Below are 62,500 nucleotides of genomic sequence, written 5' to 3'. Positions count from 1 at the left end.
TTATAAGAGGTACGTCGCGCTCGGCGCGTCGAACCAAACCGAATCGGACGAACGGGCGGTTGCGCGTTCTTCGCGCGGCTCGCACGATTCTTGCGTTCTTGTCTTTTCGAGAACGTTTAAAACGAACAATACAGAGAGCTTTATTATTGTTTAAGAGAAGAGAAGAAAACACAAACGGCGATTTGTGTTGTGCTTTATCGGACAGAGTCCGAGTAAAACGTCTCTATGAGGGAAGAGACTATTGTATTTACGCTCTCGTCGACAAAGTTTCGACGAGCTCGTGCTCGCGCTCGCTAGCAAAGCCGTGTCGTCGCCGACCGCCTGGCCGTCCGGTTGGGTATTATAAGAGGTACGACGTGTCGCGCTTCGGCGCTTATTTTATGCACACACTTTTATTACGAGCACAGCATTGCCACGAGTCGGTGTCGCAAGACCGAATGGCTCTTATGTGGCGCGCACGCATCTAGTGTGTTGGCCGCGCGATTCCCTCTCGTCTTGGACGCAGCAGCGGAATCGTAGCGCTTACCGAACGTTTACTCCACGGATACGAGTGGCGTGGAAGGACGATTACAACGTTCTTCCCGCACGCTTTGTACGCCGTAGCGAAATATAAGTGCGTGCTAAAAGCACGATAGCACATTTATCCTCGACGTCTAAGCATCGGCATCGTCGATCCAGCGTCAGGGTAAATCGCGCGGTCCTCGCCATCGCGCGTTTACATTGGGAGAATGAGAATGAGTATGATCTTTTTATAATACATAATATAAAATGGAGAATGATCTTGAAGTAAGAGAGGAGGAGGTTCATTATTAACACGGACCGCCTCGCTCCTCTCACGAAGACGAGACGCGCACGCATAAAGTGCGTTGCGTAATAAGTAGTAAGTAGATAAAGAGTGTCGCCGACCGGCTAATAAAAACCGGCGGCGCGAGAAGTAAGAGCTTAATAGCGACGGGCCTTTGGGCTCGCTCGCGAGTTACCGCTCCACGCGAGTAACCGAACACGAAGCTCCCTGGTTGATCTTGCCAGTAGTCATATGCTTGTCTCAAAGGTTAAGCTATGCATGTCTCAGTGCATGCCGAATTAAGGTGAAACCGCGAATGGCTCATTAAATTAGTTATGGTTCATTAGATTGTACTCACATTTACTTGGATAACTGTGGTAATTCTAGAGCTAATACATGCAAAACAGAGTCCCGACCAGTGATGGAAGGGACGCTTTTATTAGATCAAAACCAATCGGTGGCGGGCGGTTCGCCGTTCGTCCACCGTTTATTTTAATGACTCTGAATAACTTTGTGCTTATTGTACGTTCCTAGCACCGGCAACGCATCTTTCAAATGTCTGCCTTATCAACTGTCGATGGTAGGTTCTGCGCCTACCATGGTTGTAACGCGTAATAGGGATTCAGGGTTCGATTCCGGAGAGGGAGCCTGAGAAACGGCTACCACATCCAAGGAAGGCAGCAGGCGCGCAAATTACCCACTCCCGGCACGGGGAGGTAGTGACGAAAAATAACGATACGGGACTCATCCGAGGCTCCGTAATCGGAATGAGTACACTTTAAATCCTTTAACGAGGATCCATTGGAGGGCAAGTCTGGTGACAGCAGCCGCGGTAATTCCAGCTCCAATAGCGTGTTATAGGCCGAACAGGCTATGCACGAATTATTAAATATATTATTCTAAATACATATTATTTTATATGATTACTCAACGTCTAACGCGAATACAGGTCACGTCACGAGCGTGTTGACCGAATAAAGCGCTGACAACGCGAGCCACGCGCTAAGCCCGAGCGACCGTGCAATCATCTCATTGCGAAAACGCGGAAATCAGGGCAAGCGGAAGAAGGACATTGCGAAAATGCAGCGTAGAAGTCTTACTTAAAGGCGAAATAAAAAGGAATAAAGAAATTGCGGAAGTGCAAGCAAAGAAGTCCTACTTAGAACTTCTTAGCTTGCATCCGGATATTGCCAAAATCCAGCGACACGACACAGCCTTGTCGCTAAACGACCCCCTCCCAGGTAGCCAAAGGGAGTTAATAAAAAGGCCCACCGCTAACGAACGGCGGGCAGTCTTGATCATTAATTAATATTACGCGGGTAGTCACAATAACTACCAAGCGGGCAGTCTTCACCATTAATATTACGCGGGCAATCTTTATTCCTTTACGCGAGCTATATCTCTAACAACCGTGTGTGTCAAAACGAGTATCAATAATTATTATAATATTAAATAGCCACGCAGTCGGCAGAAATATATACGAAGAAGCGAGAGGCGAATCTCGAGACCGAAACTCGACTCTAGACACGCGCGCGTTAAGATATCCGTTATCGTGATACGCGACGCGAGCGAAAGTGCGGGAACATTGTAATCAAGTCACAAATAAAATAGATATTAATATATTTATTTAACTGAAAAGGTGTCATTTTAAACAAATAACCACAGTGAAGTTCTCAGGCGGAGCCCGAATTTCCAAATTCCCTCCGGCAAATGATCCCAACTACCGTGCTTCTCCGGAGGCACAACAAGCGTATATTAAAGTTGTTGCGATTAAAAGCTAATTGAATCTGTGTCGCACACCGTCGGTTCACCGCTCGCGGTGTTTAACTGGCGTGATGTGGGACGTCCTACCGGTGGGCTTAGCCTCGCGAGGGGCGGCCCAACTAATATCCCGTCGCGATGCTCTTTACTGAGTGTCGAGTCGGGCCGGTACGTTTACTTTGAACAAATTAGAGTGCTTAAAGCAGGCTACCTTCGCCTAAATACTGCGTGCATGAAATAATGGAATAGGACCTCGGTTCTATTTTGTTGGTTTTCGGAACTCCGAGGTAATGATTAATAGGGACAGATGGGGGCATTCGTATTGCGACGTTAGAGGTGGAATTCTAGGATCGTCGCAAGACGGACAGAAGCGAAAGCATTTGACAAAAATGTTTTCATTAATCAAGAACGAAAGTTAGAGGTTCGAAGGCGATCAGATACCGCCCTAGTTCTAACCATAAACGATGCCAGCTAGCGATCCGCCGAAGTTCCTCCGATGACACGGCGGGCAGTTTCCGGGAAACCAAAGCTTTTGGATTCCGGGGGAAGTATGGTTGCAAAGCTGAAACTTAAAAGAATTGACGGAAGGGCACCACCAGGAGTGGAGCCTGCGGCTTAATTTGACTCAACACGGGAAACCTTACCAGGCCCAGACACCGGAAGGATTGACAGATTGATAGCTCTTTCTTGATTCGGTGGGTGGTGGTGCATGGCCGTTCTTAGTTGGTGGAGCGATTTGTCTGGTTAATTCCGATAACGAACGAGACTCTAGCCTGCTAAATAGGCGTACCATATGGTATCGCGAAGGCCCCCGGCTTCGGCTGGCGGGTTTTTTCTACCAACGTACAAACAAATCTTCTTAAAGGGACAGGCGGCTTCTAGCCGCACGAGATTGAGCAATAACAGGTCTGTGATGCCCTTAGATGTTCTGGGCCGCACGCGCGCTACACTGAAGGAATCAGCGTGTGTTCCCTGGCCGAAAGGCCCGGGTAACCCGCTGAACCTCCTTCGTGCTAGGGATTGGGGCTTGCAATTGTTCCCCATGAACGAGGAATTCCCAGTAAGCGCGAGTCATAAGCTCGCGTTGATTACGTCCCTGCCCTTTGTACACACCGCCCGTCGCTACTACCAATTGAATGATTTAGTGAGGTCTTCGGACTGGTGCGTGGCAATGTCTCGGCATTGCCGATGTTGCCGGGAAGATGACCAAACTTGATCATTTAGAGGAAGTAAAAGTCGTAACAAGGTTTCCGTAGGTGAACCTGCGGAAGGATCATTAACGTTCCGGAGGTCCTGCTCTGCGTCTCGAGTCTTTTGGACGCGCGCTCGCAGCAGTCGGCGACTGAATGGACAAAGAAAACAGATACGAAAGTAAAATGGAATTGACGGATTATATCCCGCATTTACTAATACGACGACGCGCGCCTCTGCGACGACCCGAGAGAGAAAGGGGAAGCCAGCAGCAGAGCGCCGTCGGCCTTTTTCGGTGCGGTCGGCGTCGTGCGAGCGGGATGGAGGAGGAGAGGTCTGGGTATAGGGGCGAAAGACTAATCGAACCATCTAGTAGCTGGTTCCCTCCGAAGTTTCCCTCAGGATAGCTGGCACTCGACCGTTCCCCACGGAAAGCGAACGAGTCTCATCTGGTAAAGCGAATGATTAGAGGCCTTGTCAAATCGGCAGAAGGGCTTCTCAAACGAGGATGGATGTTGATTTAATACTCTTCTTTTAAGAGAAGCAATTAATGAGATGAAGAGCACAAGTGGAGGAACGGTAGTAGTATTAGATATTAGCAAAGCTTTCGATATGATTCCGCACTTCATGATTGATTTAGGCTTAAAAACAAAAGGAGTGCATAAATATGTTATAAACTTAATAAGAAAAATGTATCAGAATTGCAGAACTTCGATTAAAGCGGCAAATAATGAAAACATAGAAATAGAGTTGCGAAGGGGAGTGAAACAAGGTGATCCGCTGTCCCCCTTATTATTTAATTTAGCAATAGAGCCGATCATTAAACATATAGATAAAGAAACAACAGGCGTACGAGTCGAAAGCGAATCTGTGTCTATTTTAGCGTTTGCTGACGATATAGTGCTAATAGCTAAGGATAATGTAGAAGCGAGAAATCAGGTTAAAATGATTCATGAATATCTAGTAAACATTGGTATGTCCTTATCCGTCTCCAAATGCGCTGCATTCCAAATTGTACAAAAAAACAAAACATGGTACATAAAAGATCCAGTAATTAAAATTATGAATGAAACGATTACAAATATTGAACCTGACAAAGCCTTCGTGTACTTAGGTGCTAAAATCCATCCCTGGAGTAATTTGATAAAAGAGAATGAAGTTCCCTCAATGGTTAGAATAATTAAAAACGTTAAAAAGTTATGTTTAAAACCTTATCAAAAAATATAACTAATACAATCATATATAGGGTGGTCCTCGCGGTAACGGTCGCCAAGATTTTTAAGACACTTACAATAATCTGACATAAAAAAGTTTCAAAGAAAAGTTGTGTGGTTTCAAGGGGGCCATAAGATGATGACAATGATTTGACCTTGGAAAATCATTTGAAGGTCATGTGAAGGTCAACTTTAAAATCTTAAATGGAAACCCCCATTTTTTATTTAGTATTCTTGTAGCTGACATTGAGAGCTTTCCAAAACACTATAACAAAGTATTTTTTTATTCCAAAACTTGCTCCCCTTGGCCGCAATAAAAAATAACATAAGAATGGAACAATCAATGGACCCGGCTATGCATGGTTTGGTCCAGAGTGAAAAATTAAAGCATGCACTAAATAAATATTTTGAGGAACTAAGGATAGTAAAACCTGAAACGATAAAAAATGTAGATAAGGCGAAAATGCTACTTAAAAACCGAGAAGCAACTAGTTGGGAAGATCTTTATCTGCAAGGTCAAGTTGTAAAAGATTATCGAGGGGACAAAGTTGGAAGTAGGTGGCTAAGAGATCCTACGTTACTAAAAGGCTCGCGTTTTATTGACGCGAGAAGACTTAGGACGAATACGTTCGGGACTAGGATCGTCCTCAGCAAAACTAAGCCCAATGCGGAGGTGATATGCAGGAGATGCTCGATGCAGGCGGAGACTTTGGGACACGTTTTGGGCATATGTATACATACTAAACCTGCTCGTATAAAAAGGCATAACGAGATTAGAGATTTTCTGGTGAACAAACTATTTAAATCTAAAACGGTATTTGTCAAATATATAACTCGCGGTATAACTCGCCGCTGTGGATCGTACCTAAAACAGCGGATTCAAAAGACAATAAAAGATGGCGCATGGTCATAGATTACCGTGCATTAAACGAAAAAACAATAGGAGACGCGTACCCGCTCCCTAATATTACAGAGATATTGGACCAACTAGGTAGCGCGAAGTATTTCAGCGTTTTCGATCTCGCGTCAGGATTTCACCAGATACCTATGCATGAGTCTCACGCTGGCAAAACGGCCTTTTCCACCCCCTCATGGGCACTACGAGTTCACCCGGATGCCGTTCGGTCTCAAGAACGCACCCGCCACGTTCCAGAGGCTCATGGATCAGGTGCTATCAGATCTTCAGGGGAGTGAATTATTCGTATACCTCGACGATATTGTATTATACGCGAGTTCGCTAAAGGAGCACAAAGTCAAGTTCAATAAGTTAGTCGAAAGACTCAGGAAGGCAAACCTAAAGCTTCAACCGGACAAATGCGAGTTCTTACGAAAAGAGGTCGGTTACCTGGGGCACATTATTAGCAATCAGGGAGTAAAACCCGACCCCGCAAAGGTACAAGCAGTTAAGGAATTCCCTACCCCGCGAAACGCGAAGAATATAAAATAGTTCCTCGGCCTGGCAAGATATTACCGGCGATTTATCCCTAACTTTTCCGAGATCGCACGTCTCTTAACTAAAATTCTAAAGAAAGAGGAACCATTCGCTTGGAAAGATGAGCAAGAATTAGCATTCGGGCAGCTCGGCGAAACCCTGTGCACGGAGCCGATCTTACAATATCCAGATTTTACAAAACCCTTCGTAGTCACGACGGACGCTTCGGGGCACGCGATCGGCGGCATTCTGAGCCAAGGTCCTATAGGTAAGGACCTGCCCATCGCGTATATCTCTCGCCTCCTAAATGCGACCGAAAGAAACTATTCAACCATAGAGAAAGAACTGCTCGCGATAGTCTATTGCGTAAACTACTTCCGACCCTACCTATACGGACAGAAGTTCGATCTGGTCACCGATCATAAACCCCTAATATGGTTGCATTCGGTTAAAGACCCTACGTCCAGGTTAGTCCGTTGGCGACTAAAGTTAGCCGAATACGATAGATTAAGAATACTAGAAGATAACCATTGTCCGGCAATAGGCAGACACAAGGGTATAACCATGACCTCCAATCGCATTAAGAAATCACTGGGCCGGAATGAAGGCCGATATACAGTCTTTCGTACAAAATTGTCGTTCTTGCCAGTTAAAAAAACTGATACGCGTAAAAACTTAACAACCAATGGTGCTTACCGATACCCCTGACTCCGCCTTTGATAAAGTTTCTATGGACATAATGGGCCCCCTGGCCACTATACGCTCTGGTAATACTTATATATTAACAATTCAAGACTTACTGACTAAGTATTCTCTCGCCCTACTTCTCAAACACGCGGGCACAATAAACGTAGCGGATGCATTCACAAACGAGTTTATTTGTATATTCGGAGCCCCGAGGGCTATACTAACCGACCAAGGTTCCCATTTCCTCAATAGATTAATGCGCAACGTAGCCCATAAATTTAGAATTAAACATTTTAGAACTACAGCGTATAGACCACAGTCTAACGGGTCAGTAGAGAGATCGCACCAAGTACTTTGGAAGTACCTGAAGCACTACGTCGACAAATCCAACGAATGGGACACATATCTCAAGCTCGCATCGTTCTCTTACAATACAAGCGTCCACGAAGGAACGCAATTTACTCCTCACGAGCTAGTTTTCGGGAAGACTGCCAAGGTATCTTCCAGCGAGACCGACACAACCCAGGAGCCGAATGAGAGTTACGCGAGATATCTGACAGAATTGTTTAACAAACTTAAAGACGTGCAAACAATCGCACGCGAAAATTTAATCAACACAAAAAAACGATCTAAATTATACTACGACCGTAAGCTCAATACGCGTAGATTTAAGGTAGGAACTAATGTATATCTGTTACGAGAGCCCACAAAAGGTAAACTGGGGGACCAGTATACTGGACTTTATAGAATCACCGAAATACTCGGTAATAATAATATCAAAATAGCCATAAGTAGACATAAGAAGCGAATCGTGCACGCGGATAAACTAAAGTTCTCGCCACACCAAGCCCCCACTTCGATCAGTACCCCCCCCCCGAGTTCCTGACCGCAGCAGCTATAATAACACCGCACCGGAAAAGGACCGACCAGTTAGCAATGAGCCTTAACATGGAGCCTACCTCACCGATCATCATCATCATCGCACTTCTATCCTCCACTGCATATAGTCTAACGGGATACGACTGCGGTAGTGATAAATTGAACATTGTTACAACTAAGCGAGTTCGACCACACCACGGGCCTACAATGCCGGATTGAGATCGACCGGACCATATACTACTGTGGAATGCATTCCCACATCTCTGCCGTACAAAATGGGAAGCGAGAATACATCCGGGAAATATCTGCCAAAACGTGGAAGAAGCTGCACGACAGTGGAACTATATTCCTGGGAGGCAACGCTTTAATCGCGGAAATCAAAATAAACACCACATCCACGCATAGCCTGACATTTGCCGGAACCCTCACCGTAGACGTACGCTGCACAGGGACGCAATTCAGCAATCCATTCGGAACATGGGACAACGTGGTCGTACAGGCTTCTATCAAGATAACTACCAGGAGCCTGGAGTTGCCGATCAAGCACACCTCAAATGAAGTCGTCTTACCCTCAGGAAGCCGTTGCCGCGCAACGGAGGGTGAATGTAGCGACGCAGACGGTACGTCAACGTACTGGAGAATTATACCGACGGATAGCTGCAACTTCCGACGCTGATGTATTATACCAAGGCATCGCCTACTGGCTCACCCCCAAGGAGGCACAGAAGGAGTCCTCCGTCATCTACACAGTCACAACAAAGGAAACTACGTTCGCTCTAGCCAAGACTTCAGATACGAACCTCTGCGGCTATAAGTTAACCCAGACGGAACACCCGAAGTTATTTATCCTTGAGACGCAACCGAGAAGAACGTTCAAATCTCAATCAAGAATCGCCATCGACAACCTTGATATCTTCTCATACGTGAACTCCAAATTCATATACGTGGAAAAGCACCTGAAGACCCAATTGACACAGCTGTACCGGGACATCATGGGCCAAAAATGCGCCCTGGAGAAACAAATTCTGGAAAACGCACTCTCACTTTCCAGCATCGCCCCGGACGAGATGGCATTTCGTTTGATGAAATCGCCCGGCTACATGGCAATCACCGTCGGCGAGGTAATTCATATCATCAAGTGTGTTCCCGTCCTGTGCAAAATTCGACAGACCGAGGAATGCTATAACGAATTACCCGTCTCGCATGGTAATACGTCATACTTCTTATCACCAAGATCGAGGATATTAATGAAGACAGGAATCACTAGGGAATGCAGCGAGCTGTTGCCGACCATGTACAGAGTCGAAGACACATGGTTTCGGATTACGCCGAGACCTATCGAGGCCTTACCACCATCAACCATCCAACCACTAACTAAGCCCTGGTGGAAGTACGTGAGCCCATCAAATCTCGCGATCAGCGGAATTTACTCCACAGAAGACTTGGACCGCTTGAGAAATCACATAATGTTCCCAGTAGAAAAACCCGCGATGTTGGACACCATCGCGCAGGGAGCTATGGGACACACGATCCCCTATGGGAGCGTGTCATTGTATAATCTCATGGACGAGAAGTCATTAGAAAAGATAGCGGAAAACGCCGGAACACGACTGTGGCAACGATTCATCACGTTCGGATCAGCAAGCGCTGGAGTGCTCGCCATAATCCTACTAGTGAGACTCGCTAAGTTCGTAATCGATTCTATTATAAGACGCTACGCTCTTCACTCTGTCTATAGGTGGAGTCTTCACCTGCTGGGAGCAGTCTGGAGCTCAATCACCTTCTCCTGCAGATGAGAGCCCGCGGACAGCCAGCACCTAGGGAACAAGGGACCCGGAGATCCCTATTGCAGAATCAACGCCCCTTGCCCTCCCTAAGAATAGCGAAGAAGTACCTAGAGAAAGTGTGCGCGAAGACCCCCAAAACTCACCAAACGCCCCACCGAAAGACTATGGTAAATTGAATAAATATCTATATACCCACCGAGGATCCTAGATTAATAAAAATCGCATAATCAATTGTTAGCATAACTTTAAGAAAGTGATGTAAGCGTACTACAAGCATAAGTTTAAGCGCTTTGGAGAATGTTGGAACAATAACGTCCAACATTCTTTTCCGAGGGGGGAGGTATCATCCTGTCAAAATTTCAACCTTTGAATTTCTATTTGTTCTCTCTTAAATAATCTAAGTCTAATAAGCGCAACTTGAATAGCGCGCCAAAAACACGCCATGACACTTGATTCCTCCGAGTGCCGAGGCATGGCGCTTCGTTAGCTCTAAGGAAATTCCCACTACTGAGCATTCCACCACTACGCATCCCTACTCTCGGCAGCGGCCGAGCCGCCGAAGCGAAGGAGCCCAGTGCGCGCTCCAACTTTGGGAGTCTACTCCGCCACTTCGAACCGTCAACAGCTCTCTTAGGAGAGCCTCTCCCGCGACTGCGACGCAATTCAATTCTAAGTTTGAATTCTAACTCTAACTTTAAATTCAATTTCAAAATCCTAACTCTAGTGTTTAATCTAAATTTACTTATAACTCTAAAATTAAGTCGAATTAATGCAACAGTGTACAAGTTGAATGAACATATTGTGCTGTATGAGAATTAAGTCGACTCTTCATTAACGCACCTTATCCAACTCTTGCTTTGAGCCTTCCGCATCCGTAAGTAAATAATACGCATTTTAAGATTATTTCTCCGCTCTCATCCGTTTGGTTAACCTTTCTGTTAACAATATCCTGTTAAAATCTACAGTTATCAAAATACATTTTCGCCCGGCTCTATTCAATTATACACACACGCACACGCTTACACCTGATATACAGTACCAGCAGTACGGACCGCCGCACACTGTTATTGCAATCAGTCCAAACACAAGATACAGCCGTGCGGTCCATCGCACGCCGTGTCCTCTGGAAAGCACACGCCGTCTTGATTAGAGCCAGTGATCAGTGGTTAATTAAATAAATTAACAAATGCCAAAGACCAGACGTGGAGGAGTGAAGAAGCGCGCGCGTAAACTACTTCGCGAGTTGATCCTAGAACCCGTAGATTCCGGGCTATCGCGATACGTTGGTGTAACACCGCACTACGATCCTGAATACGAACAATTATTCGCGAATCATCACACCGCTACCTTAGAGATCTCGCGACGCGCCAAGTGCATAACTCCCATCAAGTGGCCAGCCAAGCTGATTCCAATCGAAGTCGAGCGCCCAAGGACTCCACCCAGTGACATCAACGACAAGGATCCCAGGAAGGCCGGATATCGGTGAACCAAGCAGGGAATCCCGGACCGTTCGATTAACATCCCGACCATCCGTCACAAGGTAAGAAAGTATACTTATGCGACCTTTAGTTACCCCCGAACCCCGGACAATTATTACCAAATCCACTTCGTTAAACGCGCGAATTCCTTGCGAGTAATCCACTTACCATACACGCGTCTTATAACATTGAGTTCTGCCATAATATAATCTAGTTAAACACATCAAGAATATTCTAGAATATTTCGAAACGCGCGTCCTTCCCAGAGTTTTCGGACGAAAACTTCTTATCTGATGGTTAGGATTTGTTTTATGACACGCTTTTCGAGTTTCACTTTTATGACTCACCCTTTGTCTAATACTGAGTTTTTCTTTCCTGACGCACTTCGAGTTTTACTTTTATGACTCACCCTTTGTCTAATACTGAGTTTCTCTTTCCTGACGCATTTCGAATTTCACTTTTATGACTCACTCTTTGTCTAATATTGAGTTTCTCTTCCTGAGGCATCTCGAGTTTCACTTTTACGACTCATTCTTTTTGCCTGCGTCTCGATTTCCCTTTTGACTCATTCTTTTCTCCGCGAATAGCTTAGTTTTCTGAATGCCCCCTCTGTTTTGTTTAATATTAAGCTAAAATGCACCCTCTTCGTTAAGTTCCCTTCCCTATCTGCGTATCCATCGCGAATAACCTTGATCGCAGGTATCCTTGGGGAGAACCACGCGGTTCATTCGACCCGAAATTCGCGATCGTGTCCTGCAAAAAATTCCGAGCTCTGCAATCCCCTTCTCGCAGCCGGAATTCGACGGGACGTAACAAGAATAGTCGAAAATTCTTGTGCAACATCAAGGAAATTGAGGATATGCGCATTTTTGCGCACAGAGTTGAAAACGCTATGTATGCATGTTTTGTTCGTTCGGAACGTCTTAGTTACGTGTCAGTATGTGAGATTTGCCAAAAATTCTTGTACAACATCAAGGAAATTGAGGAGAAACGTTTTTCTTGACACAGAGCTGAGATCGCTATGTACGCAAGTTTTGTTCGTACGGAACGTCTTAGATACGTGTCAGTAAGTGAGACTAGTCGAAAATTCTTGTGCAACATCAAGGAAATTGAGGATAAACGCTTTCTTTGGCACAGAGCTAAGATCGCTATGTACGCAAGCTTTGTTCGTTCGGAACGTCTTAGTTTCGTGTCAGTAAGTGAGATTAGTCGAAAATTCTTGTACAACATCAAGGAAATTGAGGGGAAACGCTTTTCTGCGCACAAAGCTGAGATCACTATGTTCGCAAGTTTTGTTCGTTCGGAACGTCTTAGATACGTATCAGTAAGTGAGATTAGTCGAAAATTCTTGTACAACATCAAGGAAATTGAGGAGAAACGCTTTTCTGCGCACAGAGCTGAGATCGCTATGTACGCAAGTTTTGTTCGTTCGGAACGTCTTACATACGTGTCAGTAAATGAGACTAGTCGAAAATTTTTGTGCAACATTTAGGAAATTGAGTATAAACGTTTTTCTGCGCACAGAGCTGGGATCGCTATTTACGCATGTTTTGTTTGTTCGAAACGTCTTAGTTACGTGTCAGTAAGTGAGATTAGTCGAAAATTCTTGTACAACATCAAGAAAATTGAGTATAAACGTTTTTCTGCGCACAGAGCTGGGATCGCTATTTACGCATGTTTTGTTTGTTCGAAACGTCTTAGTTACGTGTCAGTAAGTAAGATTAGTCGAAAATTCTTGTACAACATCAAGAAAATTGAGGAGAAACGCTTTTCTCGGCCCAGAGCTGAGATCGCTATGTAGGCAAGCTTTGTTTGTTCGGAACGTCTTAGATACGTGTCAGTAAGTGAGACTAGTCGAAAATTTTTGTGCAACATCAAGGAAATTGAGGATGAGCGCATTTCTGCGCACAGAGCTGAAAACGCTATGTACGCATGTTTTGTTCGGAACGTCTTAGTTACGTGTCAGTATGTGAGATTTGCCAAAAATCTGTAATAAACCGCTTTCGCGAGAGGGTCGTGGATAACTCGGTCGGGATCCGGGGCTCGTGAAAGAGTATCGAGAGACGAACGAAAGCAACGTGAGGTAAAATATAATTTATTGCGTGTAAGTATGTGTGTATACAGAGTGAGTGTATGTGTATAACGTATGTGTATACACGCTGTATGTGTGTGAGCGTGTGTACTTGTGCGTGAGTGAGACGATAGGCGAGCGAGTGCGTGCGCGAATGTATAATATCTAAGTATGATGTATAATGTATCGAAAGTATGGGTGTGCGAACGTATAATATCTTAGTAGTATGTACAGTGTATCGAATATGTGTGTGAGGCAAATGGCGATGTGTGTGCGGCAAGATGCACCCGTGTATGTGAAAGATGCGGAATCAGTTAGTGGTGTGGTCGTGTCGGTCGCGGTGCATCCGAATTACATGCACGTATGCGCGGCGCGGAGCGCGATTTCGGCGGTTCGATATAATATCGATTATACGAGCGGATCTTGATTTCGGCAGAGGCCGCTAACTATCGGGCGATAAGTTTGGTCGGGCCGGTGGGCGGTCCTTAGACGCGCCTGTATCGATTCGGTTGCGTTGATTGATGTCGCGGCTGGATTAGATCCTTCCCCTGAGCGGGACTTAGCGCGCCATATTAATGGCGATTCCGATTTCGTAAATGGCGGTCGCGGAATTACGATCCGTTTGTGAGTAACGTTTTGTCGTGTCGTCCGGTATAGTCGGTCCGTGGAATTCAGGAGTGCAACGGTCGACGGGAACACCCGTCAATGGCAGGGAACTCCCTACCACTGGTTAATCGCCGTTGCACTTAGATGGACGGATTGTGTGAGGCGTTGAAAACTCTCGGCGGAGGTTGAGTACGCCCAACCCCGTTTTCCTCTTTTATTAAACGGTCGGAAGGATCGCTCTTGGAGATGCCGCAAACTCTCGGCGGAGGCTGGGTACTCCCAACTCCGTTTTCTCTCTCCTCAAACGGTTATAGGATCGTAGCGGATTTCCAGGCGTCTTACTGACTCTGGCGGTTGCGGAAGATCTGGTCCTGAGATGTAAAACGTGCTCTATTTATACCGCTTTTCCGGCGGGTGCGCGTGCGTAATATGCCTTAATGTTTAAGGCATATTATTTAACGGTGAACCGCCGCGCGCGACTCGGGTGGTTTCGGGAACGGTCGGTACGGTTACCCGAGCGCGGAGACGGTTCCGGGTAAACACGCGTCTTAACGGCGGTTTACAAATCGGAACGTCTTATAAATCTTTAAAAATGGGCGCCTCCGCATTATGCCCGACCGGTGTTTGTTAGGCGGCGGACTTCCGGCGGATCGACGGCCGGGTAACGATGGAGGGATGCATCGTTACAAATTCTTGTACAACATCAAGGAAATTGAGGATAAACGCTTTTTTGCGCACAGAGCTGCTATCGGTATATACGCATGTTTTGTTCGTTCGGAACGTCTTAGTTACATGTCAGTAAGTGAGATTAGTCGAAAATTCTTGTACAACATCAAGGAAATTGAGGATAAACGTTTTTCTGCGCACAGAGCTGAGATCGCTATGTACGCATGTTTTGTTCGTTTGGAACGTCTTACAATAGTTATGTGTCAGTAAGTGAGATTTGCGGAAATCATTGTACAACATCAAGGAAATTGAGGAGACACGCTTTTCTGCGCACTGAGCTAAGAACGCTATGTAGACAAGTTTTATACTTTCGGAACGTCTTACAAGGGAAGGGCGCGACGTTGGGGTCACCGAATTTAAAAAGGTTTTTATATAGTGTAGTACTCTACCAGAAGAGTACTTGAGCAAAGCGACAAGGCGCAACGCTCAGCCATTTTCAAGAAAAATTTATTTAAAAAATACAGAGTTCCTCATACCCGTTTCCGTTAGACCGATTATCGAGAAGTTGGCGTAGGTTGGCGTTAAGCGTGTGACTATCACGCAGCAGACCCGGGTTCGATTCCTGTCCGTCGCATTTTTTATTTTTTTTTTTTCAATACATTCCAGCAACGAATGTTTATTTATATAAAATAAAATTAATTTAACTAACCATTTTTTTTAAATTTGCATTTTTCAAACGTAATTTTTTTTAAATTTACTTTGAAAGTGGGCATAATTTTCATTCAACTTACAAACATTATTTTATACATTCTACCCGGATTTTCTATATAAAATGAAGCAAATAAAACTATTTCAACAGTTATAATTTAATACAAAAACTTTTTAATTTATCATAATTTTGTTTAGTGTCTAATTTTTTGTCAACTTCGTTGTACCGTTCCGACCATAATATTTTTGTACCTGATTTGACCGTAACTGCTAACGGTTTCTGTTCCCCTTCCAGACTACTTCCCTAACGTATATTTCTATACAAATTCTATTCTTCGAGATCTTTTGAGATCCTGTCTGATCCAGTCCGATCTTTTACGAAGCCAGTGATCCACCAGTTTAACGTGAGCTAGTGACAGCGTCGGTTGATACTAGAGCGCGAAGTTTGCAAAAAGTGCTTTCTGTAAGTGTATTTAACGAAAGTTTTCTACGATACGTCCGTGATAAAAATGGAGAAAGGACCTTCGACCAGTCGGGAACTTGATATGGATCTCGGAGAAAGATCATTTTTGGACGAAAATTTCAAAGGAGAATTTACGAACGCTCTTTTTGCTGCCAATTGTATTTATGAAGAACAGAATCTTTTGACAAACAAGCCTCCTGAAAAAATCAGTTCTGTTTCTTTGGCCATGGCAGAAGAAATAAGCAAAGCAACAATAAGTGTGCTCAATGAAGGCATTGTTACAACAGAAGAAGAATTAATTATGTTCCATGAAAGTGATGAAGAAGGAGAATTTGAGGAGGTATGTTTTATTGTTTTTTTTACTATTATAATAATTTGTTATTTAATTTCTTAATAACTGTAAAAAAACATCTAATTTCATTCTTTCCAGTGCACAGATGATTCAGCGGTCGACTCCGATTTTAATCCAGAAGATTTTGAAGAGCCTTCTAAAGAATATATTTCGCTGGAATATAAAGAAGAAGTTGTTGGCCTTGCGCAGGCACATCCGAAATGGAGTTTGGCCGCTCTTCATAAAAACGGTGCCTCCCGTTTAAAACGAAAAGATCACCTTCAGCGATGGAAGAAAAACGTTCAAAAAGGTGGAACGCGAATCGATAAGTTAAGAACGATAGATTCTGAAACTTTCGATCGTTTCACCGAAGCAAGACATTGTTTGGAGCAGGTAAAAACATAAAAGATAACTTATAGAAAAAACAACAAATTTATTGCGTTTTTTCCGTTATGTTTTCAAAAATATTATTTATATGATAATATTATATTTATTCTATGTAGCATATATTTTATGTAAATCAAATATTTACAGGTTACTACTAGGACATTGCAGCAATGGGCGATGGCAGCAGCTTTTCCTTTTCTTTCGGATAATTTTCGATTTGAAGCCAGTCTTACGTGGGCGAAGGTCTTCAAGCGAAAGCACAAAATAAGGCAACGGAAAATTACTAAATACGTGAGCAAAAGAGACATCGTTACTCTCGAGGAGACAGTGAAGGCTGCGGAAAAATTTCAAAAGCAAACGAGGTTCCTGATTCCTAGCTTTGATTTGGACCTGGTGATCAATACGGACCAAACAGATTGTCAATACCAGACGATTTATAACAGATCATTGGACTTCCAGGGAGCCAAAACCGTATTTGTAAAAAAACAGAGTTTGAATAAGATCACACATTCATACACCGCACAGTACAGCATAACTGCGTCAGGCAAGTTGCTTCCCCGAGTCTTTCTGTGTCTACAAGAGCCCACGAATAAATTTGGCCCTATAGTTACGAAAACTGTTAAGAAATTAGAAGCAGAATTTAAAAATGTTGTGGTTACTTGTTCTAAATCAGGAAAATTAACGAAAGATTTATATAAACAGTTTCTTGAAACTATCGTAGTGCCATATGTGACAAATAATAAATTTATGCTGATTATTGATTCCTGGGAGGGGCAAACAGATTGTAGTTTGCATGATAATATTTTTGAAAATGACTCTGGGGAAGCAACTTGTACTTTGAAATTTATTCCTCCAAAATGTACGCCTCTTTGTCAACCATGCGACGTATATTTTTATCGGCAAGTAACAAATTTTATAAGACGAATGCAAAATGCACCTGCTTTACTGAAAGATCAGCGAGAAATAGCACCGCGCGAAGATGCTATAAAAATACATTCAATAGTTCACCACCAATTGAGCGCTCCCATCTTTTTTCCTATGTTAAAATATGCTTGGTTTGCTGCGAAATTAATAGAGGAAAGATCAATTTTTTCTAATGTAAATAATGTCTGCTTTCCTTCAACACTTTTGAAAAAGCATTGTGCGTGTCGGGATGCATCTTTTGTAAAGTGCGCATGGTGTGAGGAAAGCCTTTGTTTCACGTGCTTTTATGACAAGTATCATCCAAACAATTGTAAACGATCTGCAGAAAGTGTTGATAAAAATGATAATGAGGATGAATAATAAAATAAATAAAAGTTTTGGCACAATATTCTTCGCATTTTTCTTTGCAATTGTGTATTAATAATAAATTATAACTATATTCAAAGTGTACCGTTAGCAGTTACGGTCAAATCAGGTACAAAAATATTATGGTCGGAGCGGTATAACGAAGTTGACAGAAAATTAGACACTAAACAAAATTATGATGAATTAAATAGTTTTTGTATTAAATTATAACTATGTTGAAATAGTTTTATTTGCTTCATTTTATATAGAAAATACGGGTAGAATGTATAAAATAATGTTTGTAAGTTGAATGAAAATTATGCCTACTTTCGGAGTAAATTTAAAAAAAATTATGTTTGGAAAATGCAAATTTAAAAAAATGGTTAGTTAAATTAATTTTATTTTATATAAATAAACATTCGTTGCAGGAATGTATTAAAAAAAATAAAAAAATAAAAAATGCGACGGACAGGAATCGAACTCGTGTCTGCTGCGTGATAGTCACACGCTTAACGCCCGACCTACGCCGACTTCTCGATAATCGGTCTAACGGAACCGGGTATGAGGAACTCTGTATTTTTTAAATAAATTTTTCTTGAAAATGGCTGAGCGTTGCGCCCTGTCGCTTTGCTCAAGTACTCTTCTGGTAGAGTACTACACTATATAAAAACCTTTTTAAATTCGGTGACCCCAACGTCGCGCCCTCCCTTTGTTAGTTACATGTCTGTAAGTCAAATTAGTCGAAAATACTTGAGCAACATCAGGGAAATTGAGGAGTAACGCTTCTCGCCACACAGAACTATGATCGCTATGTACAAAAGTTTTCTTCATTCGGAACGTCTTAGTTACGTGTCAGTAAGTGAGATATGTTGAAAATTCTTGTATAACATCAAGGAAAATGAGGAATAACGTTTCTCGTTACATAGAGTTAAGATCGTTATGTACGCAAGTTTCCTTCGTTCGGAACGTCTTAGTTACGTGTCAGTAAGTGAGATTTGTTGAAAATTTTTGTACAACATCAAGGAAATTGAGAAATAACAATTCTTGGGACACAGAGCTAAGATCGTTATGTATGCAAGTTTCCTTCGTTCGGAACGTCTTAGTTACTTGTACGTAAGAGAAATTAGTCAAAAATTTTTGCACAACATCAAGGAAATTGATGAATCACGTTTCTCGACACATAATATTAAGACCGCTATGTACGCAAGCTTCTTTCGTTTGGAACGTCATAGTTACGTGTCTGTAAGATAAATTTGCCGAAACTTGACGTTCTCCTTGTACGGCTCGAGATCGAACAGACGTCTTAACTCCGCATGGAGGCCATCGGAGTTGTCTTCCCAGACGTCCTCGCCGATCTCACGCTCGTGACGTTTCACCATTCTAATAAATCGCTGGTGCTCAAAGTTTAGAAAACCGGGAATCTGTATGTCGCTCTTAGTATCGTACTATAAAATAAAATTATAATATATTATAATATACTATAAATAATTATTACAACGTAAAATATGCGAAAATATTGCTTACTCTCTAGTATACTACAAGATTCAATAGGGTTCTCAGCAGCCCCATCGCCAAATCCTCCGCCCACCACGACCCGTTTCAGCGGCCCTGGCACAACACCGTTTCTATTAATGATGGTATTTTCGAACACTTCGTGTAATAAACGAACTTTGAACACGCTTTTGTCACTCACTGCTCGAAACGTTATGACAGCCACGACAGGGCAAACATTGTCTCGATGAAACATTTTAGAGTAGGGCATGTATCACTTACAAAGAACGCTTACCTTCTGCACATGATAAGAAGACAAAACTAAACATGTTCCCGCGAACAATTATTTAAAGTTTTTTAACTATGAATAATATATTTTTATAATATGTAAACCACTATCGAATGGCTATTGAAAAGCTATTGAACGGCTATCGTACAGCTTTGAACAGCTATCAAACGGTTATTGAACAGCTTTGAACAGCTATCGAACGGCTATCGAACAGCTTTGAACGGCTATGGAACAGCTTTGAACAGCTATCGAATGACTATTGAACGGCTAAAAACGACTATTGAACTACAAAATAATTATTTTAAAAATTTTATGTTTATAGACATGTAACATCTGTAGCCCGATAAGGTGACTGATGCCGCTATCTAACGTCACGTACTGAAATTTAATCACATACTGAATCGCATACTGAAATAAGAAAGAGGAAAAGGGGAAAATAAAAGAAAATAAAAATACATTTTAACAATAGCTTATTCTAAATAATGTTTGGATGAATCTTTATGATGATTCGTCCACCAATTGAATATTTTAAATACATTTTGTAAAGCGCAATTTTTCAAATGTTTTTCAGCGCATAGTATTAGTAACGTCTAGCTTATTTAACGAAGTGATATCTTCATAGTCCGCATCCAAGATCTCGAAAATAACGTCGTTTCTCGCATCATCATCAAGTATATCGGTCAGCCATTCTCGTTTTTCGTATCCTTTAACGTACACGATAGTAGATGCTCCATCTTCCTTTTCCGTCGCATCCATCACAGCTCTCGTAATCAATCGCCTAGCGAAGCTGTATGGAACGTTTCCATCTTCCCATTAAAGTCCATAGTGATGTCAGCCATGAAGCTTGACATCTCTCAGATTTTGTAAGTGCACGCCATCGTATGGGATTTGCAAAAAAAAGAACAAATCCATTTTTCATCGCTACTTCTTTCACGACAATTCCGCCCTTTTCGCCCGATAATAAATTCTTGCAGATCCATAAACGTTGGCGCGATCATGCTGACAATATTACTGCACGATTGCAAGAATGATGTACGACTTCTATCGACCGTCAAAATTTCAATCTTTATATATTTTGACATTGGAAGGGATATTTGGTAATCTATGTAATTTTACGAACTACGTTAGTCAATGGGCAATATTCGACAAGGCAATCGTGCTAAATGAGACAATAGGCGGTAGTATTTGCCGGTATATCCTCTTTGCACTCAAACCTTAATCTTACGTCCACGGTGGAATTTTTAACAGATTTGTTCTGTAGCGAACAGTCAATAACCGCGAGAGGACCGCAATATAGAAATTTTAAAATGTTTAATAGCACATCATGATCACATCCGTAATAAGATTTGCGAAAACAGGAGTACATATCGAACAGGAGGGCGAATCTATTTTTATCAAAATCTAAATTTAAATCATCGTAGGGATAAAATTCCAAATTTAAATAGAGTTTAATGTTGGTCAATTTACAGTCATCGAATGTAGTAATATCTTTTGACACAGCATTTTTTCTGTCAGTCTGCAGCGCAAACATCACGTATCGCGGCTTCTCCAGCTGAGAGGCGGCTTTCACGGTCCACGAATGCTTGGTCGTATTATACAATAGAAGAAATTCGTATAGATCCCAGAAGCGAAAACTCATATTCAAGTATCGCCTGCTTTCCAACGCGCGTAGCAAGGATAGTTTATTGACCTCGCTCAATATTACATGTGGCATACGCCATTGTATCTTGAATAATTCGATATCAGCTTCAGCCGTAGCATTTCCAAATATGCAATTGTTGTCGTTGCGCGAACGTATCAGAATTAATTCGTGACGAGCGTTAATCACAATTCGCTTATAATCTTCACAAAAACCCAATAGTATGTTTAGCGGCACGCAAAAATTGAAGTAAGCTTCAGCAGCATTATGTGACATATTCCACGCAGCATTCCCCACGATTTTACCCCTCTCGGCTGTTAGAGAGACATAGATTTTAATCGTGGAAGTTATTCCAACGTTTCTGTTGCGGTCAATCTCCACACCGTCTAGTTCATATCGAAGTTCATCAAACATAAACGTGACACAATTGTTGCCCAATATCACTCTTCTCCCTTCAGCTCCTTTACGCACCATCCACTTTCCCTCGACGTATAGAAAACTTTCACATGGTAACATATACAAATCTTGATGTTGTATCGGTATCCGTATCTCGCCGCTATATCCCACCGTTGTGTTGGCATATGGATTGTACGTATGAGTCTCAATCTTGACGATACGATCGTCAAAGATCGGCTCACCTCCGATATTCAAGATGTGAATCATATTGTTTAAGTATTTCGTCCGACGAATCCCAATGATTTTAAAAACTTGCGATTCAACGCGCTGAGCTTCTTTTTAGCGTAACCAGATATCTGATTATTATCACCCGATACCGCAGTCACTTGCCGTCTAAACCGTCCTCGCCCTTATGACGATCTTAACAATATGTGTTATGGCTGATGAAGAAGTTATTGTTATTGAAGATGAGGATGTCATTCTCGAAGATGACCACTTGATGGAAGTTGAGAATTTGTCGGACGATTCATCAGACGAAGACTGCATACTTTCGGAGGATTTCGATTACAATAGTGATTGCAGTAGTGTTATTATGGACATAAATCAACGTACTTTAAACTGAGTTGAAATAAATAGTTTAGGTGCGGCAAAAATGTGCTGTATATACTTTTATTATAAAAGTGAAGACAACGAAAAAATTTGCACATGCTATTTTATGCATATCTTAGACTTATTTTCGAATATTCGTGTTGTGCGACAGCATGAAAGTGCAATTTATGACCTAATCCTGGAATCGTTTTGCGGAGAATGTAGAAAACCGCTGTACCAGATAATGCCCTGCAATATGTGCCCAATTTGCACTGTATAAGCTGGACAAAACTTGTGTTGTGAAAAGACTTAAATAGGAAATATGGGGGACTCCGAACATTTTGCGGAATTAGAACAATTTTTATGGGAGGATTTTATACAAGTGAACTCGGTATGTGCATGCGAGTTATGGGAAAAAACATGCCTTAAATGTCTCGAGTGGTTGGAAGAACAGTACCGACTCGAGATGTTACAACAGGGGCATGGAATTCAATCGCTGGCTAGCCGAATCGCGCGACTTGAAAGTTTAAGACATTCGTTACGCAAAAAATACAAACACTTAGATGTCCGTGTCCCGGCGTTATCGACAAACACTCCTGTTACTTCAATTGTACAAATGGTGCAAGGTCAAGCAATCGGCTTGAAGAAATCTCGTACAATAGATTTGGATCATTGTCTGCGAGATCATTATATAGTGACGTCCAAGGATTGGGATTTTGATATATAAAACATAGCTGACGTCTTGTTATGGGTGAGAACCACATTGAAATACTCGAAGAATTAATTGTATCTATTTTAAAAAATATTATATTTGAATTAATTAATAAAATTTCTTTTCTGTTTCAGAAGGAACGCCACCTATATATTTTATATTTTTATTATTTTTAATATTTTTATTATTATTTTTTTAATACACACACACACACACACACATACATTGTATTATATACACAATTATTGAATAAACTTATTATTATTATTATATTTAAAAATATCGATTATTTCTACACCTTTTTTCCTTTTCCCACATGCGTGCCTCGCATTATCTCTCTTTCTCCCGTGAACGTCATCCTTTTCCCACGCCAATGCGGACGCTATCCTTCTCCTACACGCGTGCATGTCTTGCGCTGTCCTTCTCACATCGCCTTGCGAACGCCGCATCATCCACGTGCATGCTTTGCGCTATCCCTCTCTCTCTCTCTCTCTCCCAAGTGCATACCTCGCGCTATTCCTCTCTTACACATTGCGGACGCCTCGCGCTATCTCTCTCACACCTACTCGCGGTCGCGTGCGTTCCCTCTTCCTCGCGGGTCCCTCGCCTACCGTTTCGCCGCTTTCCCCTTCCCCCCTTTCCGCGGACCCCTCGCCCACCGGTTAGAACGCGGTTCCCCTCCCCCTCTCCGCGAACCCCTCGCCTACCGTTCCGCCGCGGTCTCCCTCCCCCCTCTCCACGGCCCCTGCGCCTATCGTTCCACCGCGGTCTCCCCACGTGACGTCATACTCCCGGCGTCGGTTTCCCCTCACCTCTCACCCCCTCTCAGAGGACCTGAGTTAGAACTCTCCTAGTAACACTACTCCTGGCTTAAGCCATTCTCGATGACATTTATTTTTTCGTCTATATTGATTGAAAATGGAATGCACATTATCCTCGGGGTCTTTCGCTATCTCAAAACTGAACCTTCCTTGCTGATAGATTAATTTTATCTCCGAAGTCGCAAAAAACTGCCTGCCTAGCAACAAATCGTATCGCATAGTGCTATTGCTTATCACTAACAATTCGATATCATACCACCTGTTTGGTATATCATGTGAAGCAATTTGATCGTGAATATTACCTTCGACAGTAATTACGGAATCGTTGACGCCTTTCAAACTAATATTATTAATAATAGTGAATAACTCTTTATTGGGAAAAAACTTTCTAAATACAGCCCGTTTTATAAGGCTTACCGGGCTTCCCGTATACCAAGGCTTCAAAATTTACGCTCGGGTTGCTCACGCTTCGCACTTTAGCATGCTCGGTCTCCCGACGCAAAGTCCACTGTATTTATATACACCGAGTCTTCCGCCGAAACGCCGTTGTTTTCTAATGCAGATTTCTCCTGATCGATGAGATGACTCGCTGCTACCGCATCCTTCTTAGGGCAAGCATAACTGATGTATCCTTCCAGACCGCATTTGAAACAGACTATCATTTCGAAGGAACTTTTTTTATGTACAATCTTTTGAAAGATGTCCGGATTTACAATTGAAACAAACTATCTCGGTGTTAAGCGATTGCGCGCTCGGATTCCTGTTGGCTGGACCTCCTCGACCTTCATATCGTATATTCCAACTGTTGTTTTTTGGTAACGTGGTGTCCTCTGTTATTCTTCTCACATGTTCTAGAAAGTCAGGAATGTTATTAATTCAGGTACTTAGCACGAGTTTTCTTAACACAGGATCCTTAACCCCATCGGCCAGCAAATCAATTTTCTCTTTCTTCGAGAGCGAGAGTGTCTGCATCAGCGTTAATTTGTCTTCGGCATAGTCTATGAATTTCTCCGATTTCGCTTTCCATGTTCTTTGCCCAATTCTAGCTAGTGTTGCTGTATAGGATTCTTTTATCTTGAAATGTCTTCTTACGTGATATTTAAAATCCTCCCACGTGGATACCTACTCCAGCTCTTGACAGTTGTACCAATCCAACACTCTGTCCTTCAATTGTGTTATCGCCGCCACGATTAGCACGTCGTCTCCCAAATTATAGAGGCGAGTAACACTGGCGATTCGCTCTATCCACTTCTGTATGTTTTCTTCGTCTTTTCCGGAGAAAATTGATATCATCTTTGTCGTGAATTTAATTTGAAACCATTTATTAGCACTAAAACTGCTTTCACTATTAGTTGCACTTGATCCTCTCTCCAATGGGGGTAAGCATCTCTCCTCTCTTCGTGACTGTTCCCTTGCATCCAACACTTGCACTACTGCCCGAACAATATTATCTATGTTCAATGCTGTGTTCTGTGCTGTTTGTGTCGGAGCAGATCTGGTTGGAGGCATCTATTGGGGGGGAACGTTTGCGCCGGTTTCTCCGCTATTGTAACTGCCCGTAGCCTGGTCCATTTCTCTAAGATTTACTTTTCCTTGGCTCTCATGAAAGTTTATAATCCGTTCCAGAATTATCGCTCGTGTGCCTGATGTTGATAAATTCAAGCGGGAAGCTAACGATCGCAACTGATTTATCTGTAGAAATTCTAAAATCGACCAGTAGAGTATCTAGGCCGGTTCTAAGCCATGGTCTTTTGAGGGGGGGGTGAGGGGCGAGGGAAAACCAGCGCGGAGGGTATCGCATCACGCGGGGGGACCGCGGCGAAACGGCTGGCGTGGAGGCCGCGGAGAGGGGAGGGAGACCGCGGCGAAGCCGAGTAGGTGCGAGAGAGATAGCGCACGGCGTCCGCGAATAGGTACGAGAGAGACAGCGCGAGGCGTCTGCAATGTGTGGGAGAGGGATAGCGCGAGGCATGCACATGGATGATACAGCGTTCGTAAGGCGGTGTGAGAGTTAGCGCGAGGCATGCACGCGTGTAGAAGGATAGCGCCCGCATTGGCGTGGGAAAAGGATGACGTTCTCGAGAGAAGGAGAAAAAGAGAGATAACGCGAGGCATGCAGGAGTAAGAATAGGAAAGGAGGCGCAGAAATAATCAACATTTTATTATATATAATAATATTTATTTTAAAAAATGTGTACATAATACAAATGTGTGTGTGTGAATTAAAAATAATAATAAGATAAAAATAATAAAATAAAAATATAAAAATAATAAAATAAAATTATAATAATAATAGAAATATAAAAAATAAAAAATATGTATAATAGAGCGGCGCTCCTTCTAAAACATAAAAATAAAAGTCTTATTAGTATACTAATTTAATTTTTAATATTTAATATTTTTAAAAATAGATACAATGTTCACCAATCCTTGAAGTCGACCGATAATGGATAATGTCTCAGGTAATCGTCCAAGCATGCTGTATACGATTTGTTTAAACCGATCTCTCGGCCTTGTAACATTTGCACTACCGAATTTACTGGGATGTTACTTGATAGCGCCGGGACACAGTCATCTAAGCGTTTGTATTTTTTACGTAACGAATACCTTAAACCTTGTAGTCGCGCAATTCGGCCAAGCAGCGATCGAATCATAAGCCCCTTTGACACTCTGAATCGATATTGTGCTTCTAATTCATCGAGACATTTAAGGCATTCCTCTTCCCATAAGTCGCATCAACTCGCCGAGTTTACTCCTATGAAATCCTCCTATAGATATTGTTCTAATCGCGCAATGTATTTGGGTTCCTCTATATTTCCTATTCAAGTCTTTTCACAACACAAGTTTTGTCCATCTTATATAGTGCAAATTGGACACATATTACAAGGCATTATTTGATACAGCGATTTTCTACACTCTCCGCAAAACGATCCCAGGATTAGGTCATAAATTGCACTTTCATGTTGTCGCACAACACAAATATTCGAAAATAAGTCTGAAATACGCATAAAACAGCATGTGCAATTTTTTTCATTGTCTTCACTTTTATAATAAAAGTATATACAACACATTTTCATAGCACCTAAACTATTTATTTCAACTCGGCTTAAAGTACGTTGATTTATGTCAGTAATATCACTATTGCAATCACTATTGTAATCGGAATCCTTCGAAAGTACGCGGTCTTCGAATCGTCTGATGAATCGTCCAACAAATTCTCAATCTCCATCAAGTTGTCATCTTTGAGAATGACATTCTCATCATCAATAGCCATAACTTCTTCATCAGCCATAACACATGTTCAAGATTAAAATGTAACGATGCATCCCTCCACCGTTACCCGGCCGTCGATCCGCCGGAAGTCCGCCGCCCGACAAACACCGGTCGGGCATAATGCGGAGGCGCCGAGCGCCCATTTTTAAGATATAAAGAAAAGCGTTCGAATTTATAACCGCCGTCAAGACGCGTTTGTTTACCGGGAACCGTCGCCGCGCTCGGGTAACCGTACCGACCGTTCCCGAAACCGCCCGAGTCGCGCGCGGCGGTTCAATCTTAAACAATATGCCTTAAAACAATCAGGCATATTACGCACGCGCACCCGCCGGAGAAAGCGGTATAAATAAGGGCACATTTTCCATATCGAGACCAGATCTTCCGCAACCGCCAGAGTCTGTAAGACGCCTGGAAATCCGATACGATCCTATAACCGCTCAAGGAGAAAGAAAACGGGGTTGGGAGTACCCAGCCTCCGCCGAGAGTTTGCGGCATCTCCACGAGCGATCCTTCCGATATATTGCGAAAAGAGGAAAACGGGGTTGGGCGTACCCAGCCTCCGTCGAGAGTTCTCGACACCTCACACGCATCCGTCCACCTGCGTGCAACGGCGATTATCCAGTGGTAGGGAGTTCCCTGCCATTGACGGGTGTTCCCGTCGGCCGTTGCACTCCTGCATTCTACGGGAAAATCATCCCTAACGAAACAATAACGCGATATCCGAGAACGAGTAGTAATTCCGCGACCGCCATTACCGCGACCGGAATCGCCATTAATACGGCGCGCTAAGTCCCGCTCAAGGGGGGAGGATCTAACCCGGCCGCGACATCGATCGACGCAATCAGATCGATACCGACGCGTTTAAGGACCGCCCACCGACCCGACCGAAATTACCGCCCGGCAGCTAGCGGCTCCTGCCGCAATCCAGATCCGCGCAAAGTAATCGATATATTTGCGAATCCGCCGAAATCGCATTCCGCACCGTGCATCCGTGAAGCCGTGCATATAATTCGGACGCACAGCGACCGCCGCGACCGCCGCTAAACCATTCCGACATTCACACATACGCGAGGGCGTTTGACTGCACACACACGATCACACCCACATACTTGCGATATACATTGTAAATACCACGCAGATATTACACGTTCGCACACGCACTCGCTCGCTTATCACTCACTCACATACAAGCGCATACACACCGACACACACAATAATTACACACACCCACTCACTCTGTATACACACATATATTTAAACGCAATAAATTATATTTTACCTAACGCATCTATCGTTCGTCTCTCGATACCCTTTCACGAGCCCCGGATCCCGACCGAGTTATCCACGACCGCCTCGCGAAAGCGGTTTTTTACATTGGCGCCCGAACAGGGACCGTTTTTTTTTGTTACCTGACCGTATCGAGACACGAACCCTCTGTAAGCGAGACGAAAAGAGTGCAACGCGAAAATGAAAGGGTGGATATACAACCTACCCAAGGCGCAATTGATCGAAGTAGCCATCATCCGGGGGGTGGATACATCCGGAACCCTCGACGACATCCGACGGCGGATGTCCGCGTACGTCGAGGCGCACCCCGAAGAATTCGGAACGCACGGCGACGAGCCCACCACTGCAATGGGCATACCCGCGCGCATCCTCATGCCGACCGACCGCACGATCCCCACGCCCCTCGCCACCTCCGAAGTACTGTGCCAGATGCGAAAATGGGGTTGTCATTTCGATGGGCGCGACCCGTTCGATTTTTTAGAAAGGCTCGAGGAACTCACGACCGGGCACCGATACCCCGAAACCGCGATGCTACTCGGACTTCCCGAACTACTCAAGGGAGACGCCCTCCGGTGGTACCGCAATCACCGCCACCGCTGGCAAACCTGGGGGGATTTTGACCGCGCGTTTCGAGCACAATTCTTACCCCGCCGGTACCAGGCCGTCCTTCGCCGCGAAGCCGCCGACCGCCGCCAACAAGCCGGTGAACCGTTTAAACGGTACGTGGCCGACCTCCTCACGCTCATGCGCCGGGCCGGAGGCTTCACACCAGAAGAGGAATACGAACGGGTATACCAGAATATGCGCCCGGAGCTTAAGCGGTTCGTTATCTACAACGAGACCGGAGAAGTCGGGGACCTGCAGGCGCGCGCCACCGAGCTTGAGGAGATTGACGCCGAATGCGCAACCGAAGCCCGCCGCCACCGCCAGGGGCCGACGACTCCGATCGTCGCCGCCACCTACAACCGCGACGAATGTTGCTGGCGATGCAAGCAGCGGGGCCACACGCGGTTCAACTGCCAACGCCCGCCGCGAAAGTTCTGCTCCCGATGTGGCAAGGACGGGATACTGACGCGTCAATGCCACCCGCCGTCGGGAAACGCCGGGCGGGCCGGGGCCACGATGGCCGACGCCCCGAGCCCTGCATAAAATACACGCCACGGCCGCACCTACCGGTATCCATTAACCGAGACCGGTACGACGCCCTGCTCGATTCCGGGTCCGAAGTCTCGTTTATCAACGACCGGACAGTCAACCGCGCACGACGGTGGGGACATCAGGTCGCCTTCCACGAAGGGGAGGTGCAACTCGCCGACGGCGAAATTACTAGCACCGTGGGCACAGTCAGACTGCCCATCCAGATCACCGGCCAGACTTACTGGCATACGTTCACGGTCCTGCCGACGCTCGAAAGCCCGGTCTTAATCGGCGTGGACCTTTGGTCGCGTACCGGTATCAGCATCACACCACCACGATGCATACCCAGCACGACCACCCCGCCGCTACACGGGACCACAGGGGGTCTAGCGCGACAGACCGAAAGCGAGGAACAGGCGCTAAAAGGTTTCCTCGAACGTGAACTAGGAAAATTCGCGAATATCCAGGGACCGACCGACCGCGTACACTACGAAATACGACTACGGGATACCACGCCGATCAAACAACGGTACCGGCCGCGAAACCCGGCGATGCAAGCCGTTATAGACCGCGAGGTGGCCGAAATGGAGGCCGCCGGCGTCATCGAACCATCCAAGAGCGCCTGGAGCTCGCCCGTGGTGCTAGTCAAAAAGAAAGACGGGAAGTACCGGTTTTGTATAGACTTCCGCAAGGTAAACGACGCCACGGAAAAGGATGCGTATCCGTTGCCGCAAGTGACCGCGACACTAGACAAGCTCCGGGGCGCACGATACTTGTCAACGCTCGATCTCAAAAACGGGTATTGGCAAGTACCACTCAAAACAGCCAGCCGACCGATCACCGCTTTTACGATACCCGGAAGAGGGCTGTACCAGTTTACAGTCATGCCGTTTGGGTTGCACTCCGCACCGGCCACGTTCCAACGACTTCTGGACACAATCATCGGCCCAGCCCTCGAGCCAAACGTATTTTTCTACTTAGACGACATAATCGTAATTAGCGAAACCTTTGAGAAACACCTGCAATTACTCAGCGAGGTGTTTCGCCGACTACGCGGGGCGAATCTGCGCCTCAATCCGGAGAAGTGTAGATTTTGCGTCGACCAATTGAAATATCTCGGGCACGTGGTTGACCGCGAAGGGATACGGACGGATCCCGAAAAAGTCAGCGCCGTTGCTAACTGGCCCGAGCCGAAAACCGTTAAGCAAGTCCGACAGTTCCTGGGGATGGCGTCCTGGTACCGCCGGTTTATCGCGAATTTCTCGACCGTTGCCGCGCCGCTCACTCAACTCACTAAGAAACGCGCCCGGTGGACGTGGGGCCGGGACGAGGCAGAAGCGTTCCGCACCCTGAAGCGGACGCTCATTTCCGCACCGGTGCTCGCCTGCCCAGATTTTACGCGACGTTTCGTGTTGCAGACCGACGCCAGCACCAGCGGCCTTGGAGCCGTATTGACACAGTACTTCGAGGAGGGGGAGCGCGTAATCGCATATGCGAGCCGCACATTAAATAGCGCCGAACGATATTATAGCGCTACCGAGCTGGAATGCCTCGCGGTCGTATGGGGCATCCGACGCATGAAGGGCTACCTCGAAGGGTACCCCTTCACCGTACTGACCGACCATCAGTCCTTAAAATGGCTGCAGCGCCTGGACGCGCCCACCGGGCGCCTCGCCCGGTGGTTATTCGAGCTCCAACAGTACGACCTCGAAGTAAAATACCGCAAGGGCACGCTCAACCGCGTAGCCGACGCCCTGTCACGACAGCCCGAACTTTGCGCCGCAACCACCCGCCGATGTCGGTGGTACCGACGGATATTCGCGGAGGTCGAACGCGAGCCGGCCAGCCGACCAGACTACCGGATCACCGAGGGGAAGCTGTTCCGCCATATCTTGCACACCTTGGACTTCAAGGAAACTGCGGCAGAAGACCAATGGAAGGAGTGCGTACCCGAGGAACAACGACACACGGTGCTACAGAATGGGCACGACGCACCAACAGCCGGACACCTGGGTATAGCCAAGACCATTGCACGCATCGCCGAACATTATTATTGGCCAGGGATGTTCCGAGCCATTGCCGGATATGTGCGGACCTGCGAAACCTGCCAAAAACACAAAGTGGCCCAGCAACAACCGGCCGGGAAGCTCCACGCAACCGACGTTCAGCGACCCTGGGAGCAGGTCACAACCGATCTCGTAGGGCCCCTGCCACGCTCACGGCAAGGCCACACGTGGCTCTACGTGATGCAAGACCGTTTTTCGAAGTGGGTAGAATTAACGCCGCTCCGCCAAGCCACCGCCAGAGCCGTCACGAAGGCCATCACCGAGAAGGTGATACTCCGACACGGCCGGCCAGAATCCATCCTGTCGGATAATGGTACACAGTTTACCTCGAGAGAGTTTGCCGAACGACTACGCGCATTTAACATCCGGCATAAGACCGCACCAGCCTATGCACCGCACTGCAACCCGGTAGAAAGGACGAACCGGACGATCAAAACGATGATTAGCGAATTCGTCGACAAAGATCACCGAGACTGGGACGAACACCTGCCCGCATTCCAGTTCGCCTTTAATACCGCCGTCCACGACGCCACCGGGTATACACCGGCCTACATAAATCACGGGCGAGAGCTCGTCCCACCGTACCGCATCGCACCGGCCACCGAGAGAACCTCGCCAGATACCACGCGAGAACGGCTGGACGACGCGTATAAGATCGTCCGGATCCGACTGGCGAGAGCTTTCCAACAACAGGAGAAGCATTATAATCTCCGACGCCGAGAATGGAGACCGCACATCGGCGAATGGGTGTGGAAAAAGGACCACCCGCTGTCGAAAAAAGCCGACAGTTTTAACGCGAAACTCGCGCCAAAATACATCGGGCCGCTCGAAGTTCGCCGAATCATATCGCCGGTAATCGTCGATCTAAGGAGCAAGCGGGGGAAGTGGTACCGACATGTACACATCCAGGATCTCAAAGTCGCAAAAACCAAAACAGACGGCGACAACAACAACTCCGAAAACGAAGACGACAATACCCCCCACTACCGCCAGGGAGGATTAAACCACCGAGATCCGGGAAGAAACGTCTCAGAAGGCAAAGATGTGCGACTCAGAAAGCATCCTAGCCGCGATTAATGAGCTCCTGGGAGAACCAGGGCTCCCAGCTATACCGCCGCCGCCGAATACCAGCCGGAGCAGCGACGGAATACCCAGACAACCGACCAGCAACCGACCGGCCCAGCCGACCGACCACCCGGCCGGCCACCGAAAATCAGGACGCTAATTCAGCGCTCCGACCGCATCAACCGGAGGAAGATGGAGCAGCTGATGCAGGCTCCACCACCGCTGCCTGCCCGCTCGCGGAGGCCCGCGAGCGCTCCGGCCCGCAAACGACCGCGGGACTCCGAGAAGACCGGAACCGGCGAAGATCAGCCACCGCGTCTCCTGATGCCGACCGGCCCGCTACCGCCGCCACCGATCCGGGTCCAGGTGGAACCCGGCATCACGTTCGACGTGCCCCATTTCGCCGTCCACGTGGCCCGGAAATATAAAATACGATCACCGCAGGGGCACTGGGTGATGAGGTTCACGAAGACCGGTGAACTCCGTTACCGCCGCCGCTTAGATTGAAACCAGCGAGCGAAAAACACGCCGAAAACCGCGTGACCGCTACCGTTATGCCTCTAATTTCAGGCATGCTAGACCGGAGGGGTGATGTAACGATGCATCCCTCCACCGTTACCCGGCCGTCGATCCGCCGGAAGTCCGCCGCCCGACAAACACCGGTCGGGCATAATGCGGAGGCGCCGAGCGCCCATTTTTAAGATATAAAGAAAAGCGTTCGAATTTATAACCGCCGTCAAGACGCGTTTGTTTACCGGGAACCGTCGCCGCGCTCGGGTAACCGTACCGACCGTTCCCGAAACCGCCCGAGTCGCGCGCGGCGGTTCAATCTTAAACAATATGCCTTAAAACAATCAGGCATATTACGCACGCGCACCCGCCGGAGAAAGCGGTATAAATAAGGGCACATTTTCCATATCGAGACCAGATCTTCCGCAACCGCCAGAGTCTGTAAGACGCCTGGAAATCCGATACGATCCTATAACCGCTCAAGGAGAAAGAAAACGGGGTTGGGAGTACCCAGCCTCCGCCGAGAGTTTGCGGCATCTCCACGAGCGATCCTTCCGATATATTGCGAAAAGAGGAAAACGGGGTTGGGCGTACCCAGCCTCCGTCGAGAGTTCTCGACACCTCACACGCATCCGTCCACCTGCGTGCAACGGCGATTATCCAGTGGTAGGGAGTTCCCTGCCATTGACGGGTGTTCCCGTCGGCCGTTGCACTCCTGCATTCTACGGGAAAATCATCCCTAACGAAACAATAACGCGATATCCGAGAACGAGTAGTAATTCCGCGACCGCCATTACCGCGACCGGAATCGCCATTAATACGGCGCGCTAAGTCCCGCTCAAGGGGGGAGGATCTAACCCGGCCGCGACATCGATCGACGCAATCAGATCGATACCGACGCGTTTAAGGACCGCCCACCGACCCGACCGAAATTACCGCCCGGCAGCTAGCGGCTCCTGCCGCAATCCAGATCCGCGCAAAGTAATCGATATATTTGCGAATCCGCCGAAATCGCATTCCGCACCGTGCATCCGTGAAGCCGTGCATATAATTCGGACGCACAGCGACCGCCGCGACCGCCGCTAAACCATTCCGACATTCACACATACGCGAGGGCGTTTGACTGCACACACACGATCACACCCACATACTTGCGATATACATTGTAAATACCACGCAGATATTACACGTTCGCACACGCACTCGCTCGCTTATCACTCACTCACATACAAGCGCATACACACCGACACACACAATAATTACACACACCCACTCACTCTGTATACACACATATATTTAAACGCAATAAATTATATTTTACCTAACGCATCTATCGTTCGTCTCTCGATACCCTTTCACGAGCCCCGGATCCCGACCGAGTTATCCACGACCGCCTCGCGAAAGCGGTTTTTTACAAAAACATTGAATTTAATCGATAAGTTTAAACTGTAAATTTAACCGACAAATCTGAACGTTAGAAGCCGCAATCAAAACCCGAGCGAGAATAAACATCGACGCGATCAGCCGATCGGCGTATGATCGCGTGATCATAACAAAGAAAAAGTGTAACAAACAGCTAGTTCTCGAAGGTTCGACGTAGAAAAAGCTTGTTATTCCCATCGGCAGAGCACGAGCTTCCGCGGTCGATGGATTTAGTCTGCCTGTAACGACGTTTTGAGCCGGTCGACGTTCATCGAGCTCGATCAACTTTTTTTCTCTATTCTCGCTCGCATCGGAGTTACAGTGGCTTACTCGTCTCAATTCCGAATTGTCTCGCATCCGATCGCGCACATATTCTCACGGCGGTCAATTCGGGAAAACCTTACGCTGTATTATTTTCTCTTTTCGTGCTAAGACATTGTGAAAGTTAATTGTTTGGATTCCGAGAGTCGACGCTCGTTATCCGCATCGCGAATGACCTCTGCCTCGCGCTAGATTCCATCCGCCGTTCGCGGTCAAGATTTCCGTTATCGCGAGAGTTTCTAGCAAGAAGCTCTTAATCAAGATTTCCGAACCGCGCCAAAGGGCAGTAATTAACAGGACAATCAAGATATCCGTCGGAATCGCGAAATACGTGCCGTCGCTCGCTCCTATTATTCTAAATAAAGCGAAATCAAAATAATCTGTATTCGAATCTTGTCTATCAACACCTTATCCTCCAGGGAATCCACGGATTCGCATTACACACCGCTTCTCGCTCATCTCTGAGCGTCTCTTTCAGTTTCGGGCGATCTCGTCGAGGTCGACTCCCGAACATATTGGTCCTTCGAGCCGGATAGAAGCGTGTGTGGAGGATAAGTTCGCTAGTTAGTGACATTCGATGTTGGAGCACTTTGTACTTCAGCAGCAGTATCAGCGTTCCATAGCTCCATAACTCCAGCTAAGGTTCGCTCGAGGATTTCATCGGCTAGGTCTGGATTCAATTCTCTAACGGACATGCCGACGTAATGCAGAGGATCCCGGAAGCGACCCGGTCGTCCTTTAGCTACTTCAAGGAGAATCATTTTGACTCGACCTACGCAGCCTACCAAAACGCTCTGGACTACATGGCAGAGATCATGGAGGAGTTAGAGCCGGTCGTGAGTCCAAATTAGTCATTTTCCTCGACGAGGCTGCCCGCGGAAGCGTCTGCGTTTTCTCTCTTGCATCTTCCCCCCATTAAATTGCCTCCGTTTGACGGTAATTATGACGAATGGGAACAATTTCGCGATCGATTTACGACGCTAATTCAAAACAATACTGAGTTAACTGACTTTGCGCGCATGCATTTTTTATCGTCGTGTTTAAAAGGTAGTGCTCTAGAGTGTATCGCGAATATTTCTATAACGGCCGCTAATTTTGAAATAGCTAATTTTGGAAAGCCTTGACCTCGCGGTACGAAGACAAAAAGCGGTCGATAAACAAACACCTTTCTACATTGATCAATTTATCATCTATCACGCGCGAATCTGCTACCGAGATGCAGACTTTAAACGCTAAAATGAATATAGCGGTCGCATCATTGAAAACCCTCGGTCGAAAGCCGGAAGAACTCTGGGATGATATTCTCGTGCATATCATTGTCCAAAAATTAGATCCGGTAACGCGCAAAGCTTGGAATGTAAAGATAAGCGATACAGATGCTCTGCCGTCTTACGAGAATTTAAGCCGATTCATTCAATCTCGCACTTGCGCGTTGGAGGCATCCGCTCCAGCGTCAGCTTCTAAACCCGGGGCAAAACCTGTCGCAGCCGCGCGAGTTCATGCCGCCACTGCCTCTGCAATTGCACAATCGCAGTGCCCGTTGTGTCGACACTTTATAAATGTATGTCCTGAGTTTGTGAGCAGGACTGCGAGTCAACGTCGCGATATAGTCAAGCAACAAAAACGTTGTTTCAATTGTTTGAGAGCAAGGCATTCCGCACATGAATGCAAAAGTAAATATTCATGTCGGATGTGTCACAAGAAGCATCATTCGATGCTACACGTTGACTCGGATTTTAGCTCAAGTGCTTTGAAAAATGCACCGCCTAATAGCTCGTCGCCTCAAACGTCGGATTCGACGCCGGAAGTAAATTCGTTGAGCGCCTCAATTGTCACGCGATAGCGATCACCCGTCCTATTAGCGACGGCCTGGGTAACAGTTCGCAGTCCGCCGGATCGTATCGCGGTCGTCCGAGCCCTCCTCGATCAGGGCTCTGAAATGACTTTCATTTCAGAAAGTTTAGCGCAAATCTTGCGTGTCAAACGCATTCGTATACCGATCTCCGTTTCCGCCGTCGACGGGATTAACGCGGGGACTTTTCAACACGCGACACACATATTTATTTCTCATCGAGAATCTCTCGCTCTGTCGCTTTCTACCACCGCGCTAATTCTAAAGTCGCTAAGATCTTATACTTCGAGAAGACACGTGGATCTCTCGTCACTTTCTTATCTCTCTGAGTTACCGCGAGCAGACGCGGATCCAACGAGTTCCGATCTTATCAATCTCATAATCGGAGCAGATCTTTATAACGACATCATTTGCGACGGTGTTTGCAAAGGAAGCGTCGGACAACCCTTTGCTCAAAATTCCATTTTCAGATGGATAATCTCGGGACCGCTCACGTCGCTCGAGAAACAAGATCCATTTCAGTCGACAATGACTTCCGTTCATTGCCCTCGCGGTAGCATTTCCGCTCATCACACTCTAAGCTCTCCCTCTCTCGAAGAGGAACTTTGTCGCTTCTGGGAGATTGAAGAACTCCCACGACAATCAATTCTTACGCCGCAAGAACAACAGTGTGAAGAGCACTTCTGCTCGACGCATTATCGCGACTCTAACGCCCGGTACATTGTTCGCCTGCCGTTCAAAACGAGTCCTCCGATCGATATCGGCAATTCAAGATTTTGCGCCGAAAAAATGGTAAATTCGCTAATACGAAGATTTCGCGATAAACCCGAGTTAGCGAAAAAATATTCCGATTTTATCTCCGAATATCAACGACTTGGGCATATGCAGCCTGAGCTCAAAGTGAAATCGAACAATCTGTTTATCTCCCACATCACGGGGTGATCTGGGAAAGTAGCTCTACTACGCGTGTTCGCGTTGTTTTTAACGCATCGAGCGTTACTTCTAACGGCACGTCGTTAAATGATCATTTAAACGCCGGGCCAAAATTACAAACCGACCTCATGTCGGTCATCCTATAATACAATGGCGTAGATACAAATACGTCTGTTCATCCGATATCGCGAAAATGTATCGCCAGATTCGCATCGACGCGCGTGATATAGATTATCAACGGATCCTTTGGAAGTCATCGCTGTCGGAACCGCTCATCGATTATCAATTTATCAACTAACGGTTACGTATAAAATGTCATTTTATACGTAAGTGACCGGGGGTGAAACACTCGTAGTCCTCAAGCGTATTGGAGAGGGGCGCTATCGGTCTTGAATCGAGACATGTTTTGATTCTAGATAATAAAGTCGAGAATTCTTCGTATGTTAGCATGAGTGGCCTTCACTTGGACACAGTACAATTGGACACGGTGCAAATGGACACGTTACAAATGGACACGAGATTGTGCACACGGTTCAATTGGACACAGTGCATTTGGACACAGTAATTTTGGATACAGTAGCTTTTGGACACATAAGAAAATACGCATCGTTTACTTGGACACCGCTCAATTGGACACTGTTCATTTGGACACCGTTCGTTTGGACACAGAAAGATGCGCACCGTTCATTTGGACACCGTTCGTTTGGACACCGTTATTTGCCCACCGTTCGTTAGGACACCGTTCATTTGCCCACCGTTCGTTTGGACACCGTTCATTTGCCCACTGTTCGTTTGGACACCGTTCATTTGCCCACCGTTCGTTTGGACACCGTTCATTTGCCCACCGTTCGTTTGGACACCGTTCATTTGTACACAGAAACATGCGCACTGTTTGTTTGAATATGTAACAGATGGAGAGAAATAAAAATCATTTTGGGAAAATATAATCAGTATTCTTATAACACTTTATACTGGTAAATCTATGTAAAATATGAAATCGTGAAAAGGAGATACATTTGAAGGTTATAATATCTGTCAAAATAAAATATATTCATACTTATATATCTCTGATACTGATGTCATTAATTTTACATTGCTTTTAGCACTTTGTTTAGCCTTTCGCATATTTGGATGTCATGCATGGATACAGTGGGTTCCGCCCCCCCTGCGGGGGGGCTCCACTTCCGGAAGATATAACCTAACCCAAACCTATTTCTTATTTAAAACAAAAATTTGGTGTGGATTACGTCGTATAATTTAAATCAAATTTTGGTGTCCAAACGAACGGTGTCCAAACGAACGGTGGGCAAATGAACGGTGTCCAAACGAATGGTGGGCAAATGAACGGTGTCCAAACGAACAGTGGGCAAATGAACGGTGTCCAAACGAACGATGGGCAAATGAACGGTGTCCTAACGAACGGTGGGCAAATAACGGTGTCCAAACGAACGGTGTCCAAATGAACGGTGCGCATCTTTCTGTGTCCAAACGAACGGTGTCCAAATGAACAGTGTCCAATTGAGCGGTGTCCAAGTAAACGATGCGTATTTTCTTATGTGTCCAAAAGCTACTGTATCCAAAATTACTGTGTCCAAATGCACTGTGTCCAATTGAACCGTGTGCAAAATCTCGTGTCCATTTGTAACGTGTCAATTTGCACCGTGTCCAATTATACTGTGTCCAAGTGCACCACTCCCTGTTAGCATATGATATCCTAACACGCGGCGCAGATGAGTTTTTACGCTACGGACGCCCGCCTCCCACAACCCGCTGAAATGCGGAGCAGACGGGGGAATAAAATTCCACATCACTTTATCGGTGGCAGTCAAGTTCAAGAAATTCGGATCTCGTATTGCTAACCGGTACGCGACGGTCAGTTCTCGGTTCGCCCCGACGAATGTTGTCCTGTTGTCCGAATACATAGATTGTGGTAGACCGCGGCGAGCGCAAAATCGAGCGTAAGCATTTAAGAAAGCTTGAGTGGAGTAGTCGCTTATTAACTCCAAATGTATTGCTTTTGTCGCAAGGCGGATAAAGAGCGCGATGTATGCTTTACGCGACGTAATCCCTCGTCCAGCGGAGGCCCGAATTTGCACGGATCCTGCGCAATCAAGGCCGCAATGCAAAAAACATCGGACTGCCATTGTCACGCGATGTTCGGGAAGATCTCTCATGATTTGTGTGGGAAGCGCAGCGCGTTCGCGAGTACACGCAACACATTTGTGAATTACAGATTTGACGATATTACGAGCGCGAATTATCCAGAAATCGCGGCGCAGAACATTTAGCGTGAGTTGCGGTCCGGCATGTAACGCTCGTAAATGAGTTTGATTCACGATAAGTGTGACTAACGGGTGTGACGCAAGAAGGATCGGATTTCGAATGGACACTGGCAAAGGAGCTTTGTAACGGTTCTTCTTTCCCGTACGCCACGGATCAAGGTTCGCCGGTGCCAGGATTCGGGAGAAGAGGAAAACTCCAACTTACTTTACCTCGGTATAAGCGGTTCAACAATTAGGTTTAATCAAGCGATTATCAAAGTCTAACATTGAGCTGTACAATAAAACATGCGGGAGCGGTGCGTACAGAATTTCGCGTGAGCGGTGGTTATTCACAATGCGACATGCCAGGGCGGTGCGTACAGAGTTTTGCGCGTGGAGCTCGGGAAGCGAGCGCGGCTCATGCGGACGTCTCTGCTATCGCGGTGTACGCATGCGAGTAAACTAGGGTTATTCTAAGCGGGACAGAATGGATCTTAAATACTACGGGTGTCGCGTGGCCTTCGTTTGTAATTCCAACGGCCTGACCACCTTATCCTGAGAAGGACGGGGCGTCGGCGCTTTCCGCGGCCTATCCTTAGAAGGGCTAGCGCGCTTGTGTAGTCCGAAGGCCGGGTGTACAGGTGGAGTCGGCGCGATACTAACGGAAATCGTAATGTGGCTCTACAATTATAATGCGCGGTATATACAGTGCGGTCGTACGATACAAACAGGTCGCGGTATATACAAGGCGGTACTAGAATCTATTAGAGCGCGTAGACCAAAGCGGTCTTTTGGTACAAACGGGTCGCGGTATATACAAACGGTCTTAGGGGGTAACGGGATGCGGACTTATCAACTAGCAGGAGGCGCCGTCCCAGCAACCGGGAAGCCCGGCCTAACTACGGGAAGCCCGTAATCTGGAGTAACGCGGGGTATCAGGATGAGCCGTTCCAGCAACCGAGAAGCCCGGCCTAACTACGGGAAGCCCGTAGCCTGGTGTAACGCGGGGTATCAGGATGCGCCGTCCCAGCAACCGGGAAGTCCGTAGCCTGGTGTAACGCGAGAGTCGGTTCGGGATCCGGAGAGTTGTTCGTGACAGGAATCGGGATCGGGAACTGGTCACGATCAGTGATGCCAGAAACGGGCCCCGCGGCTTACGGGTCAGCAATGGAAGGGATAACGCACACAAGCGCGAACCGCGTACATGTGCGTTCTGCGCAGCGCAGAGCGCACATGTACGCGGTTCGCGCTTGTGTGCGTTATCCCTTCCATTGCTGACCCGTGAGCCGCGAGACCCGTTTCTGGCATCACTGGTCACGATACGCTCGCCAGAGCGCCTTATATACCGGCGGCCGGCCTCCCACTCACGCGAGTCGGTGCGTGGTGGGGCGGCCCCACGGTAAGGCCGAGACACGGGTGTGGAAGTTTAGGGGCGCCATAGGCGCCGAGCCTTGGAATTGCGGGCGGCTGGTCGGCCCGCGAGGCTAGTAACGTATCGTTACAACCTTATTAAGCCGTTCTCCTACGCGCACCACTCCGTCCCGGTTACAAAGCTCCTTTGGCAGTATCCATTCGAAATGGGAGTTACCGTGGCTCTCCTAAGGACGTCCGGGTGACGCTCTTTACTGACCCTTGCGCCGGTGCTGGTGATCCACTGGTCCGTTGGATCTCGGCCCGCGCGGGTGATGTTCTGAGTCGACCTCGGGGTCTGAGAGTCGGGGTTGGAACGTGATGCGAATCGCTATGCGATGCGAAATCGCGTAGCGATATCAGTCCTCTAGTTAGGAGCTCTAGCCCCTCGCGTTCAAGTTGTGCATCCACCTTCTCGTGGTACTCCTGAAAACGCCACCTACTTCGGAAAGTAAGATTCGGTAGGTGTCGGCTGAGTGATGTCACAGCGAAGTTTCCCCCCTCCCCCACCCCCCTTTTCCGCACAGTCATGAGCCGGCATCAGTAATACTATGACTTTCTGATGGACGTCCGGGTGACGCTCTCTACTGATCCTTGCGCCGGTGCTGGTGATCCGGATTGATCCACCGGATCCCGGCCCGCGCGGGTGATGTTCTGAGCCGATCTCGGGGTCCGGGATTGTCGTGGTTGATATCTGATGCTAATCGAATGGCTTTCAAGTGACAGCGTCCTTCCTGTCTTCCCTCTCACACACCTTCCGTACTTCCCGGCAGCCCATCTCCATCCGTTCGTCTCTATTGTTCTTCGGTGCAGTAGAGAGGAACAGGGGTTGTCAATACTCGCCCACCGGGCCCTGCGCTTCTGAGATCTTTGGCCCAGCGGCGACGGAACCGGTGGTTACTAATCTTTTCTTTACTTTTCAGGTCTCCCCATACCTTTAGGAAAGCCATCCCTCTCTCTCTCTCTCTTTATCACCCCTCTTTAACAATACTTACTAACACTACTAACACTCATCACACTTCTTTCTCTTTTTCGTCACTCTACTCTCTTTCCCTCCTGAGCTAAAAGCTCTCACCTCAACCCCTTTTTCACTCCTTTTCGTACTATCGCTTTTGCTATCGCTTTTCTATCTCTATACTCTTTTCTCATTTACTTGCATAAAACAGCATGCAACGCTACGAGTCGGTGCCAGCATTGCTGGCCGAATGGCTCTAATGTAGCAACACACACACACATACACTCTCTCACACACTTACATTCCCTCTCTCTCCCTTTTCTTTCTCTTTTTCTTCCTTCTTTATTCCTTTTCTCTATTTCCTTAAACAGCATGTATCGCTACGAGTCGGTGTCAGCATTGCTGACCAAATGGCTCTTACGTAGCAACACACACACACACACGTTCTGTTTTTCTATCTCCTCTTTCTCCCCCTATTCTTTCTTTTCTTACTCCACTTCAATTAACAACCCTCACTAACAACTTCGTTACTAACACTTTCATTGATCTGTCTACTCTGTCGCTTTTACCAATCCTTTAACACAGCATAGCTACGAGTCGGTGTCAGATTGACCAAATGGCTCTTATGTAGCGAGCGCACCTAGATGCGTTGGTGGGACGTGTCTGTGGCCATGTGGGCAACGCACTTTTAAGAAGTGGGGAGCCTGCAGTGGCTAGGGTCACGTTCCCGTACCCGGCTTTCCTATCCCCTCTACATCCAATCTCCCGGCAGCCCATCCCCATCCGTTTGTCTCTGTTGTGCCTCGGTACAGTGGAGAGAGACAGGGGCTGTTGTACTCACCTACCGGGCCCTGCGCTTCTGAGGTCTCAGACCCAGCGGCGACGGAACCGGGGGTTACTAATGCTTTTCTCTTTTCAGGCTTCCATCCTTTGTCGTTTTCCATTATTATCGCCCGGTCGTTTGTTTCCAACTCGTCTGTTGTGGAAATCGACGCATTATAAGTAGATAGATAGGTAGGCGTTTCCTCCTAATGGCGCCCGTCTTAAGACTAAGGTCAAGGATCGTGTAGTCTGATCGATAGTCTGAATGGCCGCGAAGACGAAAAAATCGCGGTCGCTAGCGGTCCACCACCTCGGGGTACCTGCTGTCCCCCCGTTGTATATTGGCTTGGCGGCGTAATGGTGGCTCTGCGCTGCTCGACTTCTTTTCCACCGTACTCGTGGGAACAAAAAAAATGATGAATAATTTTTTAAAACTTTTGGTGAGGAGGAGTGCCCGCCTGGCAGATCGCTTCCCGCCAGGTGCGGCTGCTATTAGGGAGGCAAGGGACGTGCCTGTCGTCGAGTCGCGAGTACGCTCGTGCGCGCGCTTGGAGACGGCCTCCGCTTCCTCGAGAGCGCCTCGCCAAGCTGTGCCCGAGCGATTCCGCGACGTAACACGACTTTGTGCACAGTCCCAAGGTTGCGGCCTTCGCGCCGTCCGAATCGTTTTAACGCGATGCGAGATTAGCTCTATAAGGTCTTCACCGGCAGTCATCGACCGGGATGAAGAAGTTAGGAATAGGGAATATAATACAGGTATAGTCTCCGCGATTAGGCCCGCGATTAGTTCCGCGATTATTTCCGCGAATAGCTCCATAAATAGGTCCGCGAATAAAATCGCGATAGATAATAAGATTAGACTCGAGAATGTTCCCCAATTTCAACCCCACATCGTAGGTGAAGCGAGTTCTTCCTCGTGGCCGCTGCAACAAGCTCCGGCAGAAATCGATCCTTCTTTCTTACTTGCGTCCACGGGAGTGAGAATACTACAGCTAAACATGAGGCGTTCAGCTGTAGTTACGGGCGAGGTGCGTCAGCTCGTGGTAGAAAAGCGACTTGACGTCCTGTTATTGCAGGAACCACACGTCAAGAAGCAAAACACGGGTCACATCTTTATTGGATTAGGGAAAGGGATAAGGGTGGCTGCCGTGCGCTCGCAACGTCCGTGGGCGGCGGTAGCGGTTTGTAACCCTCAATTCCAAACGATGTTTATCTCGCAGCTCAGCACAACCCATTGCGTCTGTGCGGAAGTGCTGGCTCCCGGCTTCTCCTTTCACGTTGCATCGTGCTACTTCCAGCACAGTGACGAGATTGAGAAGCACCTCAGACACCTCGAGACGGTGCTTCGTTCGCTGAGGGGGAAGAGGCTTATAGTTGCGGTAGATGCCAATGCTCGATCGTCACTCTGGGGTTCCCAAGAGACAGACGAAAAAGGTGCAAAATTCGAAGACCTTATCAGAGCACACGGCATAGAAGTGGTCAATGACGCTGGACAGGGGCCCACTTATTGGACGACAAGAGGTTCGTCATTCATCGACGTAACCTTAGCGTCGCCCTCCGTGAGCCAGTTCATCGGCGAATGGAAAGTGAGGGCCGACTGGACTAGCAGCGACCACAACTCCATAGATATCAGGTTGAGGGTGCCGAGAGAGAAAGGTAGAGGGGACACCGCGAACACAAGGTTCGACACTCGTCGGGCCGACTGGGAACGATTCTCCGAAAGCCTGACTGATCTTTCAAGGTCCAAGCTCGAGGTCCTTGACCTGAATTCAGTGGAGGACATAGAGAATATGGCCGAGACCCTCGCAACAGTCCTCAGCGAGGTATGTACGGCTTCGATGCCTAGAAAACCGCGTTTCCGTAAGTCCAACCCGTGGTGGACTAGAGAATTGACAATCTCAAAGAAGAGGCTTTATAGATCGAAACGTGCCCTCCAAAAGGGGCGGGACAAACCTTTGTGCCATGAAATGCTGCTGGAATACCGTTCTTCTTTACGGCAACACAGCAGAATGGTCAAAAAGGTAAAGCTCGCAAGCTGGCAGGAATTTGTTACGTCGTACGGCAACTCGGAACCTTGGGGCTTCGTCTATAAGCAACAAGCGGAAAAACTCCGAGTAGAGAGTGTTCTCAGTACACTCCGGCGTAGTAGTACTTTGTCTACTATCAGTTTAGAAGAAACAGCCAGCTACCTTTTGGATGTACACGTCCCAGATGACCGGATAGCGGAAGAAACACCCCAACAAAGCGCATTAAGGGAGAATGTGCTCGTTGCGCCCGATACGGCCGATGCTTCTTTCTTCACAGAAGTAGAAATAGTCAAGGCGTCTAAAACCTTTAAGAACGATAAAGCACCAGGACTCGACCTCATTGAGGTTAGAGTGCTGAAGGCCGCGATAAAAGTGATCCCCGGTCAGATCACGAAATTGTTTAATGGGTGCCTTCAGTGGGGCGTCTTTCCCTCAGCCTGGAAGGTGGGCTCACTTCGAGTCCTACTGAAGGGCGAGGACAAGGATGAGAAGGACCCAAAATCTTACAGGCCCATCTGTCTTCTCTCCGTGGTAGGGAAACTCTTTAAGAAGCTAATTAAGCTTCGCCTTACGGACACGTCATTGGCTCCGGGTAGGGTCTCCGATCGGCAGTTCGGCTTTATGGCTGGAAGGTCGACGGAGGACGCGGTTGTGGAGTTGCGTCGTATGGTCTCTGCCTCTAAAAAGAGGTATGCCATCGCGCTGCTTTTCGACATCTCGGGGGCTTTTGACAATGTCTGGTGGCCTCTTGTGTTAGACGCGTTAAAATCTAGAGATTGCCCTCGGAATGTTTTCGGAGTACTGCAAAGTTACTTCGACAACCGTAGGGTTAAGCTCTCTTTTGGTTCTTCGGAGGTTTCAAAGCGGGCCACAAGGGGGTGCCCGCAGGGCTCTGTTCTTGGTCCGGCCTGCTGGAACCTTATGTTCGACGACCTTCTAAAGCTCCTGGAAGGCTCGAACATCCTATTTGCGGCTTATGCGGATGACTTGGTAGTGATCGTTAACGGTAATTAGCGGAAAGATATCGAAGTAGAGGGTCAACGCGCGGTGAGCCTTATAACAGATTGGTGTAAATTCGCGAAGCTACAGGTATCGGAACGAAAGACCGAAGCAATTGTTTTAAAGAGCAACGCGATGGTAAGAAACCCGATAGGTAGACGGGGAGGAGACCGCCCGGATAGGAAGCGGAAAAATAATAGAAGAATCGTCGATTTCGTAAATAGGCCGCCAACAATAAAAATCAACAACGCGAAAATACGGTTTAGGGAAACGGTTAGATACTTAGGAGTGCATCTAGATAGGTGTATGAAAGTAAAGTCGCACTGCCAAAAATTAAGTAGCAAAACCGGGTTGCTATTCGGGAAATTAGGTAGGTTAGCTAGAGCCGCGTGGGGTCTTCGATATAAAACACTCTCCACAATATATCGAGGGGTCTTCCAGCCGTGCGTAACGTACGCCGCCGCGGGGTGGGTCGATTTATATACGGAGAGTGATATTAGAATCCTTAGAGCCGCGCAGCGTAGAGCGTTAATCTCGATAATCGGCGCTTACCGTACAGCGTCCTGGGAATCGCTTTGTGTCGTGGCCGGGATGACACCCGTCGACATTTTATTAAAAGAGTACGTTGCGAGATATAATGCGCGTAAGGGGTTGACCGCGGAAATAGGAAACGTAATAATACCCGCGGAAATAGAGAAAAAGGAATCGTTCGAGCGTATCCGGAAAGAGGCGATAAATATGTGGCAGACAAAATGGTCTTCATCCATGAAAGGTCGTACCACGTTTGCCTTCTTCAAGGACATTCGCCAAAGACTGGCTACACGGTCCTTGGAAACCAATCATTGGAGCACACAGGCCCTCACTGGACACGGAGACTTCCGGGAGCGACTCGAGTCGTTTGGTCTCGTCGATAGTGATGTGTGCGTATGCGGGAGTGGAATAGATACGGTTCAACACTTCTTATTGGACTGTCCACTCTTTGACGCGCAGAGGGAGGCTCTGCGTGATTTGGTTCCACAAAGCGAATGGCGATGGCCGGAGGCGGCACCTTTCTTCGTGTCGAGCTCAGAGGTCTACGCGGCATTCGCTGATTTTTGTTGCGAGTCCCTCTGGCTGAAGGGATTCGAATCGCAGTCGTAGTTATTGTTTAGGATAGATTGTTCAGCTGGGGAAGTCGGAGTCCTCCGCCATGAAGGTGCGGTACCGAAATCTTCTCGGACAAGCCGCACATTCGAATGATCTTCGCGTCGCGTAATTTTAAGTTAGAGGTTAAATAGGTAGGTCTCCAAAAACCTGTTATCCAATGGCTCTCGAGTCATTTCCCCCCTCTCCCATCCAAACCTTATCACACTTCCTCCCAAATCTCTGCCCAAACAGGGTCAGGGCGTGTATCCGGGTCGGGATACAATGGACAGGCCTCCCCGTGGTTCCCCGTGGGCGCGTTGGTAAGCAAAGGGGTCGCTGAGTCGGCTACGAGTGTGTGGACCGGCGGCCTAGGCGGCCCTGAGGCAGGAAGGTGGGCTTGCAGGCGCGGCCAAACTGTCCATCCTGCGCATAAGATCCCGCAGGCGCTGCTGGATTTTTCCATCGCCCGTCTCGGGGCAACGTCGCTAGGCAGCGGATACAGTAGTAGCGTATGCCTGTTTGGGCGATGTAGCACGAATCGTTGCCTCCGGGTGGCGATTCACACAATAACTGTCCATTCGAAATCCGATCCTTCTTGCGTCATACCCGTTAGTCACACTTATCGTGAATTAAACTCATTTACGAGCGTTACATGCCGGACCGCAACTCACGCTAAATGTTCTGCGCCGCGATTTCTGGATAATTCGCGCTCGTAATATCGTCAAATCTGTAATTCACAAATGTGTTGCGTGTACTCGCGAACGCGCCGCGATTCCCACACAAATCATGAGAGATCTTCCCGAACATCGCGTGACAGTGGCAGTCCGATGTTTTTTGCATTGCGGCCTTGATTGCGCAGGATCCGTGCAAATTCGGGCCTCCGCTGGACGAGGGATTACATCGCGTAAAGCATACATCGCGCTCTTTATCTGCCTTGCGACATTTGGAATTAATAAGCGACTACTCCACTCAAGCTTTCTTAAATGCTTACGCTCGATTTTGCGCTCGCCGCGGTCTACCACAATCTATGTATTTGGACAACAGGACAACATTCGTCGGGGCGAACCGAGAACTGACCGTCGCGTACCGGTTAGCAATACGAGATCCGAATTTCTTGAACTTGACTGCCACCGATAAAGTGATGTGGAATTTTATTTCCCCGTCTGCTCCGCATTTCAGCGGGTTGTAGGAGGCGGGCGTCCGTAGCGTAAAAACTCATCTGCGCCGCGTGTTAGGATATCATATGCTAACATACGAAGAATTCTCGACTTTATTATCTAGAATCAAAACATGTCTTAATTCAAGACCGATAGCGCCCCTCTCCAATACGCTTGAGAACTACGAGTGTTTCACCCCCGGTCACTTTTTGATCGGATCCGCGCTTACTGTAAACCCGGGACCATCCTTGCTCAATCTTAACGAGAATCGCTCGTCGGGATGGCAACTCGTTCGACACGTTACTGAACGATTTTGGAAATTATGGGGTAACGACTATGTCAATACGTTACAACAACGAGTAAAATGGCGAAAGGTAGAACCGCCGATTGATACCGGGCAACTCGTCCTCTTGCATAATCCTATGTTACCTTCCTGTAAGTGGGAACTGGGCCGAGTTACGCAATGTCATCCCGGTTCCGACGGCTTCGTACGGATCGTCACCGTCAAGACGGGCCCCCTCGGTATTCAAAAGACCGATCGTAAAATTATGCGTTTTACCTATCAATATTGAGGCGCCGAGCATTTAGGTACTTTTGCTGCGTTGCGTTTTATTTATTGTAATTCATTAGACTTAAGCACAAAATTGTCAAGAGGCGAGCGTCATTCTGCCAAGGCGGGCGGCAGATCCGCTGTGTTAAATCATATAAAAAAAAAGTCGCTCTTCCTTATATCGTTAATTGTGGCGTGCGCTCTTGTCGTTCAATGCTACTGTCATATCAATTATTTCGGAACTATCGTTCCAAGGCGGGCGGTATGTTCAAGATTGAACCGTTGAAATTAATCGATAAATTTAAACTGTTAATTTAACCGAAAAATCTGAACGGTATGAGTCGCAATCAAAACCCGAGCGAGAATAAACATTGACGCGATCAGCCGATCGGCGCGTGATTGCGTAATCATAACAAAGTAAAAGTGTAACAAACAGCTAGTTCTCGAAGGTTCGACATAGAAAAACCTTGTTATTCCCATCGGCAGAGCGCGAGCTTCCGCGGTCGATGGATTTAGTCTGCCTGTAACGACGTTTTGAGCCGGTCGACGTTCATCGAGCTCGATCAACTTTTTTTTTCTATTCTCGCTCGTATCGGAGTTACAGTGGCTTACTCGTCTCAATTCCGAATTGTCTCGCATCCGATCGCGCACATATTCTCATGGCGGTCAATTCGGGAAAACCTCACGCTGTATTATTTTCTCTTTTCGTGCTAAGACATTGTGAAAGTTAATTGTTTGGATTCCGAGAGTCGACGCTCGTTATCCGCATCGCGAATGTCCTTTGCCTCGCGCTAGATTCCATCCGGCATTCGCGGTCAAGATTTCCGTTATCGCGAGAGTTTCTAGCAAGAAGCTCTTAATCAAGATTTCGGAACCGTGCCAAAGGGCAGTAATTAACAGGACAATCCAAATATCCGTCGGAATCGCGAAATACGTGCCGTCGCTCGCTCCTATTATTCTAAATAAAGCGATATCAAAATAATCTGCATTCGAATCTTGTCTATCAACACCTTATCCTCCAGGGAATCCACGGATTCGCGTTACATACCGCTTCTCGCTCATCTCTGAGCGTCTCTTTCAGTTTTGGGCGATCTCGTCGAGGTAGACTCCCGAACAACACATATTATTAAGATCATCGTAAGGTCGCAGACGGTTGTGTACTATAATGTTGCATACTCCTCTCGATTATATATATTTTAATTTCATATCTTTTGTCTCCTTCTAACTGGAATATCACGTCTCATCTACCTCATCATTTTTTCTACATTTTTAGCAGAGTGTGTCGAGAGAAAAATTTTATTTATACGTATAAAGAATGGGATAAATAATTAAACTACAGATAAATAGTAAAATAACTTATTTATTATAAGCTTCGTGAAGAATATCATTTACTCCACATGTCAATAACTCGCAATCTATGAGTGATTCGCTGTTAAACATATCACTTTCATGTATCGCTTTTGCAGCGTCGCATACATTCGCGATATTATTACGTTGTAAAATAGTTACAAATTGTTTGAATTTTTCATTAACGATATGAGTATTTTCGCATAGCCAGTAATACATATGATCTATGCATTTTTCAAAATCGAATAACTATAATAGAGTTGGTGGTTTCATATATAAAGAATTATTGAATAGTCCTATTTTTATAATTTTCGAATCAGACATTTTAACCACTTCAAATATCAAATCTCGAATCCGTAATGGTGTTTCAGTCGATTGTAGAAGTCGTTCAATGTCCGCACGTTTCTGCATCAATGTACGATCTAATTAAAACTTACTTGTTACATTTCTTCTTCTTACACGGCGAAGTTTCATCAGCATCTTAAATCGGAACGTAATAATTCATGCGGCTTTTTTCAGTGGGATACATTTTTTTTTATATGAACTTTTCACACAAGTGGTCGATGCAATACTGAACGTATTAAACATATTTAAAATATGTATTAACATTGCAAAATTGCAATGTAGTGGGGATTATTGCTGATACGATATTTTTTCTATTCAAGCGCTGATGTACGGCTGCTTCACGATGACATCACTCCCTGGTGGAGATTTAACCAAATGCACAAAAATGCAACGTAATATAAAATTCTCAAGCGCCGAGGTGCAACTGTTTCACGATGATATCACCCATAGATATTAGAATTCAAACGTGCGTGTCAAAACAGTGAAATATAAGAATAATTATCAAGATTAAATTGTGCTAATATACAAGTAATTTACAACTTTTGCGATGCATCTGGGTTGAGATGACATCATCATCAGGTATGAGATTTAGCCAAACGCAAAAAAAAAGATGCAATGTATTATAAAATTTTAAAGCACCAATGTGCAGCTGCTTCGCGATGACATCACCCCTAGATATCTGAATTCAAACGCGCGTGTCATAAATAATTATCAAGGTTAAATTGCACTAACATACTTGGACAGCAGCGTGTAATTTGAAACTTTTGCGATGCACTTGGGATTTGGCATCATCTCTAGACGACACAAATGCAATAATCGACATAGTTAAAATGTATGTGACAAACCGCGAAATAAAGATTTAGATGAATACACATGATGGAAAGAGACATCAAGATAGAATATAAAATGAATATTAAAAAGGTAAAGAGGCACACCCTGTCAGTATTTTCGCCAAGAGTTTCGAGACAAGAGCTATTAATAAGCGCATCTTATTAGCAAAATTTTTTGGCATAAATTTGAAAATATGGCGAAAAACATTGTAGAACGAAATCTGAGTGAGCAAACTGCAAGGGTGAATTCGATAGAGGAGTACGTTGCGTGGGAGCAACGATGCGATGAATATATCGAATCGTTGGAAGAGCAAAGTCGAATCAAACGTCCACGATTATCGATCGGGATTCGACAATCACTGATTGCCCAAATTGCGCGACTCGAGGGATTGAAGAACTCGTTACGCAGGCGTTTTGTATATTCGGGTGCAGGATGCAGTACGCGGCAATATGGATTGATTTGGCGAGAAATCGATACAGCGTTCGACAGCCGCATATTGACTGGTGTGATTAGAAATCATAATCGAGCCTCGTCAATTTTTCGAGGATGACAAAGACACTGTGCTCGAACACGTGCAAAATGTGATGAAAAAACACTTTAATGTGAACATTAATACATTGTTCAATGGCGAATTTGTGACGGGTGATAAACGCGCAAATAAATGTATCAATACGAGAAACTATGAACTCTTTCGCACATCCGATTTACGGGAATGGTACCAGCGGAGCGTCGTCGAGCCCACTCTAGCATCGCTCGAAGAATTTCAAGAACGCTATAGCGGTTCGGCATTGTCGCGTATTATAGATTTAATCGTAAATATAAATAAATATAATCCTTTGCGCGCGGGATGTCACCTAAAATTACCACGGGGGATAATGATGAAGAGAGCGGTGATCAATGTGCAATCTAATGATAATGCTTGTTTTGCGTGGTCCGTGGTCGCCACTCTACATTCAGCTGAAAATTATGTTTATCGAGTATCTTCGTACCCGCATTACACGACAGTGCTGAATTTCCAGGACATTGAGTTTCCAATGACTGTGAATCGAATTAAAAAATTCGAACTTGCCAACGATATCTCAATCAATGTATATAGTATCAAGGTAAAGAACATTGTCCCAATACGTCTGAATGAGTTAAAGAGAGACAAACATGTCAACTTGCACATTGTACATTGAAGACAACAACGTTGGACACTTCGCGTGGATCAAGAATCTATCCAGACTCGTGAGCTCGCAATTGAGCAAAAAAAAGCACAAGAAATATATCTGCGATCGGTATGTATAAATATTAAATAAAATATTGTAGAAATAATTGAACAAAAAATAAAAAATAATTTCTTTTCACAGATGTTTGCAATACTTTGGCTCAAACGATAAGCTACAGTCACATACGGTGGACTGTCGAGAGATGAACAAGTGCGCTATCCGATTACCGAGCGATAAGGACAAGTGGCTCACGTTCAACTATAACCGGAAAGAGCAGTTTTCTTTCGCCGTGTACGCCGACTTGGAAAAGATGGAGGGGAGAAAAATTACCAACATCATAAAATATTTAGTATTGCTTATTATGTACACTGCTTGTACAACGAATCGTTATCCGCGTATCGTTCTCGTCGCGATACCAATTGCATGTCATGGTTCATCGAAGAACTTAAAAATTTAGCACTGCGTGTAAAATGTATTTTATCAACTAATGTTCCCATGGTAAATTTAACACCCGATGAATGGGAAAAATTTCACAACGCGACACAATGCCACATTTGCGAAAAACCATTCGTACAAGACAATACACGCGTACGCGATCATTGCCATCTGACATGGCGTTACAGAAGTCCCGCGCATTCAAATTGCAATTTAAATTATAAAGATTTTTTTTGCATTCCTATAGTTTTTTATAATTTATCCGGTTACGACGCGCATTTTATTATCATGGAAATAGCTACAGCGTTCGAAAAGGAAATCGAGTTACTTCCGAAAGGAAAAATATATATCATTTATGAAAAACGTTAAACTTGTCGAAGAGAAATCGAAAAATCATATTAAATTGCGTTTTATCGATTCGTATAAATTTCTTACCAGTCTCGATAAATTGGCATCATTCTTGAATAAAGACAAACTCAAAATTTTTAAATTTGAATTTCAAAATTTACCGCATGACAATTTCAATTTATTAACACGGAAGGGCGTCTTTTCATACGAATACATTAACTGCGTCGACTGGTTGCAAGATACGTATTTACCATCGCGCAAATCATTTTACAGTTTTTTGACCAGTGACACGATATCCGAGAGCGATTACGCGCACGCCGAGAACGTCTGAAAGCGGTTCTCTATTCGAACGCTGGGCGAATATAGCGACTTGTATCTCAAAATTGATGTCTTATTATTAGCAGACATTTTTGAAAATTTCCGCAAAAGTTGTATTAAAAGTTATGGGCTCGACTCCTCGTATTACTATACTCTTCCCGGATACACGTGAGACACGATGTTGAAGCATACGAATATTACCTTCGAATTGATACCGACATGGTTTTATTTATCGAACGTGGAATATGCGGTAGTTTGAGTTAATGTTCCAACAGATACGTACGCTAATAACAAGTACATACAGTCGTACGATCCATCGAAACTTTCGTCGTATCTCACGTACTTTGATATAAATAATTTGTACGGATGGACAATGTGTCAACCTTTGCCTTATGCAGATTTTCGATGGGTTGGCGTATCCGATTTTGATACATCATCGATCGCGCTCGATTCGCCTGTAGGCCATATCCTTGAAGTCCATCTCGAATATCCGCAACATGTTCACGATGCGCACACTGACCTACCGTTTTGCTCGACACGCGACAAACTACCTGGTAAGTAGGATAAGCTACTCGCAACCTTATATGATAAGAAGTGTTACGTGATATATTACCGCAACCTGCAACAATGCACGCGACATGGACTTCGCGTTACAAAAATACATCGAATATTACAGTTTTCACAATCTCCGTGGCTTCGCAGTTATATCGATCTCAATACATAATTCCGAACACTCGCGAAAAATGATTTTGAAAAAAATTTATATAAATTAATGAATAATGCGGTATTTGGTAAAACGATGGAAAATGTGCACAATCACGTTAATATTAAGCTTATAACATATTGGGATGGAAGATATGGCACAGAGGCGATGATCGCAAAACCAAATTTTTATAGTAGAAGCGTGTTTTCGGAGAATCTGATCGCCATTAAATTACGCAATCTCGAGGTTAAATTTAATAAACCAATCTACGTGGTAGATTATTATGGTACCTATATATCGAGAGAAATGTAAAGTCATGTACACTGATACCGACAGTCTCATATATCACATCGAGTGTGACCATATATCAATGAGAATATAAAGCGCAACGTCAACAGATTCGATATCAGCGATTATGCAGTGGACAATGTATACGGTATACCGCTCGCGAATAAAAAGATACCGGGTTTAATGAAGGATGAAAATAATGGCGCCATCATGACCGAATTCGTCGGGCTTAGGGCAAAAATGTACGCGTTGCGAGTAGATGGTAAGAAGGATACGAAAAAGGTAAAAGACGTCAAGACGTAATGTCGTCACGAGAACAATAACGTTCGACGATTAAACGCGGTGATTGGACGAAGAGATTGAAATGATGCGTCAGCAGTTTTGTATAAGATCTAAATTATACGAAGTATACACTATTCGCGAGACAAAAATTGCTTTAGGACTGTACGATGATAAGCGGTATATCGTACCCGGAACCACCGACACACTACCGTGAGGATATTACAAAATACCGTTGTAAATAAAAATCATGTATATTTATTGTAAATAAGAATTACGTATATTTATAAATTAAAATTATTTATTGTAAATTATATATATATAAATATATATTTTATAATGTACAATTTTGTTTATATTTGTAAAATATCTTTAATATTATGTATTATTATTAAAATATTTATAATATATTATTTTTATCTATCCAAGAATTGTGTGTAGCCTCAAGTCCCAGCTATTTCACATAAACCTTGTCACCCTTTTTGCGTACCACCTTTTCCACGAAATGTACATAGAGATTGACAACGTGTTGTAACTCGTATTCGTAAAATCCGCCGGCGACAGAATTTCCGCGCGAATCTTCGAGTACATAAGTCACGGGATTAGTTTTCTGCACTTTAACGATCTTAAACACTTTGGTCGATCAATTTGGCGTATAACCTTTGTCAAAGATGGTCTTGAATTTACTCACGCGTAACGGATTGTCTACTTTGAATCTTGTCGGTGCCGCAATCTTTACGTTGCTGTATACCGTATTTAAAAGTTTATCGGCGATCGCGGGGGTAACATCGATAGGTCTCATACCGATAGTGCGATGTTTTCGCGCATTGTACTCTCTAACGAGCCGGGACAACGCGTCGATCCACATGTAATATCCATTAAGCGTGAACATTTTCCACATATTGCTCTTTAACGTTCGGTTGAATCGTTCCACGACCGAGGCTTTCATGACAGAGTACGTCGAATAATGATTAATACGGTATTTGTTCACGAGTTTCTGTACATTTATAAAATTCTTTTCCTCTGTCGGTTTGAAAATTTCTCGGACATCTTCCATCGTCTCGAATTATCTTTGCGATAGCGTCAGGCATTTCGTTTCCACTTACTCTTGAGCGGTACAGCCCACGCATACTTGCTCAACACATCGATAACTGTAAGTATGTAATTATAGCCTTTGTTGAATCGTGCATATGGACGCATCTCGGCCACGTCCGCCTGCCACAGATCATCGAATCCACGTACTATGACACGTCTACATGGAAAATTTTTTCTCGGTGGAGTGTGCAATTCCTTCACCAGCAGCTGTCTTTCGCGACATATTTGATCGCGGCATAATTCGCAACAATGAGATAATTCCTCCATGTATATTCTTTATATATCTATTTTCTCCTGTGCTGAATTAAATATAGTCTGCGTGTGAGTTGCATTCTGCATCTCGTCCATCATTATTTGTAGCGTTTGCATATTCGTCTCAAGCGTGATTATTTTTTTCTCAAGTTTTTCCAATCTATCTTTTAAAAGCTTGACACGTATTTTCACGTACTGTTTGTTTGCGGCATCAGTATCATCTTCCGGTTGCGCTACGCGTCGTATCTTGCGCGACCTTGCATCAAAGCCGGAGGCAGTCTGACACAGAGCGTAATTTCTTAGTAATCCATTCCATTGATAGTGAGTTGTTCAATGTTCCGAACGATAATCCAAATTTATTAATCGACATTTTGACACAAACGATATTGACAGACTGACTTGTTTCGTCAACGCATAGTTTAATTTATAATAAGACCAGCTTCGCAATGTTCCTCGATAATTGATAATATTTCATTGTCGTGGGCATAGTTGCCGGCTTGACGCGAAGCTTCCGCAATCGCAAGCGATCTACCAACTCGTTGGGATCATTCCAATGAATGTAACCGATTTTATTATCGTTTAACGTCATAGCGTGCGGTATGTTTATACCTCTTCCAGCTTTTTTAGTAGAGATTAAGTTCGCTATATTTTTATACTTGTATCTCTTGTTACTTAATACTGGATTACGCATATCATTGTCACGTCTATGTGCATTTGTCGCCAATAATATATTTTTGTATTTAATTTTATTATCCTCAGTGTATACGTCACCGTCGGACACTCTCTTGAAAATAAACTCGTAGAGACTTGGTGTTCTCACGTATCTTATTCCACCGATAATTATATTGTCATCTTTATCCACATCAAAAATTTTATCATTCTTTCGTTGTAAAATTTAACACCATATACATAATCCATATTGCTATCTTTATCTTAACTCAAAATAGGTACCACATATTTTTGCCCTAGGGGCCCCAGTATGCGCGCAATGTACTTTGACCCTCGGACGTTTGTAATAGATGTTGAACCGACGTCACAAGCATTTCAGGCGTGGTTTCGAAAATTCCTTCCATAGACGGAGACGGTCTTTCATGCAATATTTTATCAGAGTAGAAGTAACCACATTCGATAATTGTTTCATTCGCTTACGTTTTGATTGATTTGAAGTAGAAGTTATTAGCGAATCATTCAATGATAAATTTGACCTTTGTTCCATACTTTGACTCTTTTTTCAGATGCTTGTCTTCGAGCATACTCATTGGTTCGATTTTCGTTTCATTAGATTCCGCATTGATTGTATTTTCGACAAGTTGTTTTAAAGGTTTGATAATTGGTTTAAAGTGCCTCTCCAATGCGACGTCTTCCTCCATTCGACCAGTTGTTAAAGAACGATATTTTTTGCGGATTGTTTCGCTCGTTTTTACAATCTCTTTCGCAATCTTCTCACAATCGTTACTGTCAATCGTCATCATGTTGCGCTCGGACGAAAAATTTTAGACGTTGCTCGATCAATGTATCAATAGCGACTAACTATTTTACGGTATTGCAAAATCGTTAAATCTTTTTCGATATCGTTCATTAATCTGTAAACTGTCTTTATCAATCACTACAAATCCATATTTGTGTTACTAACATTTCTGACAGAATGCGCGAAAATCATCGTAAGACATGTCAGTATTTACATGATCGTTGTATATATGTTTCAAGTTTGTATCATTTTGTTTAAATAAAATCAGTAAATTTGCATTATCCCGTACGAGATGCTTGGGTATCTTGGCATACGTTTGACAAAGATAGAAAGAGTTGACGCTCGAGTGTCGACCCATTGCAAAGTATTCTCTTATCGTATCGTGCTTATCGCACGCCACGTCGTCAAAGATAAAAATGGAAATCGGAAGCGCCTCACTCGGTGGAATAACGTCACTATTATTAGAGAATGTAAAATAACCAATTTCGTCGATCGGTAATAGCAAATTTTCCAAGTATCGATATTTCGGTTGTTGAAGCGATTTCGAGTATACGTACACATTCTTGAAACGTACACCGTGTGGACTTTCTATCAAACTTATCAACACGTTAGTCTTACCGCAATTCGAAGGACCGCAAATGATACCGCGTATAATAATCGGCAGCATATTTCCATGCGTATTTCTTTTACGTGTTTTATCGTCAAAATTTGTCACTTTGATTGTCGTCGCTTGTAGCATACTTACTCTCGCGAATCTCGAATCAGATTTTTAGATGAATCATCGGGGCCCTATTTATAGAGGTGCACCAGATTGAAACCGTTCAGTCTCAAAAATGTTTCTTCTTCTATCGGTTGACAGCGATATTCTTACCACCGAGCCGTTACAGATTATCCCCAACATTATTTTACTGCGACACTTTGGTAGCTACGTGGAACAATTGTGGGACAAGCTTTCCGAACATATAAAAGACTCTGTATCGTCGATGCATGCAACATTATAATTTACCATGGCAGCAAACACATATCGACGGTCCAAAACCGTTAATAAAAGATTGTGGCAAATGCCGACAAAAATTATAAGAGGTAGTGGTTTGTTAAATCGTGCGATAAATACACTTCCTATCGAATTACATATTCCAGGCTATCAGTTTTGCGGACCGGAAACTCATTTAGAAACACGATTGGCTAGAGGCGATCGGAGTATCAATTCATTGGATGCCGCGTATCGCGAGCACGGCACAGCTTATTCCCGAAGCAACGATTTCCGTCAACGACACGTTGCGGATAATATACTTACCACTAAAGCGCAAACACGTATTACCGCGAGAGATTCGACTCTTGGCGAAAGAGCGGCCGCTACAGCTGTTTGGGCAGCTATGAAAGCAAACACAAATTTCGGTATGGGGATGAAAACCAAAAAATCACTGATGAAGGAAAAGACTGTGAAAAAACGAATACTTCCTATAGCGAAGTGCGGTGGTATCTTACCAATTTTACCATTATTGGGAGTTCTCGGTTCTTTGGCTGGCGGAGCAGCGGGCATCGCGAAGGCGATAAACGATAGCAAAGCGGCGCAACGTCAGCTCGAAGAAATGCAACGTCATAATCGCGCCCTAGAAGGTCACGGACTTTATCTCGCTCCATACAAGCGTGGACGAGAGTTCTCAGCAGCAACCAAGAAAAAAAAGGTCAAAATAAAAATGCCTGCCGGTGTAACAACCAATGTACAATTGGAACAACTTGCAAGACGTATGCGTATACAATTTTTTAGAGGTGTTTTCATGCGCAATAATTTACCGATAAGCGGTGCACGGCGAAATGAGAGCGGTATCGTCAATTTGGATGACGTAGATGGCACTTATTGGGTTGCGTATGCAAAGAGGGGAGATCGTGTAGTATATTTTGATAGTTTTGGAAATCTGCGACCGCCCAAGGAATTAGTGCGATATTTTGGACAGAATGTTGAAAATATAGAATACAGTCACACGGCCTATCAAAATTATAATCAAAGTATTTGTGGACAATTGTGTCTTCGATTTCTTCAAACGGTCGATGATCGATATGAATTTAAAGCCTGACAATTCACCGTCGCGACTCAGTATTCGTTTGACAGTTTTCCAGCATGTCACTCACACTTACGTTGACCGGCAAGAGTAGCGCTCTTGCTGTAAGCTACTTTCCGGCTATAGATTTAAACGATGGCAATTACGAGCTTGGTTTAACGGACTTTGAAACTTATCATACGATATCGAACGTAAATTCTTGGAATAATAAATTTTACTTTGATAACGATGACAAGAAAATTACGATTCCCGAGGGATCGTACGAATTACATGCTATAAACGAATACCTCCAACGTTCAATTTTACGACATCGATGCGTAATTGGTTCCAACGATGTTGATGACGAAAATGTCGCGCGAAAGGAGAATGAAAATGATATCGAAGAACACGGCGAATATCCAATAACGGTTCGTGCTAATCATAATATGCTAAAAAGTGAAATCAAATGTGTCTATAGAATAAATTTTAGTAAACCAGACAACGTTGGATCGCTGTTGGGATTCTCGTAAAATCGTAAATTACAGTCTCGGAAATGGCACGAATCGGATGAACCGATAAATATTATTAGCGTAAATATTATTCGTATAGAATGCAGCGTAACCACTGGCACGTACAGCAATGACGCGTACACACGATACATGAATTTTCACCGAGCGTACCGCCAGGATATAAGATATCGGAAACGCCAGCACAAATCATTTATCTACCGATCGTCGCACGGAGCATTACTGATTTAACGATACGCATTGTTGATCAAGAATGACATTTGCTCGATTTTCGAGGAGAGGAAATTACCGTAAGATTGCATATACGGCGGCGGCTAAAATAAAGCCTTTGACAAATGAAATGCTTGTGTTGAACGGAAGCACGGAGCACGCGAGAGACAATATCTTTGGGAGGGACAATATTTTTGCGAGAAGGCGAGTGACTGCTATGTCGGGTGACAATAATCAGATATCTGGTTACGCTAAAAAGAAGCTCAGCGCGTTGAATCGCGAGTTTTTAAAATTATTGGGATTTGTCGTACGAAATACTTGAACAATATGATTGACATCTTGAATATCGAAGGCGAGTCGATTTTTGACGATCGTATCGTCAAGATTGAGACTCATACGTACAATCCATACGTTAACACAACGCTTGGATGTAGCGACGAGATACGGATACCAATACAACATTAAGATTTGTACACGTTGCTGTGTGAAAGTTTTCTATACGTTGAGGGAAAGTTGAAGGTGCATAAAGTAGAGGAATGGGCGAGAGTGGTATTGGGAAACAATTGTGTCGCGTTTATGTTTGATGAACTTCGATATGACGGTATGGAGATTGACCGCAACAGAAACGTCGGAATAACTTCCACGATTAAAAACTATATCTCTTTAACAACCGAGAAAGGTAAAATTTTGGGGAATGCTGCGTGGAATATGTCGCATAATGCTGTTGAAGCTTACTTCAACTTCTGCGTGCCACTAAACATACTATTGGGTTTTTGTGAAGATTATAAGCGAATTGTGATTAACGCTCGTCACGAATGAATTTTAATACATTCGCGCAACGACAACAATTGCATATTTAGAAATGCTTCGACTGAAGCTGATATCGAATTATTCAAAATACAATGACGTATGCCGTATGTAATATTGAGCGTGGTCAATAAACTATCATTGCTACGCGCGTTGGAAAGCGGGCAATACTTGAATATGAATTTTCGCTCTTGGGATCTATACGAATTTCCTCTATTGTATAATACGACCAAGCATTCGTGGACCGTGAAAGCCGCCTTTCAGTTGGAGAAGCCACGATACGTGATGTTTGCGCTGCAGATTGACAGAAAAAATGCTGTGTCAAAAGATATTACTATGTAGCCGCGCCTTCGATTTACACGTCCACATTAACAGAATTTATTTGTTTCGCCGATCGGAGAGATAGGACGTAATTGATTTGTCCGGGTTTAGTTTGTTGAACAGTATTTATTCCTTTCGACACCAACTCCCGGACCGTCTTAGGTAATCGCACGCGACAGCAAGATATGAGCGGACACGCGAATTATCGTTTAATTATAACTTTATGAGCGTGAGGCGTTCGGTGTGCTCCCGGTGACGGCTTGCGACGAAGTCTTAACGAAAAACCTTCTCTTCGATCCACGTACAATAGTCCTGGTTGATACGGGTACTACAAAAAAGGAGGAATTTCGATCGTTCGATTCCGAGAGCCAATCGGCTATCGACAACGAGGTGTTTGTCAGAATCGAACGATACGAAGAAACCGCAAAAACGGAATGAAAACAAGGCTTCGCACGTAACGTCTCGCTTTAGAACGTTCGAGAAACAAAATTAATAATATAATTTATAAAACGCTTACTTTCTTGAACATATTACATTCGACGACTGTAAATTGACCAACGTTAAACTTTATCTAAATTCGGAATTTTATCCCTACGATGATTTAAATTTAGATTTCGATAAAATTAGATCTTATTACGGATGTGATCATGATGTGCTATTAAACATTTTAAAATTTCTATATTGCGGCCCTCTCGCGGTTTTTGACTGTTTGCTACAAAACAAATCTGTTAAAAATTCCACCGTGGACGTAAGATTAAAGTTTGAGTGCAAAGAGGATATACCGGCAAATACTACAGCCTATTGTCTCATTTTGCACGATCGCCTTGTCGAATATTGCCCATTGACTAACGTAG

General features: G+C 45.1%; 6 protein-coding genes across 6 annotated transcripts; 4 read left to right on the top strand and 2 right to left on the bottom strand.

The window, feature by feature from the left end:
• Positions 1–8,940: 8,940 nt before the first annotated feature.
• Positions 8,941–9,744, top strand: LOC138943643 (uncharacterized). The gene has a single exon (XM_070314612.1). It carries the CDS (start codon positions 8,941–8,943, stop codon positions 9,742–9,744), a length of 804 nt encoding a protein of 267 aa, XP_070170713.1.
• A 1,177-nt stretch (positions 9,745–10,921) lies between these two features.
• LOC138943642 (uncharacterized) lies at positions 10,922–17,729 on the top strand. Its single transcript, XM_070314611.1, has 5 exons — positions 10,922–11,217; positions 12,270–12,334; positions 15,820–16,071; positions 16,174–16,451; positions 16,593–17,729. Exons 1-5 carry the CDS (start codon positions 10,922–10,924, stop codon positions 17,727–17,729), a joined length of 2,028 nt encoding a protein of 675 aa, XP_070170712.1.
• A 1,217-nt stretch (positions 17,730–18,946) lies between these two features.
• Positions 18,947–21,796, bottom strand: LOC138943641 (uncharacterized). Its single transcript, XM_070314610.1, has 2 exons — positions 21,200–21,796; positions 18,947–19,159 (listed from the first exon to the last, which is right to left on the bottom strand). The coding sequence occupies exons 1-2, from the start codon at positions 21,794–21,796 to the stop codon at positions 18,947–18,949; spliced, it is 810 nt and encodes a 269-aa protein (XP_070170711.1).
• A 14,151-nt stretch (positions 21,797–35,947) lies between these two features.
• On the top strand, positions 35,948–36,574 carry LOC138943640 (uncharacterized). Its single transcript, XM_070314608.1, has one exon. The coding sequence runs from the start codon at positions 35,948–35,950 to the stop codon at positions 36,572–36,574; it is 627 nt and encodes a 208-aa protein (XP_070170709.1).
• Positions 36,575–36,670: 96 nt separating this feature from the next.
• LOC138943639 (uncharacterized) lies at positions 36,671–37,525 on the top strand. Its single transcript, XM_070314607.1, has one exon. The coding sequence runs from the start codon at positions 36,671–36,673 to the stop codon at positions 37,523–37,525; it is 855 nt and encodes a 284-aa protein (XP_070170708.1).
• An 18,042-nt stretch (positions 37,526–55,567) lies between these two features.
• LOC138943637 (uncharacterized) lies at positions 55,568–56,286 on the bottom strand. The gene is made up of 2 exons (XM_070314606.1): positions 56,031–56,286; positions 55,568–55,866 (listed from the first exon to the last, which is right to left on the bottom strand). Exons 1-2 carry the CDS (start codon positions 56,284–56,286, stop codon positions 55,568–55,570), a joined length of 555 nt encoding a protein of 184 aa, XP_070170707.1.
• Positions 56,287–62,500: the final 6,214 nt, after the last annotated feature.

Source organism: Polyergus mexicanus, unplaced genomic scaffold (genome assembly GCF_030449975.1).
Source record: "Polyergus mexicanus isolate NDT 795.1 unplaced genomic scaffold, iyPolMexi1.0 SCAF_29, whole genome shotgun sequence".
In the NCBI taxonomy this organism is placed as follows: domain Eukaryota; kingdom Metazoa; phylum Arthropoda; class Insecta; order Hymenoptera; family Formicidae; genus Polyergus; species Polyergus mexicanus.
The sequence above is the reverse complement of the archived record's forward strand: the minus strand, read 5'-3'. Positions and strand labels throughout refer to the sequence as shown.

What these genes read in the sequence shown, in the direction of transcription:
- LOC138943642 (XM_070314611.1), top strand. Translation starts at nt 10,922, where the DNA reads ATGCCAAAGACCAGACGTGGAGGAGTGAAGAAGCGCGCGCGTAAACTA. An exon ending in AGGAGAATTTGAGGAGGTAT is followed by an intron (nt 16,072 to 16,173) that starts GTTTTATTGTTT and finishes CAGATGATTCAG; the next exon opens with CGGTCGACTCCGATTTTAAT. An exon ending in CAAGACATTGTTTGGAGCAG is followed by an intron (nt 16,452 to 16,592) that starts GTAAAAACATAA and finishes AAATATTTACAG; the next exon opens with GTTACTACTAGGACATTGCA.
- LOC138943640 (XM_070314608.1), top strand. Translation starts at nt 35,948, where the DNA reads ATGCAGACTTTAAACGCTAAAATGAATATAGCGGTCGCATCATTGAAA.
- LOC138943637 (XM_070314606.1), bottom strand. Translation starts at nt 56,286, where the DNA reads ATGGAGGAATTATCTCATTGTTGCGAATTATGCCGCGATCAAATATGT. An exon ending in GTGGGCTGTACCGCTCAAGA is followed by an intron (nt 55,867 to 56,030) that starts GTAAGTGGAAAC and finishes CTGTCATGAAAG; the next exon opens with CCTCGGTCGTGGAACGATTC.
- LOC138943641 (XM_070314610.1), bottom strand. Translation starts at nt 21,796, where the DNA reads ATGATTCACATCTTGAATATCGGAGGTGAGCCGATCTTTGACGATCGT. An exon ending in TACAATGGCGTATGCCACAT is followed by an intron (nt 19,160 to 21,199) that starts GTAATATTGAGC and finishes TTTATTTTATAG; the next exon opens with TACGATACTAAGAGCGACAT.
- LOC138943639 (XM_070314607.1), top strand. Translation starts at nt 36,671, where the DNA reads ATGACTTTCATTTCAGAAAGTTTAGCGCAAATCTTGCGTGTCAAACGC.
- LOC138943643 (XM_070314612.1), top strand. Translation starts at nt 8,941, where the DNA reads ATGGGCCAAAAATGCGCCCTGGAGAAACAAATTCTGGAAAACGCACTC.